Below are 72,089 nucleotides of genomic sequence, written 5' to 3' on the forward strand. Positions count from 1 at the left end.
CGGATCATGTGCAGATGACTTCGCAGTCTGCAGTGGCCTGTGAGGATGCTCGTGAGCATTCTCAGATTATCCTTGGGGAGAGGTAAGCGGCCTCTTTTGGTTGTACGTCCTCAGTAAGGTTTCCGCCTGGCGTAGCCCCATAGTTTGGTGCCAGTTAACCTCCCTTAGCCTTAACTCCTCACTCCTAAGTTTCTCCGTAATGGTGTGTTATCCCATAGCAAGAAAGGGCTCAAGTCCTATTAATTACAAGGCCACAGCCTGTCTTGCCAATGCGTCCGGAAATTCGTTTCCAGTTATACCCCTGTGTCCTGGCACCCAAAGCAGCCGGATGCGATTGTTTGTTTCTCACAGATGCAGTTTCTCTGTACACTCAAGGAGCAGGGAGGACTTAATCTCAGGATGACAAAGCCTTGAGTGCCGCCTGAATGATGCCTTGTCGTCCAGTTCAGTTCTGAACTTCTGTTCCAATATAATGACTTTAGTGAGGTAAGTGGGAACTGCAGACTCAGCAACTCTACGTTCTTAGATGATATCACTATTCCTTTACTTTATGTGACGCGGTGTCAGCTCCAGCATCACCTCCATCGAGCTGTAGAACAGGCCCGCACCGCCCCCGTGATGCACACGCATGCTAAGCGCTGGAGCTTAGTTAACGCTGCCCGCACTATCGAGAGAGCTGCTCTCAATGCCCGAGCAACCGCCTTATATGAACTTAATGGTCGTATTATCATAATTTACATCCATCTTAAGATTCTTAAGTTACAGTCCCAGGATTTTCCTGCTAAACGCTTGCTGATTATGAGATCGAGCCGAAAGTGGCATTACTAAAAGCCCCCTCAATGTCCACGAACACGCCCATTGTGTATTCGTCAGCTTCCAGCCCGGCTTCAATCTTGCTAACAAGATCGTGTAAGGCTGTTTCACACGATTTTCCAATCTGGTAAGCGTGTTGATTTCTACTAAGTGGACTTATCGGCAATACCCCCACTCGAATACGTTTCTCCACCACTCGTTCTAGACTTTTCAACAGGAACGATGTCAAACTGATTGGTCTAAAACTTTTTGCTAGGGAATAGTCATCTTTTCCTGGTTTCGGTATAAATACTACTCTTAGGCGTCGCCATTGGGATGGTATATAACCAAATGCAAAACAGGCTGTGAAGATCATTTTCAGGGCCTCAATTAGCCTGTCTCCTCGTTTTTAAGCATTGCTGGATATATTCCGTCAGGTCCAGGGGACTTAAAGTTCTCAAAGGAAGACAAGCAAAACCTTATCGATTCCCTTGTCACTATCCGACTAGCAATATACCAGCTGTACCTAGAGGTTCCACCGTTGCTACCGTTATTGTTCATGCCACTCTCTATTTCAGAGAGAGTCTACTACTCGGAAAATGGGTTTCGAGTAGAGCATTAAACTTTTCCGATTTGGAAATGGTGTATGAACCATCAGGTTTTCGAAAGGAATCCAGCCTTACTGAGCGGTCTATATGAAGGACCTTACAAAGTCTCGCTGTTTCCCTCATTTCATCGACGTTACTGTAGAAATTTCTATAGGATTCAAGTTTGGCTTTCCGTACTTTTTTCTTATATTCTCTCTGTGTAAGTCGATGATTAGCCCAGTCCTCTTCTGTTTGGGTCTTTAAGGCCTCATTAAAAAGTTTTCTGGACCGTACACGAAGCTTTGACAGTTCAGGGTTCCACCAAGGAACCGCTTTCCCCTGTCTACTTTGTCTGAGTGGGCACAGTTCCTCAAAGCATTTGATTAAAGTACCTTCTAATTTCTTAGTAGCATCTTCAATCATTTGTATTGATTTGAGTTTTTTTCGGTTTGATAATCGCTCTGTTACAAGCTCACCATACCTGCCCCAGTCCACATTTCGAGGATTCCTACCGGAAGGTATTGATATTGTATCAATTCCCAGTCGGAATTCGATAAGACGATGATCAGAAAGAGAGTTCTCTTCCAAAACTCGCCACCGGCTGATTTGATTTCCAACTGACCTTTTGTTAAGTGTTAAATCAATCACCTCTTGTCTCCTTTTGGTCACAAAAGTTGGTTCGTTAGCAGTGTTTTGAATGACCAAATCGGATGACAGGATAAAATCCAGCAACTTGAGACCTCTGGGGTGAATTCGTGTCATAGCCCACTATTAGCCCCAGATTATTGGATTATGCGTACTTGACCACTTCTCTTAGCTCCCTCGAAGGAAGTGCTTGCAAAGAGTCGTAGGGTAGGTAGGCCGAAACTATGATAGCTTCGACACTGTTCCCACTGTTTCAGTACTTTATTTTTGCAACAACGATATCTCCGGAGCATAGCTCTTTTAACATCGTGTGTTCGATCAACCTCGGCATGATAATACATGCTCGCTGTCTCACATTTCTTTCATAACGAAGTATTTGTCCCAAGACAAAACACCAGACCACAGATATGCTCGTGACATACCCATAGTTCTTGTATTAGTATTATGTGTGGGTTTGTTTGCAGTTTTGCATGCTTACGCTTTGCTATTCTGCAGATTTATCTGCGTAAATATTACTTCAGTCATGAGACTGAGTATATTTACGCTTTGTCCTCCACCTTAACCTGGACACGGAAATGGATTCGCCCCAGATGTAGGTGACGACAGCACCCATACTTCGACTTCAGCACCTTGAGGGACCCAAGATCGATACCCAGTACCAGGTGGGAAGTGGTAGCGGATTTCTGTCTGGTGCACGAGTATACTCTCCAGAGAGTCGTGTCAAGATCTTTGTTCAGAACACGGATGCGTGTGAGGGGTTTTGCTGAACTACAGGAAGAACCCGGAATCCAGACACTCGCTCGTACCAGCATTTCTTTGCTTCTCTCAACAAGAATGAACTTGCTGTTTTCGGAGGCTGAAATTTTTGCTATCTCTTTTTCCAGCCATTCTCGGGAAAAAGCATTGGAACAGTGCCCCTTTACGATGCCGTCCACAACGCTTTTACGCTCGAAAGTCGGTGCGTCTTTCGACTCACCGATAGCTTTCCAAAGATAGCTGTCAAGATAGTCTTGTTGCCCTTTGGACAGTAGACCGTCTTGTTTGTCGGAATGTATCTCCACCGTCATTGCCTTTTCTGCCATTCCCGCGAATGATTCTCCAGACGTTGACGGAAGAGTGTCTTTCGACATCTGAGGTCCCTTAGCCTTTGCCTTGTCAATAAAGGTTTGTCTGCCTTGGATTGGGTCGAGGAGGCAGGCATTTCCGACTTCCGTCTCTCGACTTTCCTCTTCTTTGCCTCTCTCCTCTTCCCGGTCGTTAGCACAGACCTGACTCCCACCAGGTTTAACCGGTACCAGAGATCCATCTGATTCTACTTAGAGATTGTCCGCCATCTCCACATCCTCCACAACTTGTTCAGTTGCTTCAGATCGTTTCGACGACGGTGTATCGCTCACACTCAGTCGGCTCTCCATTGGCATAGCCAATGTGCCATGTTTCACCACTAGTAGTGCGCTTCCTCCGGAACCCGGGGTGTCTGTTCCGGTCATAGGAGGGTGTGCGGTTCGGACCTGCACATTCGATGCCCGAGCCGTCGATTGCTCGACGGGAAGATTTCCCGAAAGTGGGTTACCTCGTGCAGATAGATCCATAGTTAGCCTCCATATTGTAGAAAAGGCATTTTACACCCCCTGCCAGGTTGTCGGTACGGTACTTTCTACATAGTACTTTGGTGGCCTCCAATTACGCCGTTCCGCGGATGAGTGGATACCCAATTCCTATATGGAGGTGCCCTCTTAGTTCGTGGTAAGTTAATCTCCATAACATGTATATCGTAAAGATCGTAATATCGAGAAAACTGGTATCTGCTGAGGAGGAGGAGTTTTAATAGCTATTCGACGGAAGCACCACTCATCACTAGTATCTCGGAACAACAATGATTCACTCCTGGACCAGCTGTGCGTCATTGATACACTGTATAAAGCACATGTGGGTAAAGTTATAGCTCTAACCTCAAATATTAGCAACTTTTGTGTTCTTGGCGACTTCAATGTTAGTGGTATATCTGAAATCTATTTGATTGATAATTTTAATATGATAATAATATTAATATAAATTTTTCTTTATTAGAATGCGTAGGCTCTCTGTCTACCCCTGGTCTGCGTCATGTACCACTTATCCTTCATATAGAATTCTATGAGTTTAATGACTAATTTTTGTTTTAGAAACTTTGATTTTAAAACAATTAATTTAGTAGTTGATATTATATCACAGATAAAGATAAATATCTACATTTCTCCAGAGAACATAATTCTTTGGATAGAAATTTAAAGCGAAATTATATTCTTAAGTTTGAATCGTACATAAAATTAAATCCTACTTCTGGCGATGCTGAAAATCCAGGAAATCATGCTTCCTTCCTTCTGTTGTCTTCTATAACGAAATTCAAGCACATACTACTATAGATGCAGCCAATCTTTTTCCAGATTTTTTTTGTTGAACTTTTCAAGTAGAGTGTGCTTTAATTCATGAATGTCATTCGAACATGAATTCCTCAATCGATATTGGTTCGTTAATCTTAATGCTTTCTGATGTTGAAGATGAAATGCGGCAACTCAAAACATCAACGAAATTTGATGTAGATGGGCTATCTTCGCATCTTTTTAAAAACTGTTCTGCAATCGCATATCCACTTTTATTAATGTTTAACAAATCCCTTGAAGGAGGAGAGTTCATAGACGCCTGGAAAGTAACAACCATTGATCCAGTATTCAAAAGTAGCAATAAAAACAATTTTGCCAATTATAGACCAATTGCCAAATTACCCACGGTTTCAAAATTATTTTAATTAATAGTGATTATTTTGCAGTTAATCGTTATATTTCAGCAGATCAACACGGCTTCATGAAAGATAGATCTACTGTTTCAAATCCTGCAGTGTTCTCTGAATATTGTATATCATCTTTAAACAAAAAATTCAAGTTGACACTGTTTACACAGATTTTTCAAAAGCATTTGATAAGATTAATCACAGGGTTTTAATTTCAAAATTTAGTGCTATAGGATTCCATTCCCCTTCTTTAAAATTGATTAAATCCTGTCTCTCCTTTCGGAAATGTGTTGTTAATGTTGATGGAGTGTCATCTATTTCTTTTATTGTTATTATTAGGGTCCCCTACTTTTTATAATTTTTGTTAATAACATATCTAGTTTTTTTAATAACGCAAATTTTCTCTTGTACGCCGATGATTTAAAGATATACTCGGGGATTGCAAGTACAGTGGACTCTTTAGACCCTCAATCTGATTTACGTAACATTGTTGCTTGGTGTAAAAGTAATAAGTTAGATTTAAATATAAGCAGGTGTTTTTATTTTTCCTATTCTAAATCTTTTTCTCGTATACCCACTTCCTACCACATATGTGGTTCTAGTTTATCCAATCGAAGTGAAATTATTGATCTTGGTGTGGTATTTGACTCTAAATTCTCTTTTCAAAAACATTTAAATTATACCATTTCAAAGTCTTATTCCGTACTTGCGTTTATTCGACGTTTTAGTTCGGACTTTATTGATCAATATACTCTAAAGTGGTTACATGTGTCTGTGGTGCGTTCGAAGTTGGAATACGGCGTCTTTATTTGGAGACCATATTATGCTTGTCATATTAGTAGGCTTGAACGAATCCAGAGAGCTTTTGTGAGTTATGCTTTGCGTTGTTTAAAATAAAAGTCGGTGCTTGCTTATAAATCTAAAATAACTAGATATTATAAGAACTATTCTCTCCATTACTTTCCTTTCCGATTTGATAAATTGGGTCATTGACTCCCCATTGCTACTCGAGAAAATCAATTTCAGTATTCCTCAGCGAAGTTTACGAAATCCTAATTTTTTCTGGTTAGGGATGGTAAGAACTAATTATGCTTCCAATGCTCCGATTTCTAGAACTCTGGGAGAATTTAATTCGTTTTCGAATCATACTGGCCTAGATTTTGCTTCCACAAAGAACCACTTCAAATTGGTACTAAATGAATTGTTGAACTAAATTTTTAATATTATCTAATAATCCTCCTCTGTAATTTATAAGAAATGTTATCTTTTTGTTTTACTCATTACAATTGAAACTAGTTAATTATAAGTTTAATTTTACTTTGATTAATGTATATAGCATTAATCTGTTTTCATAGTCTTTAAGAAATACTGTATTTTTGGACAATTAAATGAGTTGTGGGTCTGCACATCTCATGCCCAAGGCGTTGGAGAATCAGCGGGAGGATACCACAATTGTGGGTACCCCAAGTAGAAACGTTCTCTTTTGAGCTCATTACATAGTGTTTTTTTTTATGTTCATACATTAATCATATATTATATGTATCTGTCATACTGACATCTACTACATTTTGTAAGAATTAGTTAGGAAAATTATTAAATATATTTCGTAATGACCAATGCCAAAACGAATACACTGATTATGATACATTTTAGGAGAGCAATGACATTTTACACAAAACAGTTATTTTATATTATTTAATAGGTCAATTGGTCGGTTTTTCTTCAGACGTCGTAAAGTTCTTCTTTCAAGTTGAGAGAGTGTATTGACTTCTTTGTTTTGGTGCTGGTTTATTTCGTTAAAATATCTTGTTGATATCGCTTTTATTTCTTCGTCGATTAAGGGTATATTGAACGTTGTATGGACGACATAATTTTTTGTGTACCTGTCGGACATTGTTATTATACGTAAGATTTTTGATTGTTGTCGTTGTACTAGTACTTTGTTTATGTGAGTTCTTTTTGCAGTTCCCCACACTTGAAGTCCGTACGTCCAGATTAATTTAATGACCGCCTTGTATACTAAAATTTTGTTGGAAATATTGAGCTTAGAATTTCTACCTACTAGCCAGCAATTGTCGAAATTTTTCCTTTATTTGTTTTATTTTCTTTTTGGTGTGATCTTTCCAAGATAATTTTGAGTCCTGATGGATTCCAAGATATTTTTCAGATGTTTCAATTAGTATACTGTGAGCGTCAAAATAAAGTGTACAAAGCATTTTGTTATACGAGTAATATGGATTTTATTTCAGTCTTTTATAACAAAACAATATATTTTAATTTCATGTTTTTTAAATTAGTATTTGATTCTGTACTAATTACTAGAAAACACCAAAAAAATAAATTACAACAACAAAAGTTGTAAGACAAAAACAAAATTTAGTGCATATTTTACGCGTCAAAATAAAGTGTATAGAGATATATTTTACAAAAATGCTATCGATTTAGTATTTTGTTGATTTCTCTTTTGCTTTGATAACGGAAGACTGTCTTCGGGGCATCGACTCAACTAGTTTTTTTGTCACGTCAGATGAAATTTTATCCCACTCTTCCTTTATAGCAAGTTTCAGCATATCCATATTGGTGATTGTCCTTTTCCGGATTTGGTGGTCTAAATGCTCCCACAAATGTTCAATAGGCTTTAAGTCCAGAGACTGTGGAGGAGTATGTAATGTCTTAGGAGTACGATAAAACAACCATTCTTTTACTATTTTTGCTGTAATCCAAACCATCATTATCTTGTTGAAAGATCCAAGATCCCTGCAAGTCTAATTTCTGCACACTGGTTAGTAAATTATTTTGTAAAATATTCAGATAATCTGTTTTGTTCATGGTACTTTCAATAAAAACCAAATTGCCAACTCCGCTTGCCGCCATACATCCCCACACCATCACCGAACCCCCACCGTGCTTAACTGTGGTTATAAAATTTTGGTCGGCATACACTTTATTTTTGGTTCTCCAGACTTTAACCGGTTTTTTCTGCCCAAATAGCTCGAACTTACTTTCATCGCTAAACAGGACATTATTCCAGAAAGAAACATCCCGATTTTCGTATTTTTTTGCATAATCAAGACGTTTTTTTTAATTAACTGTCGATATTAGCGGCTTTTTTCGTGGGAGACGACCATGTAACCCATTTGCGTGCAACGCTCGACTTATTGTACTGGCACTTACGCTAGTATCTGATGCAGTTGAAACTTCTTGTGATATTTTGACCACACTTTTAAAGGGATTTTTCTTCACATCACGCACTATAGACTTTACTTCAGTCTCATTTAAATTTTTGGACGGCCTTTTTGTATTTGTCAACTATTTTTTTCACAGTATTATGGCTTCTGTTGACAATAGAGAAAATTTCACGAAAGGCTTTACCTTCATTGCGAAGCTTTAGTACCAGTTCTCTAACATCAGTCGAAGTTTGTTTACCCAATATTAAAAAAAATAAATAATAGAATTTAATTTACTGTAGACAAAAACTTTTCACTCTGCCGATCGCAACCAATTAAAATATAATACAATATGAAAAAAGTTTCAATGCATCGAAAAAGGAAGTAAACAACCAAATATAACGGTATTTTTTAGCGTACAACATCGCCAAAATGCTACTGATGTTAGGTTAGGTTAGCCTGGTTGGCAATAAGTCACGCATAGACGTTTTGGTCCCTAGCGATACCAGACGGAGATCGACCTCTATGAATACCTAAAGTAGACATCATGTAGGATGTCAGCGCTTTTGGCGAATCTAAGTAGGGCTGGGAGCTCCGCTTTTGAGACGTCTTCCAGACCCTCAAACAGTGGTGCTCCCAGGCATCTTAGTCGCGTTTTTGATAATGCCGGACAAACGCACAGAAGGTGTTCTAAAGTCTCCTCAACATCCTCTCTGCATTTTCTGCATTTGTCCGTGTTAGCTAATAAATTGTGACCTGTTAGCATACCTATGATAGTTCTGCATTCCTTTCGCGAGAGCGTAAGTACGAATTGAGTAAGTTTTTTGTCGTTAGTTCTATACATGAGTTTTGCTGTTTTGCATGTGGTCAGGTTAGTCCACCTAGCTTCGATCAAATGGTAGTCTCACAGAACTTTGTGCTATCTCATCTACTATTTCGTTCCCCATAATGCCTTTGTGACCAGGTACCCAGTAGATATGCAGCCTACTGTTTCGGGCTAGCCTTTCTATAGCCTCCCTGCTCCGTTGAACATTTTTGGACTTAATACAATATGAGCTTATTGCTTTTGTTGCTGCTTGACTGTCCACGTATATATTAATTGTTGAGTTCTTTCTTGTTCTAGTGTAGGCTAGCTCCGCGGCCTTCTCCACAGCAAAAACTTCCGCTTGGAAAATACTGCTGTGGTCTGGCAGCTTGATAGACTGCCTTATTCCTAGTTTTGAGCAGTAAATACCCGCTCCCACTCCGTCTGGAGTTTTCGAGCCGTCTGTATAGATGTGAAAGGTTCTATGGCCAGGCTTCATGCCTTTGTGCCATCCCTCCTCTTCAATTGTAGTGCGAAACCTTCTCTCCCAAGTAAAGTACGGAGTCATGTAGTCTGTGCCACCTGAGCTCCACTTTCCTATCGAGCTGTGACCGAAGGTTCTGCAGATGAATACCCCCGCAGCCATTAGCCTCCTCGCGGATTTCGCTGCCAGGTTTTCCGCCATGAGGTCAATAGGTGGCATGCTGAGTATCATTTCCAGCGCCGCCGTTGGTGTGGTCTTCATCGCTCCTGTTATACACAGAGCAGCGAGTCGTTGAATCCTTTCCAGCGGCATTAAGTATGTCAGTTTTTTTGTCGCAGTCCACCATACTAAGGTTCCGTACAGCAATATCGGTCTGACTACTGCTGTGTAGCACCAATGCATCAGAGAGGGTGATAGACCCCAAGTAACGCCCAGCATTCTTTTACATTCGTACAACGCATTACTGGCCTTTTTCACCCTCTCTTCAACGTTATGCTTCCACAGCAATTTGCTGTCCAGTATAACTCCGAGGTACCTTGCATAATCATTGAGAAGTAGTTCGTTGTTGCCTAGCTTCGGGAGGTTCCACGCCGGAACTTTGTACTTCCTGGTAAAAAGTACCATGTCCGTTTTTCCCGCGTTTATCCCTAGCCCTGCGCGAGATGCCCATTGGTGTATCGTTTTGAGAGTGCTGTTCATCACATTACTGATGGTGTCTAGGTACTTTCCCGTAACTACTATAGCTATGTCATCGGCATATGCCACTAGTTTAGGTGCCCCTCTGTCAAGTTTCTTAAGAATTTCATTTGCTACAAGTAACCATAATAGCGGCGATAATACCCCACCTTGCGGAGTACCTCTGCATGCATATTTGGTGACGCTCGCATCGTTCCACTCCGCTCTTATCTTTCTGCTAGCTAATAGCAGCCTTATCCATAGATAAACCGCGGGTTGCACATTAAGTGACTCTATGCTATTTAAAATAGAATCTTTTGTCACGTTGTTAAAGGCTCCTGATATATCTGGAAATACTCCTAGAGCATACTCCATATATTCTAACGCCTTTTCTATGTTTAGTATAAGTGAGTGAAGTGCAGTTTCAGTGGATCTGCCTTTAGTGTAAGCATGCTGCGCCTTGGATAATTCGTCCGGCGCAATTGTGTCTCTAATGTATGTATCTAAAATCTTCTCTAACGTTTTCAGGAGAAATGAAGTCAAACTAATGGGCCTGTATTCCTTTGAGTATAGAGAGTTGCTTTTTCCTGATTTTGGAATAAACACAATTCTCGCTTCTCTCCACAATACAGTAACGTAGCTGAACCTCAGGCATCCCCTGAATATCGTTCTTAACCATGGTACCACTAGATGGCTTACCCTTTGGAGCATGGCTGGGAAGATTCCATCCAGTCCTGGCGATTTATATGGGTCGAAACTTTGTATAGCCCATTCTATTTTGATGGTTGTAATTACGTTCGTCGGGATTTCGTGCACAATATCTCCTCTAGGTTCGAGATCTGCAGTGTCCGCACACCCTGGAAAATGTGTACTGACTAGGTCTTCTAGAGAGTCCTCACAGCTGTCAGCCCACTCCCCGTTAATTTTTCGTATTGTTCTTGGCATAGACGGATTCTTGGATAGCAGTTTCCTGAGTCTAGCCACATCGTTAGTGTCTTCCATACTGCTACAGAAGTCTTTGCAAGATTCTCTCTTGGCTTTACGTATCTCTTGTATACTTTTAGTAGATCCTTATACTCTTTCCAACAGAACTCATTTTAAGCAACTTTGGCTAACCTACAGAATTCATGTACTCTACGTCTTTGTGCTCCTAATTCCCTGTTCCACCAAGGAGGCTTCACCTTGCGTCTATTACGTGTTGGAGGGCAGGATCTTTTAAAGGCTTTGACAAGAGTAGTCGCAAACAATTCACCCCCTTTCTCAAGTGCGACGTGTGACTTGTATTTCCGGGGTATCATTGGTGTTTTTGATAGTATATCCCTATACAAGTCCCAGTTCGTATTCTTAAGATTTCTAAAGGATATAAGTTTGTGTTTTGAGCGGAATATAACCTGAAAGCTGTGATCAATGAGGGCGTACTCAACACTTCCCATTCTTTCACCATAACATGCTTGCTTGTGTAGAGTGTTAAATCGAGTACATTCTTCAAGGTTGGTCCCACATATGTTGATTTTTAACCTCTATTAGCTATTTCTAGGCTAGTCTGAAGAATATAGTGACTCACCTCGGTCGTTTATGTCTGCATTTCCCCAGATTGTGTGATGTGCGTTTGCGTCCGTTCCTACCACCAGAGCACGCTTTTTTCTGGCAGCTGTTTCTGCTAGCTTCCGATGTTCCGTCTGTGGTGCTTCTTCATCATGTGGCATATAGCAGGACCCAAAGTGTAGCGTCTCATCCTTGCAGCCCTCCAGCGCCACCACTGTCAGATCGTCTGAAGAGAGATTATGATCAATATAAGAACATACACTTTTTTTGACCATTATCGCTGTTCTTACCTTATTTTTTGTCGGGATGTATGTATTGTAGTTGTGTGACTTACGACCGGAGACTATGTTGCCCGATGCTATCCATGGTTCATGGACTAGAGCCACATCGTAGCCGACTCCCTCTATGTTGAGCAGGAGCTCGGCTGAGACGTTCTTACTTTTGTGGAGGTTTATGTGTCTCAGTACCTTCTCGGGGTTGGATACTACCTCCAAGTCACCCTTCTCCACTTCCTGTATATTGAGGGAGGCTTCCAGGATCTCTTCTATACCGAGATCCTTTTCCACCTCCCCCGCAGCAAGCGTGTTGTGGTTGTCATCTGTCGGGTTGCGCTTTTTGAGGCGAAGGTGCACGCTACCAACTCCCCAAGCCATCCTCCCGAATCGCGCGTAAAGCAAGTCCTCTGCCGGCTTGTTGATTTGGATGATGTAGTCCTGGCCACCATCAGCAGTTGGTGGTTTTGCCACGCTCAACACTTTCCACTCGTCTGTCAGCACGTCCGTGTTTTGTCGTTGTAGTAGTCGCAGCGCATATTCCGGTTTTACCACTCGCGGAATGAAAACCTTTGCCTTAGGTATTGAGGGAATGCAGCTGCGATCAACAATTTCCAGTGATGCCCCCTCCCACAGGCCGTGAAGCGTTTTTACCGCTTCCTTTATCCATGTGAGCGTGGGGTCATCCTTGCATTTTATGATTTTGACGCCGCTGAACCACCCTGCTCCGTCGAATGCTGGCATGGGTGCGTTCGGCTCTGCGTCCATTTTAGTAAACAAGGTTTCCAGTAGCTTCATTTATACTACCTTCCACCGTTCCTGCGACATTCGCCCCAGCTGGTCGCTACGGTCAGTGAGTGCCACTATGAGGTGTCTCTTGGCAATTTCACTGGCCGCTGCCGCTGCTTTCGACGTCGTAGGTCTTTCGTCTCCGTTTTTCGGTTTAGCCGTCTCGTGCCTGTGCTTCTGCTTTTTCGATGGCACTGAGGCCTCACTATCCGCAGAACGCTGCCTCTTGATGGCTAGCTCTTCTTCGATTTTGTTCGCATATTTCGGATTGGAAGCCGCGAACATTGGCTTTGCTGCGTAGAAGGCCCGGCCATTTTTGATCTCCTCTCTGGCCCAAGCCAACCGTTCCTCCTCTTGCTTCGTCAGGTAGGACTTGCTGCCAAATCGGTCACAAACTTTGACCGCGGCCTTGCATCGGGCTTTGGCCTTCAGCTTCTCTTTATCAGGCTTGATCCTTGGTCTGTTCTTGCTATCCGAAGCAGCACCATTGGACCCAGCCGGAGAACGCAAAAGAACCTCTTCCTCAGCTGTGTTAGTGCTCCCGACGCTTTCGTGGTCCGAGTCTTCGTCGACAACGGCTACTGCTACTGATGTACGCTGTACACTTTATTTTGACGCGTAAAATATGCACTCAATTTTGTTTTTGTCTTAAAACTTTTGTTGTTGTAATTTATTTTCTTGTTGTTTTTTAGTAATTATATTAGTACAGAATCAAATACGAATTTAAAAAGCATGAAATTAAAATATATTGTTTTCTTATAAAAGACTGAAATAAAATCCATATTATAACAAAAAGCTTTGTACACTTTATTTTGACGCTCACTATATTTTTATTGTTGAGCTTAATCGGCATAGCAGCAGCCTCTTTTCTGGTCGTAAATATTACTTGTACAGATTTGTCCTTATTTACCTTCTACTCAAATATGAACGAGACGGTATCAATAAAACGGTCCGCGGATGACATATGGCAAAAATAAATTTTTTGTTTTTTGGTAGGACTGTTATAAGCCTACATGGCAAATTTCAGCGTGATATGTCATATTGTTTGTTTTCTGTGCTACTGTAAACAAGTCAAGCTCGAGTGTGTTATTCGAATTTAACGATGGAAATTCAAAGAATTTGTTTGAAATTTTGTTATTCCAACAAAATTTTGGCTTCAGACGCCTTAAAAATGTTGCAGACAACCTATGGGGACTCTGCTCTATCGCGTGCACGTGTTTTCCAGTGGTACATCGGTTGAAAACTTGCCTCATGAACGTCGTCCAGCAACATCAGCCATCCTCCCGAATCGCGCGTAAAGCAAGTCCTCTGCCGGCTTGTTGATTTGGATGATGTAGTCCTGGCCACCATCAGCAGTTGGTGGTTTTGCCACGCTCAACACTTTCCACTCGTCTGTCAGCACGTCCGTGTTTTGTCGTTGTAGTAGTCGCAGCGCATATTCCGGTTTTACCACTCGCGGAATGAAAACCTTTGCCTTAGGTATTGAGGGAATGCAGCTGCGATCAACAATTTCCAGTGATGCCCCCTCCCACAGGCCGTGAAGCGTTTTTACCGCTTCCTTTATCCATGTGAGCGTGGGGTCATCCTTGCATTTTATGATTTTGACGCCGCTGAACCACCCTGCTCCGTCGAATGCTGGCATGGGTGCGTTCGGCTCTGCGTCCATTTTAGTAAACAAGGTTTCCAGTAGCTTCATTTATACTACCTTCCACCGTTCCTGCGACATTCGCCCCAGCTGGTCGCTACGGTCAGTGAGTGCCACTATGAGGTGTCTCTTGGCAATTTCACTGGCCGCTGCCGCTGCTTTCGACGTCGTAGGTCTTTCGTCTCCGTTTTTCGGTTTAGCCGTCTCGTGCCTGTGCTTCTGCTTTTTCGATGGCACTGAGGCCTCACTATCCGCAGAACGCTGCCTCTTGATGGCTAGCTCTTCTTCGATTTTGTTCGCATATTTCGGATTGGAAGCCGCGAACATTGGCTTTGCTGCGTAGAAGGCCCGGCCATTTTTGATCTCCTCTCTGGCCCAAGCCAACCGTTCCTCCTCTTGCTTCGTCAGGTAGGACTTGCTGCCAAATCGGTCACAAACTTTGACCGCGGCCTTGCATCGGGCTTTGGCCTTCAGCTTCTCTTTATCAGGCTTGATCCTTGGTCTGTTCTTGCTATCCGAAGCAGCACCATTGGACCCAGCCGGAGAACGCAAAAGAACCTCTTCCTCAGCTGTGTTAGTGCTCCCGACGCTTTCGTGGTCCGAGTCTTCGTCGACAACGGCTACTGCTACTGATGTACGCTGTACACTTTATTTTGACGCGTAAAATATGCACTCAATTTTGTTTTTGTCTTAAAACTTTTGTTGTTGTAATTTATTTTCTTGTTGTTTTTTAGTAATTAGTACAGAATCAAATACGAATTTAAAAAGCATGAAATTAAAATATATTGTTTTCTTATAAAAGACTGAAATAAAATCCATATTATAACAAAAAGCTTTGTACACTTTATTTTGACGCTCACTATATTTTTATTGTTGAGCTTAATCGGCATAGCAGCAGCCTCTTTTCTGGTCGTAAATATTACTTGTACAGATTTGTCCTTATTTACCTTCTACTCAAATATGAACGAGACGGTATCAATAAAACGGTCCGCGGATGACATATGGCAAAAATAAATTTTTTGTTTTTTGGTAGGACTGTTATAAGCCTACATGGCAAATTTCAGCGTGATATGTCATATTGTTTGTTTTCTGTGCTACTGTAAACAAGTCAAGCTCGAGTGTGTTATTCGAATTTAACGATGGAAATTCAAAGAATTTGTTTGAAATTTTGTTATTCCAACAAAATTTTGGCTTCAGACGCCTTAAAAATGTTGCAGACAACCTATGGGGACTCTGCTCTATCGCGTGCACGTGTTTTCCAGTGGTACATCGGTTGAAAACTTGCCTCATGAACGTCGTCCAGCAACATCAGCCATCAGCCATGCTCCGTCGAATGCTGGCATGGGTGCGTTCGGCTCTGCGTCCATTTTAGTAAACAAGGTTTCCAGTAGCTTCATTTATACTACCTTCCACCGTTCCTGCGACATTCGCCCCAGCTGGTCGCTACGGTCAGTGAGTGCCACTATGAGGTGTCTCTTGGCAATTTCACTGGCCGCTGCCGCTGCTTTCGACGTCGTAGGTCTTTCGTCTCCGTTTTTCGGTTTAGCCGTCTCGTGCCTGTGCTTCTGCTTTTTCGATGGCACTGAGGCCTCACTATCCGCAGAACGCTGCCTCTTGATGGCTAGCTCTTCTTCGATTTTGTTCGCATATTTCGGATTGGAAGCCGCGAACATTGGCTTTGCTGCGTAGAAGGCCCGGCCATTTTTGATCTCCTCTCTGGCCCAAGCCAACCGTTCCTCCTCTTGCTTCGTCAGGTAGGACTTGCTGCCAAATCGGTCACAAACTTTGACCGCGGCCTTGCATCGGGCTTTGGCCTTCAGCTTCTCTTTATCAGGCTTGATCCTTGGTCTGTTCTTGCTATCCGAAGCAGCACCATTGGACCCAGCCGGAGAACGCAAAAGAACCTCTTCCTCAGCTGTGTTAGTGCTCCCGACGCTTTCGTGGTCCGAGTCTTCGTCGACAACGGCTACTGCTACTGATGTACGCTGTACACTTTATTTTGACGCGTAAAATATGCACTCAATTTTGTTTTTGTCTTAAAACTTTTGTTGTTGTAATTTATTTTCTTGTTGTTTTTTAGTAATTAGTACAGAATCAAATACGAATTTAAAAAGCATGAAATTAAAATATATTGTTTTCTTATAAAAGACTGAAATAAAATCCATATTATAACAAAAAGCTTTGTACACTTTATTTTGACGCTCACTATATTTTTATTGTTGAGCTTAATCGGCATAGCAGCAGCCTCTTTTCTGGTCGTAAATATTACTTGTACAGATTTGTCCTTATTTACCTTCTACTCAAATATGAACGAGACGGTATCAATAAAACGGTCCGCGGATGACATATGGCAAAAATAAATTTCTTGTTTTTTGGTAGGACTGTTATAAGCCTACATGGCAAATTTCAGCGTGATATGTCACATTGTTTGTTTTCTGTGCTACTGTAAACAAGTCAAGCTCGAGTGTGTTATTCGAATTTAACGATGGAAATTCAAAGAATTTGTTTGAAATTTTGTTATTCCAACAAAATTTTGGCTTCAGACGCCTTAAAAATGTTGCAGACAACCTATGGGGACTCTGCTCTATCGCGTGCACGTGTTTTCCAGTGGTACATCGGTTGAAAACTTGCCTCATGAACGTCGTCCAGCAACATCAGCCATCCTCCCGAATCGCGCGTAAAGCAAGTCCTCTGCCGGCTTGTTGATTTGGATGATGTAGTCCTGGCCACCATCAGCAGTTGGTGGTTTTGCCACGCTCAACACTTTCCACTCGTCTGTCAGCACGTCCGTGTTTTGTCGTTGTAGTAGTCGCAGCGCATATTCCGGTTTTACCACTCGCGGAATGAAAACCTTTGCCTTAGGTATTGAGGGAATGCAGCTGCGATCAACAATTTCCAGTGATGCCCCCTCCCACAGGCCGTGAAGCGTTTTTACCGCTTCCTTTATCCATGTGAGCGTGGGGTCATCCTTGCATTTTATGATTTTGACGCCGCTGAACCACCCTGCTCCGTCGAATGCTGGCATGGGTGCGTTCGGCTCTGCGTCCATTTTAGTAAACAAGGTTTCCAGTAGCTTCATTTATACTACCTTCCACCGTTCCTGCGACATTCGCCCCAGCTGGTCGCTACGGTCAGTGAGTGCCACTATGAGGTGTCTCTTGGCAATTTCACTGGCCGCTGCCGCTGCTTTCGACGTCGTAGGTCTTTCGTCTCCGTTTTTCGGTTTAGCCGTCTCGTGCCTGTGCTTCTGCTTTTTCGATGGCACTGAGGCCTCACTATCCGCAGAACGCTGCCTCTTGATGGCTAGCTCTTCTTCGATTTTGTTCGCATATTTCGGATTGGAAGCCGCGAACATTGGCTTTGCTGCGTAGAAGGCCCGGCCATTTTTGATCTCCTCTCTGGCCCAAGCCAACCGTTCCTCCTCTTGCTTCGTCAGGTTGGACTTGCTGCCAAATCGGTCACAAACTTTGACCGCGGCCTTGCATCGGGCTTTGGCCTTCAGCTTCTCTTTATCAGGCTTGATCCTTCATCTGTTCTTGCTATCCGAAGCAGCACCATTGGACCCAGCCGGAGAACGCAAAAGAACCTCTTCCTCAGCTGTGTTAGTGCTCCCGACGCTTTCGTGGTCCGAGTCTTCGTCGACAACGGCTACTGCTACTGATGTACGCTGTACACTTTATTTTGACGCGTAAAATATGCACTCAATTTTGTTTTTGTCTTAAAACTTTTGTTGTTGTAATTTATTTTCTTGTTGTTTTTTAGTAATTAGTACAGAATCAAATACGAATTTAAAAAGCATGAAATTAAAATATATTGTTTTCTTATAAAAGACTGAAATAAAATCCATATTATAACAAAAAGCTTTGTACACTTTATTTTGACGCTCACTATATTTTTATTGTTGAGCTTAATCGGCATAGCAGCAGCCTCTTTTCTGGTCGTAAATATTACTTGTACAGATTTGTCCTTATTTACCTTCTACTCAAATATGAACGAGACGGTATCAATAAAACGGTCCGCGGATGACATATGGCAAAAATAAATTTTTTGTTTTTTGGTAGGACTGTTATAAGCCTACATGGCAAATTTCAGCGTGATATGTCACATTGTTTGTTTTCTGTGCTACTGTAAACAAGTCAAGCTCGAGTGTGTTCTTCGAATTCTCTTTTATGACTTCAATTGTCTCAAAATGTTTTCCACGGAGCGGCAGCTTGAGCTTGGGAAACAGGAAAAAGTCACATGGAGCCATATCAGGCGAATACGGTGCTTGCGGAACGATATTAACATTATTTTTGTTCAAATAATCGCGAACAAGACGTGATGTATGAGCTGGTGCATTATCGTGATGCAAGAACCATGACTTGTTGTCCCACAATTCCTTCCTTTTAAGACGAATGTTCTCGCGCAAACGCTTTAAAACGTCTAAATAATATTCAGCGTTAACCGATTTTGCGATTTGTACGATTTTCAAGCACAATTTCCTTTACTTTTCCGATGTTTTCGTCGTTTACTGATGTTGCTGGACGACGTTCATGAGGCAAGTTTTCAACCGATGTACCACTGGAAAACACGTGCACGCGATAGAGCAGAGTCCCCATAGGTTGTCTGCAACATTTTTAAGGCGTCTGAAGCCAAAATTTTGTTGGAATAACAAAATTTCAAACAAATTCTTTGAATTTCCATCGTTAAATTCGCAAAACACACTCGAGCTTGACTTGTTTACAGTAGCACAGAAAACAAACTATGTGACATATCACGCTGAAATTTGCCATGTAGGCTTATAACAGTCCTACCAAAAAACAAAAAATTTATTTTTGCCATATGTCATCCGCGGACCGTTTTATTGATACCGTCTCGTTCATATTTGAGTAGAAGCTACTTTTAAACCCCATTTGTCAAACAACTTCTTTTCATTGTTGGTGTATATCTGTAATTTTGTTGCGGTTGAAAGGTTTTTGTCAGATGACAATAAAATTGTGTCGTCTGCAAATGTTGCTATAGTTAAATTAGTTTCTTCTGGGAGTGGTATGCCAGAGGTAAATAGGACATATAAAGCGTTTTTCAATAGGTGCGCTTCAACTTTTTTCCGATAGGGAGGGCGAACGATGCAATATTTTTTATTTTTCGGTTGTCATTTATAAACTTTATTAGTATACATTTCATCATGGAACGCTACACACTTGAGCAACGATTGCAAATCGTGGAAATTTTTTATGAAAATAATCGTTCTGTTGCTGCTACTTTAAGAACATTACGGCCAAAAAATCATCTTCAGTGGCTCAATGGCTTTGTCAACAAGCAAAATATGCGTTACTGGGCAGAAAGCAATCCACACGTGATTCATGAGGCATCGTTGCATTCCGAAAAAATCACTGTTTGATGCGGTTTACATGCCGGCGGCGTAATTGGCCCATATTTTTTCCTTGACGAGAACGATCGCCACGTTACTGTGAATGGAAATCGATACCGCGGCATGATAAACGATTATTTTTGGCCGCAATTGAATGGTATGGACTTAGACGACATGTGGTTTCAACAGGACGGGGTCACAAGCCACACAGCACACGCTACAATTGATTTGTTGAAGAGTAAGTTCGATGAGCGCATTATTTCCAGAAATGGACCGGTCGAATGGCCGCCGCGCTCGTGTGATTTGACGCCTCTAGACTATTTTCTTTGGGGTTATGTGAAGTCATTGGTCTACAGTAACAAGCCGGTGACGATTTTTGAGCTCAGAGCCAATATTGAACGCGAAATTGCTGGAATTTCGGCCGATTTATGCAAAAGAGTGGTCGAAAATTGGGTTCAACGATTGGACTTCGTAAAACGTGCACGCGGTGGTCATGCAAAATAAATCGAATTTCATACTTGAATGTATATGTTCAAACTCGATAATAAAAAAAAATTAGTTAAAAAAGTCAAACCGTTTGTGTTTTATAAAAAAAAAAAGTTGAAGCGCTCTTACTGAAAAACGCTTTAGCAGTAGTCCTAGAACGCTGCCTTGAGGAACTCCTCCTGTTAACGGATGCATATGTGAGTATTTGTCATTGTATTTAATGTAGAAGCATCGATCAGAGTGGTAAAGTCAGTAACATAAATAAGTATACAGGAGCCTGATTTATGGAACTGTTTGACGCTAACGCTTTCCTTAATATATCTATATACATATATATGTATATATACTCGTATATATAGAATTGGTGCGTACACCGTTGTTGGGTGTTTGGCCGAGCTCCTCCTATTTGTGGTGTGCGTCTTGATGTTGTTCCACCTAGGAGGGACCTACACTTTCAAGCCGACTCCGAACGGCAGATAATTTTATGAGGAGCTTTTTCATGGCAGAAATACACTCGGAGGTTTGCCATTGTCTGCCGAGGGGCGACCGCTATTAAAAAAATGTTTTTCTTTATTTTGGTGTTTCACCGAGATTGGAACCAACGTTCTCTCTGTGAATTCTGAATGGTCCGAATGGTAATCACGCACCAACCCATTCGGCAACGGCCGCCGTTTTCCTAAATATGTAATCAAAATATTTTACACATGGTAATTGTGTACTGGGATAAGCTTTCATATGCGGCTTAATTTAGCTGTAAAGTTTAGGTACCGGTATCCACGCTTTGCTTTGTCTTTGATGCGAACGAAATTTATGTCACAAAAGTTAGTATACAGCAAATTATTGGTCAGTTAGCATAACATTTATTTTTACGTATTGATTAAAAAAGTTAAAGCTATTAAAAGGAAATAACTAAAGTGAGTATAAAAATATAGGGAAGTGCATACGTTTTGTATTAATTTTTTTGCGACATTTTTAGTAATGGCACCAAGAGGAAAAGAACTTTCTGATGATTTAAAAAAACTGATTATAAAATATCACAAGGAACATAAATCATTGCGAAAAATCGGTCGTTTGATAGATAGGAGTTTTGCTACAGTTCAAAAGGTTGTGAATAAATAAGAAAGGGCGGGAAGCACTTCTAATAAAGAACGTTGTGGGCGTCCGCCGCTCTTAAGTCCCAGAGAAAAAAGCTAAGTCGTACGGAAAATCAGGACAAACTCCAAAATAACTGCCCCCAAATTGAAATCTGAAGTTGAAAATGGGACTGGAAAATAATTTAGCATCCAAACTATTCGCCGGGTTTTGCATAGTGCTGGTTATCATGGGTGCAATGTTAGGAAAAAGCCCTTCGGGAGTAGTGTCAATCGGAGTAAACGGATTTCATTCGCAAAAAATCATGAAAAATATGACCAAACGTTTTGGAACCAAGCCATAGTTTCTGATGAGTGTAAGTTCTGTATATGTAGATCTGATAGATTTGGCCGTGAAAAAGTTTGGAGAACAGTTAACCCGGAATTAGATCCAAACAATATGAGTGGCGCTGTGAAGCAGGGAGGGGCTCTGTGATGGTTTGCGGATGTATGGCTGCGAACAGGGTTGGAAACTTGGTATTTATCGAAAATATTATGGACCGATATGGTTATTTAAATATTTTGAAAAATAATTTAAAAGAAAGCGCTACAAAATTGAGCTTTGGAGGGACGTTTATCTTCCAGCAGGATAATGACCCCAAGCACACATCCAACATTGTACGAGCGTGACTGTTATACAATGTGCGAAAACAGCCGAAACCGCGACAGTCCCCGGATACCAACACAATCGGACATTTAAAACGGCAAATACGTAAACCTGCGATTAGGAATAAGGAACAACTGAAAAACGACTTTCAAGAGGAATGGAATAAAATAGGTACCACCAGCTGTAATTGAAAACTTGGTGAAATCAATGCCATCACGACTTAAAGCGATTGTAAAGTCTAATAGTTATCCTACCAAATACTAGGATTTGATTTTAATTAGGTTTTTGATTTCACAAATTAATAATATGAGACATGAACAAGTTTAATATAAAAAGCTATAATTTTGTTCCTTTTTAAAACTTTTTTACCTGTGGATTTGATGAGGCTATTGCATCAGCATAATTATACCTGGTATTACTGTTGATTTTGTGGTGTTTGTGTTTTGGTTTGTTATGACTTCCTTTTTGCGTAAAGGTGGGAATCGTTGCATTTTTATGGCTTTATATATTTCGCAGCCTTTGTAATTGGCGGTATGATTACCTCCACATAGTGCGCATTTCACTTGAATGGTCGGATTGTTGCATTCGCTTGTTAAATGTTTTCCTGCACATTTAACACATACTGAGTCTCTTGTGCAATAATTTTTTGTATGCCCACACTTCTGACATTTCGTGCATTGTGCAATTATCCTTTTATGATGCGGCGCCTCAAACGATACGATGCAGTGCATTAGTTTATCTATGTTGTAAATGTCTTTGTTATTAGTATTGGCTTCCAGGTCAATAAAAAATAGTGGTAATGGTTTTCTTGTTGGTCTTTGTGTTATATTAAATATATTTATGACTTTATGACCTTATTCTCTTAATTCACTCTTTATTTCTTCTTGGTCCACAAAAGGATGCATGTTGCGTAATATTACTTTGAACACCCTCTCATTTTTTGGTTTGAAAGTATGCAGTTTTGTTTTGTTTTGTTTTAGCATTTGGTGTGTTTGAGTGTACGTTCCCATGTCATTTGCTTGAACTCGTACTTCATTATTTCTTAGGATTTTTAGGACAAAATTGCTGTTTGCTATTGCACTTAAATCATTTTTTAGTGTCTTGATGCATTCCATACCTTGCACATATTGTATATTGATGGTGGTTTATTATTAATATTTTTATTTTTTTCGCTATTTAAATTTTGAGCATTAGTAACAGTGTTCTGCCCACTGTTCGCTTGTGTATTTATTTCGTTGTTTTCATTTTCGTCATCAATAGCAAGGGATGCAAATTTATTTCTGGACTTTGTATCGCCACTTAGCCAGTAGTTTGGTAATTTGCTTTGGCTCAAGTTCATTGTTTTGTTTTTTGTTTTTAATTGGTGGTTGACAAAGTTGAGGACTTTATGGGTGAGTTTCGTGATCTCTTTATGAGAGGCTGCGGTGTGTTCATTTGCTCATTTAAAGCGTGAAGTTGTACACTAGAAGGTGGGGAGATGGCAAGCAAAGGTTTGTTTGATACGGTTGTTGTTGCAGTACTAGTCTACAGAATTGATGTCGTTGTTGATGATGAATTGCTTGTGGTTGTTTTTTTCCACTCCGTTTGTGCTCACGCAAGCTGTGAGACCGCCATTAAACGGCTTGGCATGAAGGTTAACACTCTCTACTCTTTGCGGTAATCCTGTAGAGTTGATAGAGAGGGCTGCCTCTATTTCATTTGCTTTTTTTTTGCATTGAGTTCGCGCGTAATTGCCGGAGTGTTCACAGTTTTAAAATACATTGTTTTTGTTACAGGCTCACTCGCGGATTGCTTTCCTCTCCGCGTGTGAGAGTGCCGCATCCTCATCTTGCCTTCTGATTATTTGTTTGTTCACTTTGTATATATATTTTTTATTTTTCTTATTTCTTAGTTTGCTTATAAACAAGAAATCGTTTGTAAGTATGTTTGCAACACTTGCAATTGCTATGGGTGAGTCTCGGTCTCTTTTAAGCAGGATTGCACACAAAACACAGTAGAAAAGCTATTATTAATACGGATCGAAATAAAAAACACGGCCCTATTTGTCTCTCAAGGAAGCCACTGTTGAAGTGGACGCAGTTTATCGACCTTTCACGACCTTGACAGCGAGGGAACTTGCCGAGTTACATAGCAGGGTCACCTCGCGCAGGATGTGATTCTTTATCACGCACTAACAGTTTTGTCTTCGTAGACTCATATCGCAGGAACAAACGACTTAACCCCTTGCCTGTACCGCAACCAGATCCCGACTTAAATAAACGCAAAAATAGGTAATGTTTCTATTTAAGCTTTTTGTTGTTGTTTCTGAGGTCCCTTACCTAGCCCCTGGAAGCCCACGGCTCTTGAACCAGAACTATGCCCAGATCCCCTGAGGCAGACTACTGTGCAACGACGGCTGATGTCGCTACCGCACGATGATTGATTTGGGATACTATCGAGAGTTATGGTGTCATTTCTGTCTAGGTGTCTCTGACTCATCCTCCACAGAGAGCCACAACTAGCTCACGCCCCTTTTACTGAGCTGGAGCTTCCCTAGGTCCAGTCCTTCCAAAAGTTCTTGTGCGGTGGGGATATATGCCGTCCGGTGACTTGCCTGGATAATGTAGGCCCAGTGGCTTGCCTGGGTTCCCTCATCAGGAGGTATTTCTACATTGGTGGTGGTTGTTGTTGTTGTAGCAGCATAAACATTCCCCTTCATATACGGGGAATGCTGCTGAAGTGACAGTCTCTCTTCTTCTCTTCTTAATTGGCGCGATAACCGCTTACGCGATTTTGGCCGAGCTTAACAAATCGCGCCAGCCGTAAAGCTCATACAGCTCATCGTTCCATCACCTACGATATTCGCCTTTGCCAACGTGGCGCGCCCGATCACAGCGTGGCTCTATAGGCATCATCTTTCCTTTCTGCGGCAGCATGACATTCCTCGTCGTACCAACTGTTTTTTCGGGCTTGCCGGAATCCGATTTCTTTTTCGGCGGCGCTAAGTAGAAAACAAGAAATGTTGCTCCATTACTCGTGCATGCCGGTTTGTTGGGCAGTACTCTTTGAGAGCAGGACTGAGAGTCGAGTGGCGAATCTTCTGGCTGTCTGTTGTGATTGCAGCTTTTCGACGTCGAACATTCTTTGTGTATTTAGCTGTACGCTTTTTGCTGCACAGAGGCATGTGCGTAGTTTGGCTGCAACAAGGTAATGATCCGAGTCGATGTTGGGTCCTCGGATCGTGCGTGCATCTAAAACACTGGAGGTATGTCTTCCAGCTTTCACAACATGATCGATTTGCTTTCGCGTTTTCCGATCAGGAGACAGCTTGGTGTATATTCTTATGCTGGAATCTGGTGCTGCATACTATCATGTTTCGACCCCCGACGAAGTCGATCATCCATCTCTGTCCGTTACGGGATGTTTCGTTATGCAGGCTGAATTTTCGGACTGTGGGACCTAAAATTCCCTCCTTGCCCAACCTGGTATTGAAGTCGCCAAGCACTATTTTTATGTCGTGACGGGGGTGGCGCTCATAGGAGCGTTCCAAGCGCTCATAGAAGGAATCTTTGGTCGCATCCGCCTTCCTTTTCGTCGGGGCGTGGGCGCAAATGACCGAGGTGTTAAAAAATTGCGCTTTAATACGGAGTATTGCGAGGCGCTCGTACACCGGAGGGAACGAAAGTACCTGGCGACGAAGTCTCTCTCCCACAACAAATCCGACAACGGGTTTTACGTGGCGGGTATCAATTCCAGCGCACAACCAGCTATCCTGGAATGTTTCGCCTTCTCACGTTAGCTCATTCCCGAATGGGTGCTCGGAAGCTTCCCAGAGGATACTTGGGCTAATCCGGGAGTTGTGAGCTGCTTGAACCATATGTAGAAGAATCGTCCTGGCTACTCCCAAGTGAATGGCGATCAGTAACTTTTCCCCCTTGCGTGGACTTCTACATATGGAACCATCCTTCTGGAAGTGACAGTCTTTGGCCACATATAAATCTGAATCGTTTCGTGGTAACGTCTACAATGGTGGACAGGATTGACGCCGAGAGTGACGGGTCACTGTCTTCGTTCTTATCAAAAGCTTCCGAATGAGCTTCCTTTTCCCCGGCAGTCCTCGGCCTTCATGGTCTCATGGTTACAGAGCTAAACCGGTAATTAAGCGTGAAGCCCATCCTTCTTGCGGTTTCCTACGAGTCTACGTCTATACCCAGGTTAATTATGAGTCCTACATCTTGAGAGTCGCTGTTCAAAATGCGACACGCTTCTGTGTTTTTAGTTCGCAGACTCGTCTACGCTTCTCGATAGATACAATTCCGTGCCTGGATGCCTTGTCTGCCAATCATCCCGCCTTTTTATTGTCCTTGCAGTCCGCAAGTAGAAGACCCGGCTTGAAATAAACCCCGGAAAAGGACAGTGGGTGAGTCCATCCTTTAAAGACCTCGTCCATTATAGCCTCTTGGAGCACAGTAACCGGATACCTTTCAGTGCATCCGAGTAGCACGTTTGCTGTCCGTTATTATCCCATGGAGCAGCCGGAGGAGAAGTAGGCCGTTGCTCCACAAGTTGGGGTTTGGCCTTTCTATAAATAGTGCAGGTACCATTTCACTTCCACGCCACTCAACCCCGCCCTTGTGAGGTCGTCGAACGAGCGGGGATGTTTGGGCGGTGGGAGAGCCGGGCGTCTGCCCCTCCTCCGCCTACCCTTCCCTCTGCTAGAGTCGAACGATTCCCCGGATTCAGAATGCCCGCTCTTGCTGCTGGAATACCTCCGACCGGTAATTTGCCCGACCGGTGTTCGACCCGACTGTGTTTGCTGATGAGTGTTTCTAGGTTGGTAGCTAGCAGCAGTTGTTGCTCTTTTAGGTTCTTCTCGCTTTTCTGCTAAGTATGTGGTAATTAAAAAACTCGCTCTCTCAATATTTAGGTCTGGTTCGTGGTAGATCCCACGGCTGGGGGCTAGTTCGTTATTCTCGCTGGCGTGTCTCTCAAAGAATGATACTTCCTCTTTTGATAGCCGCGCAAGGCCTTTTTGTTGTTATTCTTGTTGTTGTTCTCGGTTTTTTTTCATCTTTGTTTTACGACTGTCTGCTCGACGAAGAAAGCTCAACAGTATTAAAATGTATTGGGTATCTCAACCGGTCCGCCGCAACCGCGCTTCTTGTCTGGTATGACCACCGTTACTCTTCAATTCGGCGCGGTGTTGAGGAGGCGCCGTTATACTACATCCGCATTAGCCTTCTAGCTGCAATTCATCGATTGGGCATGGTGACGCACAAGACCATGAATTAGGAGGTGGCAGCTTTTTGACATCGTTCTCAAGCGACGACAGTTCCTGTCAGTGTCTGGATCCGGTTAGAAATTCGATTAACCCCGTGCACCGTGTTAAGGTGTCTATAGTAGCAGATGTTTTATTATCTGTTTAGTGATTAAGGCTCAATTTATGCATGTTTATCTTAGGGTAGCGAAACCGTGTTGATGTACACTTATACAATGTTTATTGTATATTTTTTATATTTAATACTGTAAAACATCTAACTTATTGTTTTGGTTAATTCTGTTTTTTCTCGTTTGTTTGTTTGCAGGCGCTGTTCTCTTGAGTGTGTTTTGCTTACAGGGTCCGGCACTCGCAGTGTAACCAAATATAAAGGTCATAAATTTATTCAACTCAAAGTAAAAATTGTGTGAAAATAATAAAAAATTAAGAATCCATTTACTTTTGCTCGATTTGATCATCGTTTGCTTTGACTACGGCAAGGAGATGGTCTAGAAACGAATCGCAAGCTGCCCAAATGTGACGTGCAGGTATTTTGGCCCACTCGCAAGCAATGGCTTCTTGACTGGTGAATCTTTCAGATCGGACCTAAATCTCCAAAATGGCCCATAGAAAAAAACCCGTCGGATTCGCGTATGGACGTTATGAAATTCGGAACTTTGTTTTTAGCAAGTTTGTTTGCCCACTGCTTCAAAGCAACCTCCAGAATTCTTTCCCGATAATATTTCGCATTTACCTTGACGTCAGGCTCGATGGAAGCGATTGGAGATCGTCCATCTGCGGTTACGGCGGCCCGAACCATTACCTGTGGTGGGTGCTGCCTCCTGGTGGCCAATCGATTACTCAAATTCTTGTATGAATAAACCGTATCGTTTTGGAGTTTGCGAATTACTCAATTTGAAACATTTTCTCGTCAGAAAACACAATCCTCGGAAATTGACCGCTGTCGCCCAAGCGAAGCATCTCCTTCGCTCTCTCAAGTCTGACTTGTTGCTTTGGTGTGAGATCATGCGCCTTTTGGATCTGGTAAAGGTTGACTTTGAGATCATTTTTGAGTATGCGACGGATGCTATGGTTCATTTGATTCGCACTTCGTCGGCGATTTCGCTCAAGTCGCTTCTTCACTTATTTAACCATTTCACGTTACGTTGCAGTCTTTTGATGACCACCTCCATGACGTTTCGCGATGCTACTTGTATCAGTGTAACGAGTAGTTCCAACCATCGCTGGTTGTGATTTTCCAGCCAAATATAATGCAATCGCACTATTACATTTAAAATCTGTTACTGATTTTCTGTTTTCGCGTACTCTCGGCAAAATGCTTCCGCACGCTTGTAAACAATACATAACAGACAGCAGATGGCCGTGCGTCAGCTGCGCAAGTGGTCTGAAGTAGGTTACACTATGAGTGCCGGACCCTGTAATTAAGACTTATAGTTCGGTGAAGCTGTGATACAATAGAGAAATCGGTGATACGTTCGCGAATGTGTTGGTGTATATGGGTCGTACTGTTGTGTAGAGATCCAGATCTCTAGAACTATCGTGATTTTCACTATCACAGTTTGGTTTTGATGCTAATGCTGATTGGGCTTGGTTTCAGTTGTCTGCGTTGGTATATTTTCAGTATCTATGTTGTTTTTCTTTCTTTAGTTATGTTCGTGTTATTTTATAAAGTATATGTTTAGTACGCTAACGGTTTTTTGTTGCTGGCATTTAAGGAACCACTATTTTAGTTGAGAATGGAATTTCTATTTGTTTCTTGTGTTTTCGGCGATACGTTTGTTTGTTGTTTGCTAGAGGTCGGTTTTGGGTTGAGGCAGTCAAAGCTTTTGTTTCTACCAGGTGTCCTACGACATTTTATTAGAGACAGTGGGTGCATTAGCATAGAGGATTGGATTTCAAACCTAATGGTGTGATTGCTTAATATTTGGCTGGAAAATCACAGCCAGCGATTGTTCGTGAGCTCGAGCACCTTAAAGTACAATAAATAATGTTTTTTTTTTATCGCACCATTACTCGTTACAATGTTACTTTTAGCATTGGGAACCGTCATGGAGGTGGTCATCAAAAGACTGCAATGTCACGTACAATGTCACTTTTTAGTTCAAAAACTGAAGAAGCGACTTGAGCGAAATTCCCGACGAAGTGCCAATGAAATGGCGGAAGAACTGAAAATATCTGACCATTGCATCCGCCGCGTACTGAAAAATGAAATCAAAGACAAGCTTTACAATATCCAAAAGGCGCATGATCTCACACCAAAGCAGCAACAAGTCAGACTTGAGAGAGCGGAGGAGTTGTTTCGTTTGGCCGAAAGCGGTCAATTTCCGAACATTGTATTTTCTGAAGAGAAAATTTTTCAAATTGAGTAATTCGTAAACTCCCAAAACGATAGGGTTTATTTGACCAACCATTCATACGAGAATTTCGAGAGCAAGGCCCGACAGTCTCGAGGCGCAGAAAAATTCCATCTTCCACAAGTGGGTAAAATACCTGCGAGTCACATTCGGTCAGTTGGCGATTCGTTTCGGGGCTGTCTCTAGGCTATAGTCAAAGCAAAAGGTGTTCATATCGAGCAAAAGTAAATGGATTCTTAATTTTGTATTATTTTCACACATTTTTTACTTTGAATTGAATAAAAGTAATTTTCCAAACTAAATTTATTAAAAAGCCATAAATAAAATTGGTTACACTTCGAGTGCCCGATCCTTATATTGAACAATACGTCTATGGACTTAATACCCAACGTGTCTTCACAACGATTGCTAGTCGACAAAGCAAATTATTTTATATCCTTAAAGAAAAGAAGTTGTCTGTAAAGTCGATTTACTGACGATAGTTTAACGTGACAACGTCATACGAAAATACTAATGGAATGGTTGCATTTTTCTAAAGAAATGGATATAGAGAAACGACAAACGTGAAAAATGGCGAAACAGTTATCAAATTCATAAAAGATATAGTATGTTCAATTTTGATTGTGCATCAGACGTTAATAAGTTAACAACACTAAGAGGCAACATCATCGATTTGCCTTTTTCAAGACACTTTACACTCGAAACACTCCCTTTCATTTCCTACTTTTTCTATCATCGTCCTATTCTCAACAGAGAAATGGTTCATTACCATGCACACAGCAAGAAGGCATATGCAAATACAAGTATGTGAATTTATATACAAATGCGAATATACATACATATATATGCTCACTCAAGTAGGAGAGAGCCAGATGTCGAACGTTGCCGAACGCGGGGGCCGATTGTGCTCTTTGTCGTTCGTTCCGCGCTCTCGCTTGCAGTTCAGGCACATTAGCTTACATTTGCTTGCGTACAGAATAGATTCGTGCATTTGATATGTCCATAGGATTTGTATGCATCTTTACATATAGATTTGTTCTTTTTGTTTGAAAATTGCGCGAAATTATATGTATGCATGTTTATATACATATATTAGTACAATATACAACATTTCTTATAAGGTATGTGGTAAATATTACCATACATTTTGTCCTTCACATCCATATATATAAAAGAAAGTCATGTTAGTTACACAATTTATAACTCGAGAATGGCTGAACCGATTTGGCTGAAAATTAATAGAGAGGTAGCTTAGAACCAGGAGATGGACATAGGATACTTTTTATCGCATACGAACGCGTTTCCGTGAAGTCACTGTAAAATGTGGAATAGCAAAACGCAAATGACAGCTAAACGTAATTTTGTCTTTGATTAAGTAGAAAATTTGATAATATTATATTATATTATTACACTTGGAATGCTTCATCGAAGAATTTTCAACGACGGAAGCAAGGTGATACGGTTACTGGTTATCCGGATGTTCGTTCTACTGATGCTCTTGGTCGTATGTACACAGTTCATCCAAAGAATGATAAATGCTTCTACTTGCGGTTGTTGCTGGTAAATGTGCGTAGGCCAACGTCATTTGAGTCACTACGGACTGCTAATGGTACAATATTCCCAACATATCGTGCTGCATGTGAAGAGCTCAATTTACTAGAAAGCGATACCCATTGGGATACGACAATCGTTGAAGCCATTATCTCTGCATCTCCAAGTCAGATACGCACATTATTTGCTATCATAACTTCGACATACTTTCCATCGAACCCATATAACCTATGGCATGACTACAAGAATAATATGTCAGAAGATATTTTACATCAAATTCGTGTCAGTTCCAAAAATCCGGATCTTGAGATGAATGAGGAGATGCATAATTGGGCTTTACTTTTGATCGAAGACATGTGTTACCTTATGTGCGGTAGTTTATTAGTCAGGTTAGGAATGCCAGTGCCAAATCGTGAAATGAATGACGCATTTAATCGAGAGTTGGAACGGGAACGTGAATATGATCACCAGGAATTAGATTTAGTAGTTCTACATTTCGAAACTCCCCCAGCCAACAGAAGGAGTCTCCCTGGTCTCATACGTCGACAACTGCACGATAATGGCGTCGTGCAATGACATTGATGACCTATGCTCCAAGGTAAACGACTACCTCGCCAGCCTTTCTCGCTTCTTCACAGCCAGGAATTTTCAACTCTCCCGCACTAAATCCACGGCGACCCTTTTCACCACCTGGACAAAGGCCAGGCTACAACTCAAGGGGAAAGTCGATGATATACAAATTCCGACGGTTAGCAACCCCAAAGTATTGGGAGTTACCTTTGACAGCTTGCTCTCTTTCTCAGCGCATACAACCGCTATTGCAACTAAAGTACAGAGTCGCAACAAGGTTCTCAAGGAGCTCGACGGGAACAGTAGAGGCAAATACAAGGAAATGTTGCTGTCGACTTTTAAAACAATAGGCCGACCGGTTCTAAACTATGCTGCGCCTGTCTGGTCGCCTGGAACCAGTGATTCGCAGTGGACGAAGCTTCAGACCTGTCAAAACACTGCTTTAAGGACCGTGACAGGATGTTTTCTGATGTCACCCATACAACATCTACGTAATGAGGCCCACATGCTGCCGGTTAACGGGCATAACAAATTGCTCAGTAAGCAGTTTCTGTTAGGGTGTTACCGCAGGCCTCGCCCATGCAGACACCTGCTCGAGCCTGAGCCACCTCCCAGGCACATCAGGAGGCATTTCCTCAACTACGCGGACGAGATCTCAGACAAAACAAACGGACAGTTACTGGATCGGACAGTGTACAGACAGGCCATAAACGACATTCATCGGGAGACTCTCACCACCTTCTTAAGCTCCCGACCCCCGAATGCCGTTATCGGAGTCCAACCACCACCAATCGCAGACGAGGAGCTCCAACTTCCCCGAAAGTCCCGCGTAACCTTGGCACAATTACGTTCTAGATATTGTAGCAGGTTTAACTTCTACTTATCCAGAATCGATCCCGACATACTAAACATATGTCCAGCATGTGAAGGCGCCCCGCACGACACTAACCACCTTTTCATATGAGCTATCAAACCCACTCATCTAACACCCCTCTCCCTCTGGACCCAACCCGTCGAAACAGCTAGTCTTTTGGGCCTACCGTTAGATGAGCTAGACGAAGACGACCGGCGATTAACTACACTGACAGGGCAAAGGTATATCTACGACAACAACAACCACAACAACAACAACAAGGACAAAGTGCGACTCAAGGTCAAAGTCGATCACACACCAACTCCGACTGTTAACAATCCCAAAATTTTGGGTGTAGCCTTTGACAATTTGCTCTCCTTCTTTGTGCACACAGCCGCAATTACCACTAAAGTCCAAAATCGCAACAAGGTCCTCAAATCGCTCTGTCGGCAGCACTAGGGGCAACGACAAAGAAATGTTGCTATGGACATTTAAGGCAATTTACCGGTTCAAGATTAGCGACACGCAGTGGATAAAGCTTCAGGCGTGCCACAACACTACAATTCGGACAACGACGGGTGCTACCGCAGGTTTCACATATGTTGACACCTGCTTGAGCCAGAGCCGCCTCCCAGACACCTCCTCAATTACGTCGACAACATCCAGGACAAAACGAACAGATAACTACTGGACCCCGACTGTGTTTAGACAGACAATGAACGACATTCATCGGGAGACCCTTACAACCTTTTTAAGCTCCTGACCACCGAATGCCATAATCGGAGTCCAACCAACAGCAGATGAACGGCTCAAGCCTCCCCGTGAGACCCGCACAATTACGTTCAGGATATTGTAGCATACTAATCATATGTCCAGAATGTGAAGGCACCTCGCACGACAATAACCCTCTTTTCACATACCCCACCAAACCTACTGATCTAACACTCCTCTCCCTCTGGACCCAACCTGTCGAAACAGCTAGTTTCCTGAGCCTACCGTAAGATGAGCTAGACGAAGACGACCGGTGATTACGCTACACTAACAGGGCAAAGGTACTGCTACAACTACAACAACAACAACGAGAGGCCAAAACAAAAACATGAAATACCTTTGATGGCGACAGCGGATAGCGAGATAGTGCATGCTTTCTGAGTCTACCGCTAAATGAGTTAGACGGTACAACAGAACTCACCAGAAGATATCAGAGATCTGGCAGCTGAAATACCTTTGATGGCGACAGCGGATAGCGAGATAGTGCATGCTTTCTGAGTCTACCGCTAAATGAGTTAGACGGTACAACAGAACTCACCAGAAGACATCAGAGATCTGGCAGCTGATGTCTTCTGGTGAGTTCTGTTGTACCGCTGCCAGATCTCTGATGTCTTCTGGTGAGTTCTGTTGTACCGTCTAACTCATTTAGCGGTAGACTCAGAAAGCATGCACTATCTCGCTATCCGCTGTCGCCATCAAAGGTATTTCATGTTTTTGTTTGTTGATATACGATATACGATACACTAGACAGGGCTAGTGTACTGGGGCGGCAGCCCTTGGTCGGGAAAAACCCGAGTCATTCCGGTAACGTAGAACCGGCTGCCATGGGAATGACATCAGGTTAAAGACATCAGCTGCCAGATCTTGGCACAATTACGTTCTGGATATTGTAGCAGGTTAAACTCCTACTTATCCAGAATCGACCCTGACATACCAAACACATGTCCGGCATGTGAAGGTACCCCGCACGACACTAACCACCTCCTCACATGCCCCCTTAATCAGACTCATCTAACCCCCCTCTCCCTCTGGACCCAACCTGTCGAAACAGCATGTTTCCTGGGCCTACCCCTAGATGAGCTAGACGAAGACGACAGATGATATACCTACACTGTCAGGGCTAACTATGCTGTTAAAAACAACAAACAAACAACAACAGCTGCCAGATCTAGAAATTACGATAGTTATTAAACACACAGCCGGTCGGGATAACTACGAGAGTCCGCTGGCAGCAATAGAGAGGATGTTACAAAAGTGAACAAAGGCAACAAATGTTCCAGGAACAGCAGCTCTCTTGAGCAAGCCAGCGCACAAAGTCCTTCGGGAAGAGCCTAACTCGATGGAGGAAACTATGGGGAAAGTAATAACGGAGTCCTTTTTTCAGTTTATACGAAGAAGCTGAGATTTAAAGTGTCACAATTACGGTAAAAGCCGACATTAAACTAAAACGAACCAGCGCTAAGGGGCGAGAATTATTTCGCACAATTGAACGGCTTGCAGTCTCTGTCCCGCAAATTGCATGGAGAAGCAAAAACTTTTCGATACGGGGGACCCATCGTCGATCCCAGGTGCTTACTCTGGACACAGGTGCAACGAACTCGCTCATCTGGTCGGATTTTGTAAATAGTAATCACTGGTTGGCTTCAAGCTCCAGATAGTTATAGGAGAGAGAGCTGAAAGATTTGCGAAGTCGTTAAGCGGGCTTTGGCAGTAGTTCACACATTTTTATTGGTTGAAATTACGGATGAAGTAATAATTGGAGTAGATTTCATGCTGTAGCACGGATTTACGTTGGATTTGGGTAAAAGGGTTCCTTCGTGTCAGAATATGGAGATACCCCTGAGCACGGGGTATAAGCCAAGTGTACAATCCAGAAAGGTAACCCTAAGTCACCGTGAACGGATTCCACGAAAATTGGAAGGGTAAATGTGGAAGGAGGCTGTGGGACAGACGAAGTGTGGGCTGCATAGGAGACAGTAAACATAATCGTGGGAAGAACACTAGTGAACACGGGAAAAGACACGAGGGTTCCAGTAAGGATCGTAAATTTCAAATCAACAGTTATTTTGTGTAAAAGGGTTGTTATTGGGAAATGTCGGGCTGTAGAAGCCATTGGTTAGTTGGTTGGTTGGTTGGTTGGTTAGAGTGGTGATTCATCTAGAATCCAAATAGCGCTTTCGCACCATTTTGTTGCCACAGCCTCGTTACCAAATGGTTTAACAGTTATTTGCAGCAGGACTATATCCAGTCTGTGCGGTTTAGGAACCTTATTAGGTTGTTGACGTCTAAGCCAGACAGTTGCTCGAGACTCTCGAACAGAGGTTTGCCCAGGGTTAACAATCTGTCCTTCTATAGGGCAGGGCATTCACAGAGGAAATGGAAGATTGTTTCTTTTTTCTCCGGTTGTTTACAACTATAACAGTATGTGTTGTGAGGGATGCCTATTTTGGCGGCTTGTTCTCCGATAGACCAGAAGCCAGTTATGACTGCCGTAAGTCTACAGGTATCCCGTCGTTTCATGTTTATTAGTGTCGACGATTGCTTGAGGTTGTAGGTGGGCCATAACGTTCTGCTGATTTTGCACTTCGTCTGGTCTCTCCATCTACAATCTGCAATTCGAAGGTATTTTAGGGAAATTGCATTCTTGACCGCACCGAGTAGAGTGAATACTGGTACTGCAAGGGACCCAAATTAAGGTTACTCTATGGTTTTCACTCAAGTTGGTGAGGCTATTCCTACTTTGTTCCACCACTTTAGAGATTGTTATAGTCGCGTCCAGCGCCTGGATTGCAGCTTGGCTATCCGAAAGAATAGCGATATTGCCCTTAAAAGAGAAATCTGCGATTAGTAACCTACAGGCTTCCCCAATTGCTAGTACAGGGTGGCTGATGAAAGCCGCTACCAAAAAAAAAATTGAACAACTTTTTTTCTTTTTAAGTTATCTGTTCCATTTTTGTTTTAATTTGCAGATTGATCTTTAAAATTTATTAAAATGGATAACTGGGAGACGCAAACAAGAATTTGGATAGTCCGCCGCTATCACGCACTGGAGTCCGTAGTTTTGGTACAGAGAGAGTACAGGCGGATGTTTGGCGGCGATCCCCCGAGCAGATGGACCATAATGAGACTGGTGAATAATTTTGCTGAGCAAGGAACAGTCGCAAGAAGGCCTTATTATCCAAACCCACCAGTTCGGATGGAGCAAACGATCGCTGCTGTAGCTGCAGCTATACAAAGCAATCCAAGGGTTTCAACAAGAAGCTTATCTGCTCAACTTGGTGTCAGCCGACAGTCTTTGCAAACAATAATGCACAAAGATTTAGTCTTATTTCCCTACAAAATTCAAATGGTTAACAAACTGAATGCAGCAGACTTGCCGATTCGCTTGGAATTTTGCCAGAAGATCCTGCAAATGGTGGAAGAAGACCAAAACATGTTAAACTGCCTTTTCATGTCTGATGAGGCCCATTTCGATTTAAACTGCAATGTGAACAAACAAAATTGTCGAATATGGAGTATTTCTAACACACAGATACTCCACGAGACGGAATTGCATCCTCTTCGCGTGACAGTGTGGTGTGCGGTTTCTTCACGCTGTATTGTCGGGACTTATTTTTTTGAAGAAAGTGGTCACACCGTTACGGTTACTGGAGACCGTTATTTGAAAATGCTGAAAGAATTATTCTACGCCGAAAGAGAATTCCTTTCAACTCTGTGTGGTTTCAACAAGATGGGGCAACGTCTCACATAGCCCAGACTGTTATGACAGAGTTGCGACGAAAATTTCCTAATAAACTGATTTCAAGAAACTCCGAATTTCGTTGGCCCCCCAGGTCGCCTGACCTTACTGCACTTGACTTTTTCTTGTGGGGTTTATGTAAACAAGAAGTTTATAAAACAAAGCCAACAAATTTGGATGAACTAAAACAATCCATTCGGGCAACAATTGCGGTTATTCCTGTCGCAACTCTCAAAGCAGCAATGAACAACTTTTTACTAAGATGCCGCACTTGTGTCAACGAGCATGGGGGGCATTTAAATTCAATTATTTTTAAAACTAGTTAAGCTACATTTAATAAAATTTAATGACCTTCAACTTGAAAAAAAAAATAAATGAATTCCATACACTAAAAAAAAAGTTATTTGAGTTTCTTAATGTAGCAAAATTCATCAGCCACCCTGTACTTCCGCTTGGAAGACGCTGCTGGTATTAGGGAGACGCACAGATTTTTCAATTCCAAGTCTATCAGAATATATACCAGCTCCAACACCACAATCCATTTTACTGCCATCTGTATAGACTGTGGTATCGAAGTTGTTTAAAGAGAATGCCTTATTCCATTCTTTTTTAGATGGAAAGAGTGTGGCAAAATTCCTATTGAACGTTACCATCGGGACGATGTAGTCAGTCCTCACCGAGGTTAACTGAGTTTGTCGCAATAATAGACTAGCATGACCATAAGTTTTTCCTTTCCAGCGACCCGCTTCATTTAACCTAAATGCACTCATGGTTGCCGTCTTCTTTATATTATATGTAGGTCTATTGAAATAATGTGTGTGAGTGCATTGAGAGCCTCTCTAGGACATGATCTGATTGCACCGACCGTTATTGCACAGGCTGATCTTTGTATTCTGCCGAGTAATTTGGTATTGTACTCTCTCCCTAGAGCTTTCCACCAAACTACCGAACCATACGATAAAATGGGTCGTATAACCGCCTTATACAGCCATAATGTATGGTTAGGTTGAAGACCCCAACTTCTTCCAAGCATACGTTTGCAGGCACATAAAGCAATTTCTGCTTTCCTTACCCGTTCTTCGACGTTTAACTTCCAGCTAAGTTTGGAGTCTAAAATTACCCCTAAGTACTTTGCACTGGTTAATAAAGACAGAGTTTGTCCGTTGATATGATCACCAGGAATTAGATTTAGTAGTTCTACATTTCGAAACTCCCCCAGCCAACAGAAGGAGTCTCCCTGGTCTCATACGTCGACAACTGCACGATAATGGCGTCGTGCAATGACATTGATGACCTATGCTCCAAGGTAAACGACTACCTCGCCAGCCTTTCTCGCTTCTTCACAGCCAGGAATTTTCAACTCTCCCGCACTAAATCCACGGCGACCCTTTTCACCACCTGGACAAAGGCCAGGCTACAACTCAAGGGGAAAGTCGATGATATACAAATTCCGACGGTTAGCAACCCCAAAGTATTGGGAGTTACCTTTGACAGCTTGCTCTCTTTCTCAGCGCATACAACCGCTATTGCAACTAAAGTACAGAGTCGCAACAAGGTTCTCAAGGAGCTCGACGGGAACAGTAGAGGCAAATACAAGGAAATGTTGCTGTCGACTTTTAAAACAATAGGCCGACCGGTTCTAAACTATGCTGCGCCTGTCTGGTCGCCTGGAACCAGTGATTCGCAGTGGACGAAGCTTCAGACCTGTCAAAACACTGCTTTAAGGACCGTGACAGGATGTTTTCTGATGTCACCCATACAACATCTACGTAATGAGGCCCACATGCTGCCGGTTAACGGGCATAACAAATTGCTCAGTAAGCAGTTTCTGTTAGGGTGTTACCGCAGGCCTCGCCCATGCAGACACCTGCTCGAGCCTGAGCCACCTCCCAGGCACATCAGGAGGCATTTCCTCAACTACGCGGACGAGATCTCAGACAAAACAAACGGACAGTTACTGGATCGGACAGTGTACAGACAGGCCATAAACGACATTCATCGGGAGACTCTCACCACCTTCTTAAGCTCCCGACCCCCGAATGCCGTTATCGGAGTCCAACCACCACCAATCGCAGACGAGGAGCTCCAACTTCCCCGAAAGTCCCGCGTAACCTTGGCACAATTACGTTCTAGATATTGTAGCAGGTTTAACTTCTACTTATCCAGAATCGATCCCGACATACTAAACATATGTCCAGCATGTGAAGGCGCCCCGCACGACACTAACCACCTTTTCATATGAGCTATCAAACCCACTCATCTAACACCCCTCTCCCTCTGGACCCAACCCGTCGAAACAGCTAGTCTTTTGGGCCTACCGTTAGATGAGCTAGACGAAGACGACCGGCGATTAACTACACTGACAGGGCAAAGGTATATCTACGACAACAACAACCACAACAACAACAACAAGGACAAAGTGCGACTCAAGGTCAAAGTCGATCACACACCAACTCCGACTGTTAACAATCCCAAAATTTTGGGTGTAGCCTTTGACAATTTGCTCTCCTTCTTTGTGCACACAGCCGCAATTACCACTAAAGTCCAAAATCGCAACAAGGTCCTCAAATCGCTCTGTCGGCAGCACTAGGGGCAACGACAAAGAAATGTTGCTATGGACATTTAAGGCAATTTACCGGTTCAAGATTAGCGACACGCAGTGGATAAAGCTCCAGGCGTGCCACAACACTACAATTCGGACAACGACGGGTGCTACCGCAGGTTTCACATATGTTGACACCTGCTTGAGCCAGAGCCGCCTCCCAGACACCTCCTCAATTACGTCGACAACATCCAGGACAAAACGAACAGATAACTACTGGACCCCGACTGTGTTTAGACAGACAATGAACGACATTCATCGGGAGACCCTTACAACCTTTTTAAGCTCCTGACCACCGAATGCCATAATCGGAGTCCAACCAACAGCAGATGAACGGCTCAAGCCTCCCCGTGAGACCCGCACAATTACGTTCAGGATATTGTAGCATACTAATCATATGTCCAGAATGTGAAGGCACCTCGCACGACAATAACCCTCTTTTCACATACCCCACCAAACCTACTGATCTAACACTCCTCTCCCTCTGGACCCAACCTGTCGAAACAGCTAGTTTCCTGAGCCTACCGTAAGATGAGCTAGACGAAGACGACCGGTGATTACGCTACACTAACAGGGCAAAGGTACTGCTACAACTACAACAACAACAACGAGAGGCCAAAACAAAAACATGAAATACCTTTGATGGCGACAGCGGATAGCGAGATAGTGCATGCTTTCTGAGTCTACCGCTAAATGAGTTAGACGGTACAACAGAACTCACCAGAAGATATCAGAGATCTGGCAGCTGAAATACCTTTGATGGCGACAGCGGATAGCGAGATAGTGCATGCTTTCTGAGTCTACCGCTAAATGAGTTAGACGGTACAACAGAACTCACCAGAAGACATCAGAGATCTGGCAGCTGATGTCTTCTGGTGAGTTCTGTTGTACCGCTGCCAGATCTCTGATGTCTTCTGGTGAGTTCTGTTGTACCGTCTAACTCATTTAGCGGTAGACTCAGAAAGCATGCACTATCTCGCTATCCGCTGTCGCCATCAAAGGTATTTCATGTTTTTGTTTGTTGATATACGATATACGATACACTAGACAGGGCTAGTGTACTGGGGCGGCAGCCCTTGGTCGGGAAAAACCCGAGTCATTCCGGTAACGTAGAACCGGCTGCCATGGGAATGACATCAGGTTAAAGACATCAGCTGCCAGATCTTGGCACAATTACGTTCTGGATATTGTAGCAGGTTAAACTCCTACTTATCCAGAATCGACCCTGACATACCAAACACATGTCCGGCATGTGAAGGTACCCCGCACGACACTAACCACCTCCTCACATGCCCCCTTAATCAGACTCATCTAACCCCCCTCTCCCTCTGGACCCAACCTGTCGAAACAGCATGTTTCCTGGGCCTACCCCTAGATGAGCTAGACGAAGACGACAGATGATATACCTACACTGTCAGGGCTAACTATGCTGTTAAAAACAACAAACAAACAACAACAGCTGCCAGATCTAGAAATTACGATAGTTATTAAACACACAGCCGGTCGGGATAACTACGAGAGTCCGCTGGCAGCAATAGAGAGGATGTTACAAAAGTGAACAAAGGCAACAAATGTTCCAGGAACAGCAGCTCTCTTGAGCAAGCCAGCGCACAAAGTCCTTCGGGAAGAGCCTAACTCGATGGAGGAAACTATGGGGAAAGTAATAACGGAGTCCTTTTTTCAGTTTATACGAAGAAGCTGAGATTTAAAGTGTCACAATTACGGTAAAAGCCGACATTAAACTAAAACGAACCAGCGCTAAGGGGCGAGAATTATTTCGCACAATTGAACGGCTTGCAGTCTCTGTCCCGCAAATTGCATGGAGAAGCAAAAACTTTTCGATACGGGGGACCCATCGTCGATCCCAGGTGCTTACTCTGGACACAGGTGCAACGAACTCGCTCATCTGGTCGGATTTTGTAAATAGTAATCACTGGTTGGCTTCAAGCTCCAGATAGTTATAGGAGAGAGAGCTGAAAGATTTGCGAAGTCGTTAAGCGGGCTTTGGCAGTAGTTCACACATTTTTATTGGTTGAAATTACGGATGAAGTAATAATTGGAGTAGATTTCATGCTGTAGCACGGATTTACGTTGGATTTGGGTAAAAGGGTTCCTTCGTGTCAGAATATGGAGATACCCCTGAGCACGGGGTATAAGCCAAGTGTACAATCCAGAAAGGTAACCCTAAGTCACCGTGAACGGATTCCACGAAAATTGGAAGGGTAAATGTGGAAGGAGGCTGTGGGACAGACGAAGTGTGGGCTGCATAGGAGACAGTAAACATAATCGTGGGAAGAACACTAGTGAACACGGGAAAAGACACGAGGGTTCCAGTAAGGATCGTAAATTTCAAATCAACAGTTATTTTGTGTAAAAGGGTTGTTATTGGGAAATGTCGGGCTGTAGAAGCCATTGGTTAGTTGGTTGGTTGGTTGGTTGGTTAGAGTGGTGATTCATCTAGAATCCAAATAGCGCTTTCGCACCATTTTGTTGCCACAGCCTCGTTACCAAATGGTTTAACAGTTATTTGCAGCAGGACTATATCCAGTCTGTGCGGTTTAGGAACCTTATTAGGTTGTTGACGTCTAAGCCAGACAGTTGCTCGAGACTCTCGAACAGAGGTTTGCCCAGGGTTAACAATCTGTCCTTCTATAGGGCAGGGCATTCACAGAGGAAATGGAAGATTGTTTCTTTTTTCTCCGGTTGTTTACAACTATAACAGTATGTGTTGTGAGGGATGCCTATTTTGGCGGCTTGTTCTCCGATAGACCAGAAGCCAGTTATGACTGCCGTAAGTCTACAGGTATCCCGTCGTTTCATGTTTATTAGTGTCGACGATTGCTTGAGGTTGTAGGTGGGCCATAACGTTCTGCTGATTTTGCACTTCGTCTGGTCTCTCCATCTACAATCTGCAATTCGAAGGTATTTTAGGGAAATTGCATTCTTGACCGCACCGAGTAGAGTGAATACTGGTACTGCAAGGGACCCAAATTAAGGTTACTCTATGGTTTTCACTCAAGTTGGTGAGGCTATTCCTACTTTGTTCCACCACTTTAGAGATTGTTATAGTCGCGTCCAGCGCCTGGATTGCAGCTTGGCTATCCGAAAGAATAGCGATATTGCCCTTAAAAGAGAAATCTGCGATTAGTAACCTACAGGCTTCCCCAATTGCTAGTACAGGGTGGCTGATGAAAGCCGCTACCAAAAAAAAAATTGAACAACTTTTTTTCTTTTTAAGTTATCTGTTCCATTTTTGTTTTAATTTGCAGATTGATCTTTAAAATTTATTAAAATGGATAACTGGGAGACGCAAACAAGAATTTGGATAGTCCGCCGCTATCACGCACTGGAGTCCGTAGTTTTGGTACAGAGAGAGTACAGGCGGATGTTTGGCGGCGATCCCCCGAGCAGATGGACCATAATGAGACTGGTGAATAATTTTGCTGAGCAAGGAACAGTCGCAAGAAGGCCTTATTATCCAAACCCACCAGTTCGGATGGAGCAAACGATCGCTGCTGTAGCTGCAGCTATACAAAGCAATCCAAGGGTTTCAACAAGAAGCTTATCTGCTCAACTTGGTGTCAGCCGACAGTCTTTGCAAACAATAATGCACAAAGATTTAGTCTTATTTCCCTACAAAATTCAAATGGTTAACAAACTGAATGCAGCAGACTTGCCGATTCGCTTGGAATTTTGCCAGAAGATCCTGCAAATGGTGGAAGAAGACCAAAACATGTTAAACTGCCTTTTCATGTCTGATGAGGCCCATTTCGATTTAAACTGCAATGTGAACAAACAAAATTGTCGAATATGGAGTATTTCTAACACACAGATACTCCACGAGACGGAATTGCATCCTCTTCGCGTGACAGTGTGGTGTGCGGTTTCTTCACGCTGTATTGTCGGGACTTATTTTTTTGAAGAAAGTGGTCACACCGTTACGGTTACTGGAGACCGTTATTTGAAAATGCTGAAAGAATTATTCTACGCCGAAAGAGAATTCCTTTCAACTCTGTGTGGTTTCAACAAGATGGGGCAACGTCTCACATAGCCCAGACTGTTATGACAGAGTTGCGACGAAAATTTCCTAATAAACTGATTTCAAGAAACTCCGAATTTCGTTGGCCCCCCAGGTCGCCTGACCTTACTGCACTTGACTTTTTCTTGTGGGGTTTATGTAAACAAGAAGTTTATAAAACAAAGCCAACAAATTTGGATGAACTAAAACAATCCATTCGGGCAACAATTGCGGTTATTCCTGTCGCAACTCTCAAAGCAGCAATGAACAACTTTTTACTAAGATGCCGCACTTGTGTCAACGAGCATGGGGGGCATTTAAATTCAATTATTTTTAAAACTAGTTAAGCTACATTTTATAAAATTTAATGACCTTCAACTTGAAAAAAAAAATAAATGAATTCCATACACTAAAAAAAAAGTTATTTGAGTTTCTTAATGTAGCAAAATTCATCAGCCACCCTGTACTTCCGCTTGGAAGACGCTGCTGGTATTAGGGAGACGCACAGATTTTTCAATTCCAAGTCTATCAGAATATATACCAGCTCCAACACCACAATCCATTTTACTGCCATCTGTATAGACTGTGGTATCGAAGTTGTTTAAAGAGAATGCCTTATTCCATTCTTTTTTAGATGGAAAGAGTGTGGCAAAATTCCTATTGAACGTTACCATCGGGACGATGTAGTCAGTCCTCACCGAGGTTAACTGAGTTTGTCGCAATAATAGACTAGCATGACCATAAGTTTTTCCTTTCCAGCGACCCGCTTCATTTAACCTAAATGCACTCATGGTTGCCGTCTTCTTTATATTATATGTAGGTCTATTGAAATAATGTGTGTGAGTGCATTGAGAGCCTCTCTAGGACATGATCTGATTGCACCGACCGTTATTGCACAGGCTGATCTTTGTATTCTGCCGAGTAATTTGGTATTGTACTCTCTCCCTAGAGCTTTCCACCAAACTACCGAACCATACGATAAAATGGGTCGTATAACCGCCTTATACAGCCATAATGTATGGTTAGGTTGAAGACCCCAACTTCTTCCAAGCATACGTTTGCAGGCACATAAAGCAATTTCTGCTTTCCTTACCCGTTCTTCGACGTTTAACTTCCAGCTAAGTTTGGAGTCTAAAATTACCCCTAAGTACTTTGCACTGGTTAATAAAGACAGAGTTTGTCCGTTGATATGATCACCAGGAATTAGATTTAGTAGTTCTACATTTCGAAACTCCCCCAGCCAACAGAAGGAGTCTCCCTGGTCTCATACGTCGACAACTGCACGATAATGGCGTCGTGCAATGACATTGATGACCTATGCTCCAAGGTAAACGACTACCTCGCCAGCCTTTCTCGCTTCTTCACAGCCAGGAATTTTCAACTCTCCCGCACTAAATCCACGGCGACCCTTTTCACCACCTGGACAAAGGCCAGGCTACAACTCAAGGGGAAAGTCGATGATATACAAATTCCGACGGTTAGCAACCCCAAAGTATTGGGAGTTACCTTTGACAGCTTGCTCTCTTTCTCAGCGCATACAACCGCTATTGCAACTAAAGTACAGAGTCGCAACAAGGTTCTCAAGGAGCTCGACGGGAACAGTAGAGGCAAATACAAGGAAATGTTGCTGTCGACTTTTAAAACAATAGGCCGACCGGTTCTAAACTATGCTGCGCCTGTCTGGTCGCCTGGAACCAGTGATTCGCAGTGGACGAAGCTTCAGACCTGTCAAAACACTGCTTTAAGGACCGTGACAGGATGTTTTCTGATGTCACCCATACAACATCTACGTAATGAGGCCCACATGCTGCCGGTTAACGGGCATAACAAATTGCTCAGTAAGCAGTTTCTGTTAGGGTGTTACCGCAGGCCTCGCCCATGCAGACACCTGCTCGAGCCTGAGCCACCTCCCAGGCACATCAGGAGGCATTTCCTCAACTACGCGGACGAGATCTCAGACAAAACAAACGGACAGTTACTGGATCGGACAGTGTACAGACAGGCCATAAACGACATTCATCGGGAGACTCTCACCACCTTCTTAAGCTCCCGACCCCCGAATGCCGTTATCGGAGTCCAACCACCACCAATCGCAGACGAGGAGCTCCAACTTCCCCGAAAGTCCCGCGTAACCTTGGCACAATTACGTTCTAGATATTGTAGCAGGTTTAACTTCTACTTATCCAGAATCGATCCCGACATACTAAACATATGTCCAGCATGTGAAGGCGCCCCGCACGACACTAACCACCTTTTCATATGAGCTATCAAACCCACTCATCTAACACCCCTCTCCCTCTGGACCCAACCCGTCGAAACAGCTAGTCTTTTGGGCCTACCGTTAGATGAGCTAGACGAAGACGACCGGCGATTAACTACACTGACAGGGCAAAGGTATATCTACGACAACAACAACCACAACAACAACAACAAGGACAAAGTGCGACTCAAGGTCAAAGTCGATCACACACCAACTCCGACTGTTAACAATCCCAAAATTTTGGGTGTAGCCTTTGACAATTTGCTCTCCTTCTTTGTGCACACAGCCGCAATTACCACTAAAGTCCAAAATCGCAACAAGGTCCTCAAATCGCTCTGTCGGCAGCACTAGGGGCAACGACAAAGAAATGTTGCTATGGACATTTAAGGCAATTTACCGGTTCAAGATTAGCGACACGCAGTGGATAAAGCTCCAGGCGTGCCACAACACTACAATTCGGACAACGACGGGTGCTACCGCAGGTTTCACATATGTTGACACCTGCTTGAGCCAGAGCCGCCTCCCAGACACCTCCTCAATTACGTCGACAACATCCAGGACAAAACGAACAGATAACTACTGGACCCCGACTGTGTTTAGACAGACAATGAACGACATTCATCGGGAGACCCTTACAACCTTTTTAAGCTCCTGACCACCGAATGCCATAATCGGAGTCCAACCAACAGCAGATGAACGGCTCAAGCCTCCCCGTGAGACCCGCACAATTACGTTCAGGATATTGTAGCATACTAATCATATGTCCAGAATGTGAAGGCACCTCGCACGACAATAACCCTCTTTTCACATACCCCACCAAACCTACTGATCTAACACTCCTCTCCCTCTGGACCCAACCTGTCGAAACAGCTAGTTTCCTGAGCCTACCGTAAGATGAGCTAGACGAAGACGACCGGTGATTACGCTACACTAACAGGGCAAAGGTACTGCTACAACTACAACAACAACAACGAGAGGCCAAAACAAAAACATGAAATACCTTTGATGGCGACAGCGGATAGCGAGATAGTGCATGCTTTCTGAGTCTACCGCTAAATGAGTTAGACGGTACAACAGAACTCACCAGAAGATATCAGAGATCTGGCAGCTGAAATACCTTTGATGGCGACAGCGGATAGCGAGATAGTGCATGCTTTCTGAGTCTACCGCTAAATGAGTTAGACGGTACAACAGAACTCACCAGAAGACATCAGAGATCTGGCAGCTGATGTCTTCTGGTGAGTTCTGTTGTACCGCTGCCAGATCTCTGATGTCTTCTGGTGAGTTCTGTTGTACCGTCTAACTCATTTAGCGGTAGACTCAGAAAGCATGCACTATCTCGCTATCCGCTGTCGCCATCAAAGGTATTTCATGTTTTTGTTTGTTGATATACGATATACGATACACTAGACAGGGCTAGTGTACTGGGGCGGCAGCCCTTGGTCGGGAAAAACCCGAGTCATTCCGGTAACGTAGAACCGGCTGCCATGGGAATGACATCAGGTTAAAGACATCAGCTGCCAGATCTTGGCACAATTACGTTCTGGATATTGTAGCAGGTTAAACTCCTACTTATCCAGAATCGACCCTGACATACCAAACACATGTCCGGCATGTGAAGGTACCCCGCACGACACTAACCACCTCCTCACATGCCCCCTTAATCAGACTCATCTAACCCCCCTCTCCCTCTGGACCCAACCTGTCGAAACAGCATGTTTCCTGGGCCTACCCCTAGATGAGCTAGACGAAGACGACAGATGATATACCTACACTGTCAGGGCTAACTATGCTGTTAAAAACAACAAACAAACAACAACAGCTGCCAGATCTAGAAATTACGATAGTTATTAAACACACAGCCGGTCGGGATAACTACGAGAGTCCGCTGGCAGCAATAGAGAGGATGTTACAAAAGTGAACAAAGGCAACAAATGTTCCAGGAACAGCAGCTCTCTTGAGCAAGCCAGCGCACAAAGTCCTTCGGGAAGCCTAACTCGATGGAGGAAACTATGGGGAAAGTAATAACGGAGTCCTTTTTTCAGTTTATACGAAGAAGCTGAGATTTAAAGTGTCACAATTACGGTAAAAGCCGACATTAAACTAAAACGAACCAGCGCTAAGGGGCGAGAATTATTTCGCACAATTGAACGGCTTGCAGTCTCTGTCCCGCAAATTGCATGGAGAAGCAAAAACTTTTCGATACGGGGGACCCATCGTCGATCCCAGGTGCTTACTCTGGACACAGGTGCAACGAACTCGCTCATCTGGTCGGATTTTGTAAATAGTAATCACTGGTTGGCTTCAAGCTCCAGATAGTTATAGGAGAGAGAGCTGAAAGATTTGCGAAGTCGTTAAGCGGGCTTTGGCAGTAGTTCACACATTTTTATTGGTTGAAATTACGGATGAAGTAATAATTGGAGTAGATTTCATGCTGTAGCACGGATTTACGTTGGATTTGGGTAAAAGGGTTCCTTCGTGTCAGAATATGGAGATACCCCTGAGCACGGGGTATAAGCCAAGTGTACAATCCAGAAAGGTAACCCTAAGTCACCGTGAACGGATTCCACGAAAATTGGAAGGGTAAATGTGGAAGGAGGCTGTGGGACAGACGAAGTGTGGGCTGCATAGGAGACAGTAAACATAATCGTGGGAAGAACACTAGTGAACACGGGAAAAGACACGAGGGTTCCAGTAAGGATCGTAAATTTCAAATCAACAGTTATTTTGTGTAAAAGGGTTGTTATTGGGAAATGTCGGGCTGTAGAAGCCATTGGTTAGTTGGTTGGTTGGTTGGTTGGTTAGAGTGGTGATTCATCTAGAATCCAAATAGCGCTTTCGCACCATTTTGTTGCCACAGCCTCGTTACCAAATGGTTTAACAGTTATTTGCAGCAGGACTATATCCAGTCTGTGCGGTTTAGGAACCTTATTAGGTTGTTGACGTCTAAGCCAGACAGTTGCTCGAGACTCTCGAACAGAGGTTTGCCCAGGGTTAACAATCTGTCCTTCTATAGGGCAGGGCATTCACAGAGGAAATGGAAGATTGTTTCTTTTTTCTCCGGTTGTTTACAACTATAACAGTATGTGTTGTGAGGGATGCCTATTTTGGCGGCTTGTTCTCCGATAGACCAGAAGCCAGTTATGACTGCCGTAAGTCTACAGGTATCCCGTCGTTTCATGTTTATTAGTGTCGACGATTGCTTGAGGTTGTAGGTGGGCCATAACGTTCTGCTGATTTTGCACTTCGTCTGGTCTCTCCATCTACAATCTGCAATTCGAAGGTATTTTAGGGAAATTGCATTCTTGACCGCACCGAGTAGAGTGAATACTGGTACTGCAAGGGACCCAAATTAAGGTTACTCTATGGTTTTCACTCAAGTTGGTGAGGCTATTCCTACTTTGTTCCACCACTTTAGAGATTGTTATAGTCGCGTCCAGCGCCTGGATTGCAGCTTGGCTATCCGAAAGAATAGCGATATTGCCCTTAAAAGAGAAATCTGCGATTAGTAACCTACAGGCTTCCCCAATTGCTAGTACAGGGTGGCTGATGAAAGCCGCTACCAAAAAAAAAATTGAACAACTTTTTTTCTTTTTAAGTTATCTGTTCCATTTTTGTTTTAATTTGCAGATTGATCTTTAAAATTTATTAAAATGGATAACTGGGAGACGCAAACAAGAATTTGGATAGTCCGCCGCTATCACGCACTGGAGTCCGTAGTTTTGGTACAGAGAGAGTACAGGCGGATGTTTGGCGGCGATCCCCCGAGCAGATGGACCATAATGAGACTGGTGAATAATTTTGCTGAGCAAGGAACAGTCGCAAGAAGGCCTTATTATCCAAACCCACCAGTTCGGATGGAGCAAACGATCGCTGCTGTAGCTGCAGCTATACAAAGCAATCCAAGGGTTTCAACAAGAAGCTTATCTGCTCAACTTGGTGTCAGCCGACAGTCTTTGCAAACAATAATGCACAAAGATTTAGTCTTATTTCCCTACAAAATTCAAATGGTTAACAAACTGAATGCAGCAGACTTGCCGATTCGCTTGGAATTTTGCCAGAAGATCCTGCAAATGGTGGAAGAAGACCAAAACATGTTAAACTGCCTTTTCATGTCTGATGAGGCCCATTTCGATTTAAACTGCAATGTGAACAAACAAAATTGTCGAATATGGAGTATTTCTAACACACAGATACTCCACGAGACGGAATTGCATCCTCTTCGCGTGACAGTGTGGTGTGCGGTTTCTTCACGCTGTATTGTCGGGACTTATTTTTTTGAAGAAAGTGGTCACACCGTTACGGTTACTGGAGACCGTTATTTGAAAATGCTGAAAGAATTATTCTACGCCGAAAGAGAATTCCTTTCAACTCTGTGTGGTTTCAACAAGATGGGGCAACGTCTCACATAGCCCAGACTGTTATGACAGAGTTGCGACGAAAATTTCCTAATAAACTGATTTCAAGAAACTCCGAATTTCGTTGGCCCCCCAGGTCGCCTGACCTTACTGCACTTGACTTTTTCTTGTGGGGTTTATGTAAACAAGAAGTTTATAAAACAAAGCCAACAAATTTGGATGAACTAAAACAATCCATTCGGGCAACAATTGCGGTTATTCCTGTCGCAACTCTCAAAGCAGCAATGAACAACTTTTTACTAAGATGCCGCACTTGTGTCAACGAGCATGGGGGGCATTTAAATTCAATTATTTTTAAAACTAGTTAAGCTACATTTAATAAAATTTAATGACCTTCAACTTGAAAAAAAAATAAATGAATTCCATACACTAAAAAAAAAGTTATTTGAGTTTCTTAATGTAGCAAAATTCATCAGCCACCCTGTACTTCCGCTTGGAAGACGCTGCTGGTATTAGGGAGACGCACAGATTTTTCAATTCCAAGTCTATCAGAATATATACCAGCTCCAACACCACAATCCATTTTACTGCCATCTGTATAGACTGTGGTATCGAAGTTGTTTAAAGAGAATGCCTTATTCCATTCTTTTTTAGATGGAAAGAGTGTGGCAAAATTCCTATTGAACGTTACCATCGGGACGATGTAGTCAGTCCTCACCGAGGTTAACTGAGTTTGTCGCAATAATAGACTAGCATGACCATAAGTTTTTCCTTTCCAGCGACCCGCTTCATTTAACCTAAATGCACTCATGGTTGCCGTCTTCTTTATATTATATGTAGGTCTATTGAAATAATGTGTGTGAGTGCATTGAGAGCCTCTCTAGGACATGATCTGATTGCACCGACCGTTATTGCACAGGCTGATCTTTGTATTCTGCCGAGTAATTTGGTATTGTACTCTCTCCCTAGAGCTTTCCACCAAACTACCGAACCATACGATAAAATGGGTCGTATAACCGCCTTATACAGCCATAATGTATGGTTAGGTTGAAGACCCCAACTTCTTCCAAGCATACGTTTGCAGGCACATAAAGCAATTTCTGCTTTCCTTACCCGTTCTTCGACGTTTAACTTCCAGCTAAGTTTGGAGTCTAAAATTACCCCTAAGTACTTTGCACTGGTTAATAAAGACAGAGTTTGTCCGTTGATATTTGGTAGAGTAAAATTGGTACCTTGTATCTGGTGGTAAAAAGCATAAGTTCTGTTTTACGCGGGTTTAAACTTAGCCCACATCCTGTGGCCCAAGAGTTAAGCTCGCCTAACGCCCTTTGGATGATCCCACTGATCGTATTTGGACACAGTCCTGACACCATTAACACCACATCATCAGCGTACGCCAAGACTAAGATTTTGCCAGGTCTATCAACGCCCGTTGGATGGCATCTGTGCTAACATTGTTAAAGGCGCCTTCGATATCCAAGAATGCCGCCATGGTATAATGTTTGCTCTCTAGAGAGCCCTCTATTGTTCCGATAACCTCGTGAAGCGCCGTCTCCGTAGATTTGCCTTTAAGGTATGCGTGTTGTGCAGTTGATATACCAGAGCTCTCCAAAGAGCTTCTGAGGTGCGTATCCAAAAGTCTTTCAAAAGTTTTTAACAGGAAAGACGAAAGACTGATTGGCCTACCTACTTTTGGTATGAAGACGACCTTGACTAGTTTCCAGCTATCTGGAATATGGCCTAAGTTTAAACACGCTTTAAAAATTTCCTCTAGCCATGGTAGGATACAGTCCAAGGTTTCCTGTAACATCTTTGGAATGATCCCATCTGGCTCCGCCTAATGTTTCCCCTCTCACTTTCGTAAGCGCTGCATCCCGGAAAATGCATGTTTAGCAGAAGCTCTAGCGATTCTTCTGCTGTAGCAGTCCAAGTTCCATCAGGTTTCTTGACCCAAGAAGCCATAGAGTGGTCTTAGGAAAGAACACGGGTGAGCCTAGCAGAATCCCTGGTGGATTCGATTGACGAACAATCGGCGGCCCTGATTGCCTTCTTGTACTGTCTCCGACTTTCTCTATACAATTCCCAATTTCCCGTCCAGTAGCTGAGGTTAAACGTTGATCTAAATTTTTCCCTTAGTTTTAAGAGCTCACTGCTCCACCGAGGAGGGTGAGTTTTTTTGCTAAATTTTATGGGGTAGGACGTTTTGTAGGCCCTACTAAATGCCTTTTCCAGTGTTATAACCCTGCTTTCAAGGTTTTCCGTGAGAGTGATTTGAGGGATAGGAGTCTCTCCTATCCTCTTGTTTACTGCATTTTTGAGACTCTTCCGGTTGGTTCTTAAAGGATTTCGATACGGTAGGGGTGGATCTACCTTAAGATCCAAATCGTAGAAGATCCAACTATGATCAGAAAAGGACCTTTTATTGGATACCCTCCAATTATCTACCCTTACTGAGCTATTTTCAGACAGTAGAGTAACATCAATCACTTCCTCCCATCCTCTGAAGTACTCCGTACTAGGAAAGGTGAAAGTGGGAGTGTTACCCCTGTTACATACCGATAAGTTAGTATTAATAATAAAATTATATAAAGACTCACCTCGGTCGTTTGTCTCAGAGCTTTCCCGCAACGCATGCCTCGCGTTGTCATCGCATCCGAGCAGCAGGTTCTTATTTCTGGCTTCACGCACAAGCCGACGAGCCTCCTCGGGTGGTGCTGGCCGATCATGTGCCATATAGACGGAAGCCAGTATGATGCCGACACCGTCAGCGGCTTCTACCTCCACAGCCGTCACATCCTGTGAACAATATGATGGGATTAAAAATATGTTCAAATATTTCTTAGCTACAATACAAGATCTGGGGTTACCTTCAGTCCGTTTGTAGAAAAGGTCGTGGTTGTTCCCAGTAAACCCCTTCACCTCGGTGCTCCGCACCCAGGGCTCCTGGATTAAAGCGATGTCGACGTCCTCCTCCGCCAGGAGAACGGTTAGGCTGTCCGTTGCAGTCCGCGAGTGCTGCAGGTTTATTTGAACAACCTTGAGGCCCATGCTGCTGGTCGCTTTACAATTTGACGGCGTCGCCAAGCTGCACTCCCGGGTGCTGCTCATTAGCGCCATCGTTTTTGGAAGATGCGGCGTCGTCAAGTTGCATGTCTGTGAGCAACTCGTTGGCGCCGTCAATAATATCTTCAGTTGCGTTTTCCTGACGCCGAACCGAAGTTTATTGTCCACTTTTCCCAGTGGCTCGATGCTTTCCTCCGATAGTTGGAGAAGGAAGGACGCACTGTTCTTTTGCGGAGCCTCCGCTTTGATGATGCTGCAGTCATCCATGGGAACAGTGCGGTTGTGTGCCTGCAGGTATGGAATAAGTTGCTTAGCTTCGAATTCCAGGTTCGGAATCCAGATCCGAGCCCTCGACCGTCGAGGGATTTCCCTGGCCGGGATTAGTTTGAGCCTCAAACCTTCCCAGTCGCTCTGGATCTTGCCCACAACTGTTTGCAGGAAGTTAAGGGAGAGTTGATCATCGCACTTGATCACCCTGTATCCGCGGACCACCTCCATAGAATCAAAACCTGGCACATGACCCTCCGGGTTTGCCATGACGAGATCGACGACAATGCGGGACAGCCGTGCCTCGATTTCGGACCACTTATCCGATGCAGGTTTACCGGGGTTAGTTATTTCATCAATCAACGCTATTTGCAGGTGATCCCGTGCCACCTCATTAAATGAGCGTTTGGTTGGTTTTGGAATTGAAGCGGTGTGAACCGACACTTTGTGCTTCTTCGTTGGTTTGTCGCTTTCGTCCTGCGAACGATTGCGTTTTACGGCTTCTGCCTTCTGGGTGGCCTGGAACGGCAGGTACTCATCGACCACATTTTGGCACCTTGCCTTATCGGCCGCGTTCTTTGGATGAGTTTTCCCTTCAGCCTCATTTTTGTTTATTCTTCCGAGAATAGTCAGAGACCTCTGGTAAAGCTTATACCTGGATAGGCTGTTTTAACGTTTTGGCGCTTTTGCCCCTTGGCATCAGCGGATGTGGATGGTTGATTTAAGGTTGATGGCGTGCTGTGGCCCACAGCTTTGCCATCAACCGTCTCTTAGCTGGAGGCGAAGAGTTCGTCCTCTGAGGAAGTTCCCAACTTCCTCAGTTCGTTAGTGTCGGTCCGTGTTGTCCATTTGTCCATCTGTTGTGTCAATGGGTGCGTCCGTTTATCCGTTCGCTTTGGGTTTGTGTCCGCCCATTTGTCCGTCTTCTTTGTAGCGTTATCCGAAGTTTTTGTTGTTTGTTCATTCTGTTTCGTACGGTCACCTGCCCTTCCAGAAGGCTGCACATGTCGCCATGTGCGGTGACCAATGAGGATTTAGGGGAAATAAACGGTCCGCCATGGCAGCGCCCCATACCATGGTAAGGCTACCGTTACAACCTGAGGCGGCCTGGTGTCAGGAGGGCTCTTTTAAAAGACAGCCTAGTTTTATCCCCCGGCTGCCAAACCCACCCAATAGGCACGGGTCGCGTTACACCTTGGGTTGAGGGATTTTTTTAACGAAGTTTACGTCTTCGACCTGTGTGGTTCGCGGGAGACCTACTGTCCTACCTTCCATATCTGGGAGGCGTTCCCCTATCCACCACCTGGGGACGCGCCCTATAGGGATAACAGGTTCCCCCAAAGGGGTAGAAGCCATAGTAACCTGGAAATGGAAGAACTCCAGCAAGTCGCAAGAAAACCATTCGATATCATAAGGACGTGGTTGCAAAAAGTAAGACGGCTCCAGAGGACGAAATCTATGAAATTGATGGAGAAATAGGGCTACATATTCAACGGTTATTTTGGAAAGTGTGTCATCGTGAAACATCGAACAGATACAGCAGATGCAAAGCTAATTCGCCAAATACCACATCGAGTTCTACTAGCAAAGCGCGAAGAATGAAATCAGATAATCTAGGATATGCATTAAAATGGAGCTATTGAGCCATCAATAAGCCCGTGGAGGTCACTGGTTGTGCATTTGTGTGGCACAAGGACAGGAGGAAGCGTTCCAGCAATTGAAAGAGCTTGTTTGTGCTGCGTCTATGTTATCGTATCCGGTCGCGGGAGAAAATTTCGTTGTGGATAAAGACGCTAGCGTATACGAAATAGGTGGAACACTGCCACAGATCATCAAAGGGCAAGAAAAAGAAATCGCATACTACAGTAGAGTCCTCGGAAAGCCGGAGATGAATTACTGTGTGACCCGACGAAAACTATTATCTGTGGTTGAGTGCGTAAAACATTTCCATAAGTACTTGTACGGTCAACAATTCAAGTTAAGAACAGCGCACACAGCATTGAGGTGCTTACTCTAGTTCAAACATTCGGAAGGATAAATTGCGTGGTGGATCGAAAGGCTGCATAATTATGACTTCGAGATCGAACATAGAAAAAGGGGAACAACATGGAAATGCTGATGCACTATCTCGGCGACTTTGTGCTATAGAGTGTAAGCATTGTTCCAAAGTCGAGAGATCTGAAGGAATAGTTGATATCAGACTAATGATGTTGCAACCCGATGATAAGTGGGAACCAAGTGCAATAAGTCGAAGTCAATCGAATGGTGCTGGCCTGGGAAAGATCATGTAAGCGAAATACGCTGCAGAGAGACCATCTAAAACTGAAATGTTGAAAGAAGCCTCTGTGTTTAAGGCGTCGCGTATGTGGAAGTGAAGATAGAAATCATTCCCGTGATCTGATTATAGTTTCCAAATCCAAAATTGCATCTGGGTATAACTTAAATGCTGAAAAATATTAACCAGCGGTTTTACTGGGTAAATTATGAAGAATCAGTAGCCTAATGGATTAGACTTTTCCGGTCAAAAGCAGAGAAGTCGTGAAAGATTACAGGATAGCTGATTGTGCGTTGGGTTTGGAACCCGCCACTTCGTGCTTGGTGACTTCAACGCCAGGGTGGCTAAGCAGGGAATTTTTGTCCCACAGTCGTAAAATTCAGCCTGCACAATGAAGCGTCCGGAAACGGACAGAGGCTGGTCGACTTCGTCGGGGCCCGAAACATTGTAGACTGCAGCACCAGATTACAGCATAAGAATATACACCAAGCAACGGGGCTGTCTCCTGATCAGAAAACACGAAACCAAATCGATCATGTTGTGATAGATGGAAGACTCGCTTCTAGTGTTTTAGATGTACGTACGATCCGAGGACCCATCATCGACTCGGATCATTACCTTGTTGCAGCCAAACTACGCACACGCCTCTCTTCTGCAAAAAACGTAACTATATCTAACTACGCAAAAATGTTCATAATCGAAAAGCTGCAATCACAACAGACAGCCAGACGATTCGCTACTCGACTCTTACTCCTGCTCTCAAAGAGTACTGCCACACAAATCGGCATGCACGAGCAATGAAGCAACATTCCCATGGCAACCGGTTCTACGTTACCGGAATGACTCGGGGTTTTCCCGTCCAAGGGCAGCTTCCCCCGCAACAACTACAGCGGAATGCACAGCAGGCCCAACGTAAGCAACCCCACGCGTCCCTCTCCCCCCGTGTTACTACTACCTTACTAAGAAGCTTTCAGCTTCTTCAATATAACTGCAACGGACTTATGAGTGAGGTCGGCGAGATAGTTGACTTTATCAGCCGACACAGTATCACAATAGCTGTGGTCCAGGAAACCAAGCTGCACGCTAGGTCATCTCTGATCACAAGGGATGGCTATAACGTGCACAGACACGATCGCGAGCGAGATAATGGTGGTGGCCTAGCATTTATAGCCCACCACACAGTGCAATATCGTCTTATTGCTGAAGGCATCGACCGCAGGGACAGCACGTTAGAATGTCACGGTATAGCTGTCCGGACAGGCGATTCCGAGCTCGAAATTTTTAACATTTATATACCCCTGTCACCTGCTGCCCGGCAGGATATCAGCCTGATATAGGTGCGCTCATCAGAGGTGAAAACCGATTTTTTGTAGGTGACTTCAATGCGTATCACGATCTTTGGCATTCAACCCTGCCAAACTTAGGGGACAAGTATTGGCAGAGCCGATAGACGATTCGACATTCAGCACTGTAAACGACGATGCCGTCACCAGGGTAGTGGGCAATTGCAGCAGCTCGCCTGACCTAACAATAGCTAGCGCGGGTCTGATAAATAGCATAACGTGGCGACCTATGCTATCGTTTGCATCAGAGTACTTGCCCATTATCGTCTCGGTTGAGAGACCTGCCATCCTCGTTTTTGGCGAATCATCGGTCCTATTTTAACTTTAAAAAATCTAATTGGGCCAGCTTCGTGGAAGTCACGGAAGACACCTTCGCCACTCTTCCCATACCTACTGATGTGCGCGCAGGCGAACGTGTATTCCGCAAGGTGCTCACAGCTGCTGCGGCTCGCTTCATCCCAGCTGGAAGGATCAAGGACATTCATCTTAATTTCCCAGCCGAAGCAGCCAGCTTAGCAAATGAGCGTGACCCTCTACGCCAGGTCGATCCCGGGGTCCCCACATAAGTGATCTCAATTTGGAGATCCGGCAACTAGTAGATCAACATAAGCGAACCAAATGGGTTCAGCATCTGAAGGCCTGTAACTTTAGCTCTGATACACCGCTAGGGCCCTGTCGAACCCGACGAAGCACAAAGACAGGGTGGCTATCACCTTCAACGGTTGCACTTCGTCGGACCCGATGAGATGGGCGAGATACTTTAACCGACTTTTTACACTGCGTCCTCCGGTCGACAGAACCAAGCGTCGTGCCTCCAGAAGGCTGCACAAACTGACGAACGAAAGTGCGCCCCACTTGCTTTTTCCAGTGATTAGGTTCAGGGGGCCATCAACAAATCCAAAACACCAAAAGCCATCCGCCCTGACGGACTAAACGCGCTGATGCTAAAGCACCTGAGACCAATGGGAGTAGGTTTTCTCACAAGGGTTTTCAATCTGTCCTTGGCCACTCTCATCATCCCTGACAAGTGGAAAGCAGGGAGAGTGTTCCCACTACTGAAACCTGGGAAATCCACTAACCAAGGGGAATCTTATCGTCCGATAACTCTCCTTTCTCCAGCAGTGAAGACTCTTGAAGACCTCCCACTCTTCACGAAACACCTGGCCCCAACCCCACATCAGCACGGCTTCCGACGAGTGCATAGCACCCCCACTGCCCTCACCGCCATAAACGCCTAAATAAACCGCGGGCTTAACCAAAACCGCCCCTGCGAGAGGATTGTCCTAGTAGCATTGGACCTGAAGAAGGCTTTCGACACAATCAGCCATTCCACGCTGCTTGATGATATTTATCAGTCGACACTCCCGCCAGGGTTGAAGAGGTGGTCCGCAAACTACCTGAGCGCTTGTCACTCGTCAGTGATTTTTCGAGACCAAATATCAAAGCAGAGGAAGATTAAGCAAGGTGTACCGCAGGGTGGTGTCCTTTCACCCTTGCTGTTCAACTTCTACGTCTCGAAATTCCCCCAACCACTAGAGGGAGTCTCCCTGGTCTCATATGCTGACGACTGTACGATAATGGCGCCGGGCAACAACATCGTTGGCCTGTGTGCCAAAGTGAACAACCATCTCACCGACCTTTGTCGCTTTTTCACTACAAGGAATCTCCAACTTTCCCCCACTAAATCCACGCCGACCCTCTTTCCCACCTAGTCAAAGGAGGTCAAACTGTTTCTTAAGGTTAAAGTCGACGACACACCAATTCCGACCGTAAACAAACCCAAAATTTTGGGTGTTACCTTCGACAGTTTGCTCTCCTTCTCAGCGCACACAACCGCAATTGCCACTTAAGTCCAAATCGCAACAAGGTCCTCAAATCGCTTGCCGGCAGCACTTGGGGCAAAGACAAAGAACTGTTGCTGTCGACATTTAAAACAACTTGTCGGCCGGTTCTGAACTATGCTGCGCTTGTCTGGTCGCCTAGAATTAGTGACAGGCAGTAGATTAAGCTACAGATGTGCCAAAATACTGCCATTCGGACAGCGACCGGTTGCCTCCTGATGTTCCCTATTCAACACCTTCACAATGAGGCACAAATGATCCCTGTAATGGAGCACAACAAACTGCTCAGGAAACGGTTCCGGCCAGGTTTCACCCTTGCAGTCACCTGCTGGAGCCGGAACAACCTCCTAGGCACGTCTGGATACAAATTTTAAACTACCCCGATGAGATCCAGGACAAAACTGATAGAAATCTACTGGACCAGTCAGTGTTTAGACAGTCAATAAACGACATTCAACGGAAGACAGTCACCACCTTCTTAAGCTCCCGTCCAACCACCATCTACTCGTATTGCAGATGAAGAGCTACAGCTTCCCCGTGAGAACCGCGTAACACTGGCACAATTACGTTCTGGATAGTGTAGCAAGTTAAACTCCTACTTATCCAGAATTGACCCCGACATACCAAACATATGTCTGGCATGTGAAGGCACCCCGCACGACACTAACCACGTTTTCACATGCCCTCTAAAACCGAGTCATCTAACACCCCTCTCCCTCTGGACCCAACCCGTCGAAACATCATGTTTCCTGGGCCTACCTTTAGATGAGCCACACGAAGAAGACCGGTGATATACCCTACTCTGACGGGGCTTCTATTACTGTTAAAATAACTAACAAATCATCAAAATGAACAAATACGCAAACTATCACAATCGGAGAAAGAAGGCAAACGGAGATCAATTCCAACCGAACTCACAAAATGCAGGGTGGGCCAAATAAGACCTACTAATGTTAAAAATAAATAACTTTTGCAATAATCATTTATTGTGGTTTATTGTTTAAATACATTGAATATATTTTATGGAAATTATGTATGAAATATTACATCAGACAAATGTCCACCATTTTTCTCGATACAAAGATTGGCTTTTTTTAACGCGTTGTCCATTACACCACATTATGTTTCTGGTTGAAGGCTCAGTATTTCATCTCGAATATGCTGCTTCGGTTGTCTAATAGTCTCTGGTCTATTAAGATACACTTTATCTTTTAAATATTCCCATAAAAAGAAGTCGGGCGCAGTCAAATCTGGCGAACGAGGTGGCCAAGGGAAATCTGAGTTTTTGGAAATCAGACGTTCGCCAAAAATTTCACGCAGGAGGTCCATAGTTGCCTAACAGTATGCGCAGTTGTTCAATCTGGTTGAAACCACAAATTAGGATACTGCTCCGCCATTGGCCGCAAAAAGTTTTCAATCAATGTTCTGTAAGAAGTTCCTGAAATCGATTCCGGCGTTTCATCCTCATTTTCGAAGAAATATGTAGCTAATGGTTAGAAAACAAAGAATTCCAATAGTACTTTAAAAACATTACTTATTGTTTAAATTTAACAGATTGTAATTTAAAAATGGAGGAAATTAGTTTTGGTTTTAAACTTTGTGATTTTGACATTGTTATTAAGGAAGACTCTGCTTTGAATGGGACACCCTTTTTCTGGAATTAATATTTCTTTTGCCGGCCGCGGCCACCGTAGCCGAATGGGTTGGTGCGTGACTACCATTCGGAATTCAGAGAGAGAAATCGGTTCGAATCTCGGTGAAAGATCAAAATCAAGAAAAAGTTTTTTCTAATAGCGGTCGCCCCTCGGCAGGCAATGGCAAACCTTCGAGTGTATTTCTGCCATGAAAAAGCTCCTCATAAAAATATTTGCCGTTCGGGGTCGGCTTGAAACTTTAGGTCCCTCCATTTGTGGAACAACATCAAGACGCACACCACAAAATAAATGTCCAAGATTATAGGGATATATACCTATATGCGCTATTCCAAGTATGGTTCTTCAGTCAAACTGTAACGTAAATTAAATTCAAAATTAAACTGAAATTAAATTCAACCCAAAGGCTTTCTGTGCGTTACGTTGACCCCAAAATGTTCTGCTAAACCTCTTTTTTGAATTACTTTATAATGGGGACAGTTGCCTCCACTCCACTCGGAATGCTATTAGTATCTTCGCGGACTTTTTTAGTTCTACTTTTGACAAATCGTTGAAGTCTCTTACTGGCCATTGTTGCAAAACTAATTTCACTCTTAATTTTGGGACTGCTTTGCTAACTATCAATGATATTTGAAATGAAATTCTGGGTATTAAAAATTTCGCTTGTGGATAATCATGGATTTTTATCTTATTTCTACAAGAAATATGCCCTTATTCATATACTATACTCTCTTTTTAAATTTTTAATAAACTGCTATAATAGAATTGGGGAATTTTATAGGTTTTTATTCAAAGTCACATCCATAACACCTATATTAAAGACTGGCAATAAAGATTTTGTTGATAACTAGAGACCTATTCCGAAACTATTTACGACATCAAAGTTGTTTGAATTTGTTATCAAACAAAAGTTGAATTTTGACGTCGGCGTTACATATTCAATAACCCACATCTTTTCATGATTGGCAGGTCAACCCACACTAATCTTGCTGTATCCACAGAATTTTGTTCATCGGTTCTCAATTACAGATTTTTCCAAGGCATTTGACAAGGCCAACCACACAATAAATCCCCAAATTGCGTAGTTTTCGGTTTCACTCCAGGTTTTTAAACGTAATTTTGAAGTTTTCGTTGATAATGCTCGTTGTAACCTAAATTTTAAGAAATGTGTTAAAATATCGTTTTCTAAGCCTAGGCTATCTCATATTTAATTCAGGAAATGCGTCTCATCATTATGAATCAAGTTCAATGTGTCTTGAAGCTGATTGTGATTTTTGATTCCAAATTCCTATTTCTGAGTCATTCAAATTAAATAATTTCTAAGTCATATTTTAAACTTGAATTTGAATCCGATTCGTTCGTATGTAAGATGTGCCTCAATAAACTTGAAATCATTACAAAATGGAAGGAGTACCTTTCTTTCACTATACTTTATCCTTGATATAAACAGCGGTATAATCGACTGTCCTCTTTTAGAGCGCATTTATTTTTACATTCTTCAAAAACAACAGCGGAGTAATGATTTATTCTTTCTGGAGAGGGGTAGAATATGCCTATCATGCTCTGGATACATAGAACATTGAAATAGCTTAATATAACTTCAAATTCTGTGGATTTTCATATTTCGTTTTCAAGCAAACTTTTAAATTATCACTAAATGAAGTATAGGCCTTTATTTTGAGCGGCGTTCGATCTTCGACTGTGGTCGAAAGAGTTGATCTAAAGAATTGTGATTTGGTTTTTGTTGTTGTTGTAGCGGCATAAAATTTCTCCGTACATATGTGGGGAATGCTGTTCGATTGGCAGTCCGGGTCGTTACGGTGGAGTAGGACCCATTTTCGTCTAAATGAATTGTCATTTGGTACTATGGCGTGCTTTCGATGAGGAATAACATTCTGAATTTCGCTCACTGACACCTGAAAAGCCAACATTCGATGAGACCAAAACTAGAATTTAGTTATAAAGAAATCAAAAGCTACTACAGTTAACCTTAATATATTTTACTGTCGCTCTTAAAGTAGTTCTTAAACAATTGAATTCCTGTTCAAATGCGTACCAGTTTTATGCCGATAGAACCTTTGAACAAATTCTTTTTGCAAATAGAGTATTTTCTTGCATTAGCGCCAAGAATCTTACCAGCTGTTGCTTGGTACTCTCAACTTCAGACCTGCATGAAATTAATAAATATTGTTTAAAATTAGAGCTCAGTAGCCAAAAATTAAAAAAAAAATGCAAAGTACTTATATTTTCAGCATCGAAATTAAAATTCTGTTCTACAGGAAACTCGATGCACAACAAAAATTTCGATAAATTTCGTAATTTAATTTAAATATTTAAATTTCAATAACCGGCGAAAATGGAGAACCGAATGCAACTGATGAAAAGGGCCATGTAGATAAATATGAATTACCTTCTACTCAAATATGAACGAGACGGTATCAATAAAACGGTCCGCGGATGGCATATGGCAAAAATAAATTTTTTATTTTTTGGTAGGACTGTTATAAGCTTACATGGCAAATTTCAGCGTGATATGTCACATAGTTTGTTTTCTGTGCTACTGTAAACAAGTCAAGCTCGAGTGTGTTCTTCGAATTTAACGATGGAAATTCAAAGAATTTGTTTGAAATTTTGTTATTCCAACAAAATTTCGGCTTCAGACGCCTTAAAAATGTTGCAGACAACCTATGGGGACTCTGCTCTATCGTGTGCACGTGTTTTCCAGTGGTACAAATCGTTCAAAGAGGGTCGTACATCGGTTGAAAACTTGCCTCATGAACGTCGTCCAGCAACATCAGTAAACGACGAAAACATCGGAAAAGTAAAGGAAATTGTGCTTGAAAATCGCACAAATCGCAAAATCGGTTAAAGCTGAATATTATTTAGACGTTTTAAAGCGTTTGCGCGAGAACATTCGTCTTAAAAGGAAGGAATTGTGGGACAACAAGTCATGGTTCTTGCATCACGATAATGCACCAGCTCACACATCACGTCTTGTTCGCGATTATTTGAACAAAAATAATGTTAATATCGTTCCGCAAGCACCGTATTCGCTGATATGGCTCCATGTGACTTTTTCCTGTTTCCCAAGCTCAAGTTGCCGCTCCGTGGAAAACATTTTGAGACAATTGAAGTCATAAAAGAGAATTCGAAAAACACACTCGAGCTTGACTTGTTTACAGTAGCACAGAAAACAAACTATGTGACATATCACACCAAAAAATAAAAAATTTATTTTTGCTATATGTCATCCGCGGACCGTTTTATTGATACTGCAAGAAATCATGTGTTTCTAGATATACTACCCTACAAAAATCAAGGTTAGGAAACGATTAGAGAACGAGTCGAATTCTAATGTGTTTCTCTAAGGTAGAGAAGCTGTCAAGAACTACAGCATTCCCTACAAAAAGGGGACTTAGTTCTCAATATCGAGAGGAAAGTTAGATATCGAATCGTATTCTACCGCTGATTCTAATTACAGTGGCTCACAGCTTATTTTATGCAGTGCATAGTCTCAAATCCCAAGCTTTATAACTACAAAACTAAGAAGAATTTGAAAAAGAAATTGGTACCATTAAAAAGAAAAAAAACTCAAATTTAACAAAATAACTTCATTTATTGTGAAAATATATATTTAAATAACTTTAAACTACGAAAACCAAAAATACTGGTTAATTTCAGGTCACAGCTTATTTTATGCAGTTACTTATAATTATAAAAAACTTAATATTAAACATAATTTGAAGTATTTTTAATATTTGGTATGATAACCCTTGTTGTCTATAACAGATTTAAGGCGATTTTGCATTGATGTCACCAGTTTTTTTGTAATATCTGGCGAAATATTCGTCCACTCCGTTTTCAGCGCCTCCTTTAGGTCGTTTTTGTTAGAAATCTTATGTTTCCGGATATTAGTTTCTAGTATAGACCACAATTTTTCAATGACATTCAAGTCTGGCGACTGTGGCGGCGGCGTCATCAAGTGAGGACAGTTATATATTAGCCAGCTTTGTACAATACCCGCTTTATGCTTTGGATCGTTATCCTGATAAAATCGAAAATCTGATTTTATACCCAGATCCTCGGCACTCTGCAACAAATTATCCTTCAGAATCTGTAGGTATTTAAATTTGTCCATTGTTGTCTCAATAAATGTCAACCTCCCAGTACCAGCAGCCGACATGCAGGCCCAAACCATGACGCTGCCACCGCCATGTTTCATTGTCGGTTTCAAATTTTCTTTATTGAGTTCCTTATTTGGTTTTCGCCAAACATAGGACATCCCATCCGAGCCGAATATGTTGAATTTCGATTCATCTGCGAAAATAACAGAATTCCAGTACTCTGACGTCTCTGAAACATGCTCATTGGCAAATCTAAGTCGGCAAAGTCTATTTTTTGGGCTGATAAAAGGTCTTTTACGTGCTACTCGGCCATGAAAATCGTGTTTGCGCAGAATACGGCGAACAGTTTCCACACTACATTGTTTACCGAGGTCAGATTGAACTGCAGAGGTCAGTTTCGGAGCCGAGAGTCGTGGACTAGCTTTTATCCTTCTTACAATAGTTCGCTCATCAGTGTCACTGAAAATTTTGTTTGGTGGTTCCTTGCCCTTATTATGTACACGATTTTCATGGACGAAGCGCTCGATGATTTTTTGTACTGTAGGGGCGTTAATGTTAACTATTTCTGCTATTTTTCGCTGCGATTGGCCGTTTTTGAAATGGTGAATAACCAATTCACGTTGACCTAGCGTTGTTCGCGGACCCATTTTATTAATCACATTAATTGACACTTCAAATACTAAAATCAAACTAAAAAGCGAATACAAAGTAATTTTATAAATAAGCGATGATATTACATACGCCTACTACTCTTAAATAACGTAATATTTAAGTACCGTTGTACAAAGAAGCGACTGCATAAAATAAGCTGTGACCTGATTGATTTTGGTTGTTTTATGTTATTTAAATACATATTTTCACAATAAATGAAATTATTTTTCTAAACTTGAGTTTTTTATCTTTTTAATGGTCCCAATTTCTTTTTCATATTCTTCTTAGTTTTGTAGTTATAAAGCTTGGGATTTGAGACTATGCACTGCATAAAATAAGCTGTGAGCCACTGTAGTTTCTAATATGGATTTCAAATTTGTACTTTTCGCAGTTTTATTTTTTTGTTTTTTGAACTTTAAGAAGCGTTGGCGGGATTTATATATATATATTGTATATAAATATAAAATAGGAGCTCCTCCTCCCATTTGTGGCATGCGTCTTGATATTGTTTCATAAATGGAGAGACCCACAGTTTCAAGCCGACTCCGAACGGTCGATATTTTTTATCAGGAGCTTTTTCATGGCAGAAATACACTTAGAGGCTTATCATTGCCTGCCCAGGGGCGACCGCTATTAGAAAAAACTTTTTCTTCGTTTTGATCTTTCACAGAAATTCGAACCTACGTTCTCTCTGAATTCCGAATCGTAGTCACGCACCAAGCCATTCGGCTACGGCGACCGCCGGCGGGACTTCACATCTAATAAAAGCCAGGAGGTACAACGTTGGGTATTGAAAAATAACTATTTTCAGGATGTAAAAATTAAGTACTCTGAGGAAAAGTTGTCAGAATGATATTATTTAAAAGGAAAGATTGACATCACTAAGAAATAAAATAAATAAAAAAATACCAGTCTAACGGTTAGACGCGATAGAAGTGAAACCTTCCGTAAAGCAAACTGAGAGAGAATGAGACGAAAGCAGCATTAGGGGCGGGATAATTATAGGTTCATTATAATATTGCTATAAAGTTCATATTTTATTTTCTTCATTTTATTATTATTCATCCTCAATGTTTTCAATTTCAACAAATGATACGAGTGGCGTCAATTGTTGTTTTTGATCGTGTTGTCGATTCAGTGCGATTGTTACACATTTTTAAATTGAATGTTGTATTGAGAAAGTCAATTGAAGAAACCGCTGTGTCCAATGCAAAATTTACGTTAAAATCGCCACTTAAAATCATTGGAACTTTATCGTAATCTTTTCTAAGTATCCGCGATACTTCTGGTGTATACTTTATTAAATTTTCGTGAATGAATTCCGTGATGCTATTTATTGATTTTTTTTTCTGTCGATATTCACGACACTTTTCTGCATTATTTTTCGGCATAATTGCGGTAAATATTTAAAAATTAAAATATTTACGAATATAAAAATACACACGCGGTTGCTATTATGAGCGTCCCCAGCAAAACCTGCGTGACCGAAACTCTAACACAATTACATTTTTTTGAATGTTACAAACACATATGCACGCAGGTTTTGCTGGGGCGTGACCGAAACTCTAACACAATTACACATATGCACTCGTATTTGTTTGAAAATCGACTTTTTTTTTTGGTTCTCCGTCACCTTTGGAATATGTGTAAACAGTAAGCAAACTTTATTCATATATTTTTCCTTATTTTTGCATCAATCAAAGTAAACAAACGCCGTAGCCGAATGGGTTGGTGCGTGACTACTATTCAGAATTCACAGAGAGAACGTCAGTTCGAATCTCGGTGAAAACACCAAAATTAAGGAAAACTATTTTTCTAATAGCGCTCACCCCTCAGCAGGCAATGGCAAAACACCGAGTGTATTTCTGCCATGAAAAAAAGCTCCTCATAAACATATCATAAAATAAAATAAAAAACTGTATAAAAAAAAATTTTTCTTGTGATTCGAACCAAGGATTTTGGATCAGAAGCTCACATTGCTAGTCGCTCGGCTACCGCGCCATGCTGTCGGCGCTGGCCTAAAAGTTATTTAGTTCGTCGCTACGTTTATATCAACATATAATATAACGCTTCGTAGCCAAGAGTGTCGCTTTTTTCGTTTCACTTTTTCTCAAATCACTCCCAACGATTCTAAAGAAGTTTTCACTTCAAAAACTTTAAGACTTCATTGTTTTTAAATATAGAAACAAGGTCCGTGCATGAATCAAAAAAGTTCTAATTGGTTCTGATGTGGTCAAAGAGGGGACAGTTAAAGATTCTCTGAACGTAGGAGTTAATTTCAATGCACCAATGAATCATTGCGACCAAACCACCCGAATACTATGAAAACCATATTATTTACCTTTTGCTTAAAAAGAATGGCACAAGGAGGTTGCATTCTTCAACAGCAGACATGGACTCAGACTATTAGTAAAAATACAGATCTTACTCATTTTGCATTCTTTCGCAATATCTACAGCCTTAAGCAAAGCCCACAACTCACCAAAACTGGAGGAGGTTCGCATCTCTATTTTAAACAAATGCTTCGTGTTGTTTGTAACATTAAAAATGCCAAACCCAATAGCATTAAGCACAACAGATGCATCAGTTGCCACAAGATTAACACCACCGCGCTTAAGTGCATCCATTTTTTCAGCAAAAGTAGCTTTAATTTCTTGATTAGAACATTTGCTTTTAGCTCTATCACCATCAAATTTTGACAGTGTACAACCTTTGCTATTCACAAAAATATATTTACAATTTTTGAAAATAAAACCATAACTGGATTTAACCGCTGCAGATGTTTCAATCATTTTGTAAATGGTAAGATTGTTTGCTTTACTTTCAAAATTTCTTTAGCAGTAAGCTTACAGCAAGGAATTGGTGTAGCTGGAGGAACCCCTAAGTTTTTCCTGAGGAGCCCCTAGTCTTCTAATAGCGGTCGCCCCTCGGGAGGCAATGGTAAACCTCCGAGTGTATTTATGCCATGAAAAAGCTCCTCAGAAAAATATATCTGCCGTTCGGAGTCGGCTAGAAAGTGTAGGCCCATCCATTTGCGGAACAATATCAAGACGCACACCACAAAAAAGAGTGGGAGCTCGGCCAAATACCCAAAAAGTGTGTACGCGCCAATTATATATATATATATATATATATATTATTATATACATATACATATATATATATATTATAATTTTTCTGACAGTCTTATTTGCATAATTCGTAGTGATCCTACAATACTAAATTTTTGAATATAGAACTCCTTAGCAATCTGGGGGTGTAACCTAGCTCTGATAGAAGTTAACATCATAAAAAAAATTTAATTGAAACCCGAGTCTTTGATCACTTGATCATAATGCGTTTCTGGGGTCAATGATAAGCTTATCACCAGACCAAAGAACTGAATACCTTTTGCCTATTTAATCATCACACTGTTAAAATTATTGTTCAGAATTCTGTACATACATTACTTTACATTTCTTAAGATTAAAGGACAGATTTAACGTATTTACCACAAGTTAAAATCTCGAACTTTACTATGGAGATTGGTCTCAGCCAAATCGAAATCTCTATGATATGAGGCAATATCGAAATCATCCGCTAATTGATAGATGGATATACTATCATCCTGAATATCGTGTAACTTAGCCGTATAGACATTAAAAAGCATAGGAAATATCTTTTTTTGGAATGGGAAAAACCTTACAACATCTCCACGATTTTTTAATGTTTTTTTGCTAGAAAGGCGTCATTTAGAGCTGTAAAAAGATTACATAAGCTTTTATCAAACAATACAAATCCAAACCATCGCAACCTCCTGCTGAACGCCGTTTTTTTGGCACTCAGCACCATGAGTTTTATTGGGTAATTCCTGCCAGATAGCAGAGCTAGGTGGGACCTGTGATTTCAAATGCTTAAGGTACACATCATTGTTGTCTGTTGAATTACAATTCAGCTCAGCGATTTTTCCCTCAAAGTTTTCTTTTTTGGCCTCTTTTACTTCAGCTTGCCACACCTTTTTGCGTCCCGAAGCTAAGTCAAATTTTCCGGAGATGGGTAGTTTTTAGCTTTTTTGAAAGGAGCAACAAATAGACAATAGGACTTGGCTAGTCCCTCATTGCCTTTCTTAGACCAACGAAAGGTGGCAGCAGATATTTCTTCTTCAAATTTGTGTTCAATCATTTCAAAAGATGGATCAAAGGAAATATACCCTAAGGAATTTAGAAGATTCTTTTTAACAAGAAATTTGGGATTGTTAATACGAACTTTAGAGAACACTATTAAGATTGGAACATAGTTACTACCACCAACCTGAAAGAGCAGAGGATTCCAAGTACAGCTGGAAAGAGTACTTGTGAAGGTTCGTTCACCGACCCATCGACCCTGTTTAGATCTCTTTCAAAAGTAAAACAAGAATTAACAAGGTTAAAGGAGGTTGGCCTTTGGAGGCAATCTCTCAAGGAACATGGTAGCATTTTTGGGCAGTTAACACCGTATTTCTCCGAACTTCGAACAGATCTCTCTATCCGCAAACTAGAGTTTAAGGGTCGTGCTAGGGCAATCTTCCTAATTAGGCAGGATTGGATCGAAGGGAAGATGTGCACCAAAGCTTGCACCTCTGTCTTCACTGATGGTTCCAAGATGGAATCGGGCGTCGGAGCAGGGGTGTTCTCTAAATCATCCAATTTATCTATCTCCTTTAAACTGCCGAATACTGCTAGTGTTTTTCAAGCAGAAGTCTTTGCGCTCCTGCAGGCTTGCAAAATGCTTAGGGAGCGCGGGAGATATTAACATTTTCCATGGTGCAGAACGATATTTGTAAACTCCTGAAAGTCCTGAGAAAGTCTTTTGGACTCCTCGCCATTCAAATTCCTAACTCGTAGCTGCGTTTTAGGAGGATGGTTCCATGTGTAGAAGTCCACGCAAGTGGGGAAAGTTACTGATCGCCATTCACTTGGGAATGGCCAGGACGATTCTTCTGCATATGGTTCAAGCAGCTCACAACGGCCGGGATTAGCCCACGTATCCTCTGGGTAGCTTCCGAACATCCGTTCGGGAGTGAGCTAACGTGAGAAGGCGAAACATTCCAGGATAGCTGGTTGTGCGTTGGGTTTGGGACCCGCCACTTAAAAATCGCCCCCAATGAAAAGTTTTAAAAAGCCTCGGATGAGACCTCCCTATACTGATGACGACCCCTGCAAACGAACTAAGGATTATGATTTGAGGGCATGCACCTGGAATGTCCGGTCCCTTAATGGGGAAGGTGCCTCTGCCCGGCTGGTTGATGTCCTCGTGAGAGTAAAGGCTGACATCACTGCCATCCAAGAGATGCGATGGACGGGGCAAGGAAAGAAAACCATGGGACCTTGCGACGTCTACTACAGCTGCCATGTAAAGGAGCGCAAATTCGGTGTCGGATTTGTTGTGGGAGAGAGACTTCGTCGCCAAGTACTGTCGTTCACTCCGGTGGACGAGCGTCTCGCAACAATCCGCATCAAAGCCCGTTTCTTCAACATATCGCTAATTTGCGCCCACGCCCCGACGGAAGAGAAGGACGATGCGACCAAAGATTCCTTCTATGAGCGCCTGGAACGTTCCTATGAGCGCTGCCCCCGCCACGACATAAAAATCGTGCTTGGCGACTTCAACGCCAGGGTGGGCAAGGAGGGAATTTTTGGTCCCACAGTCGGAAAATTCAGCCTGCACAACGAAACATCCGGTAACGGACAGAGGCTGATCGACTTCGCCGGGGCCCGAAACATGGTAGTCTGCAGCACCAGATTCCAGCATAAGAAGATTCACCAAGCCACCTGGCTGTCTCCTGATCGAAAAACGCGAAACCAGATCGATCATGTTGTGATAGATGGAAGACACGCTTCTAGTGTATTAGATGTACGTACGATCCGAGGACCCAACATCGACTCGGATCATTACCTTGTTGCAGCCAAACTGCGCACCCGCCTCTGTGCAGCAAAAAACGTACATCTACCTACGCAAAGAATGTTCGACATCGAAAAGCTGCAATCACAACAGACAGCCAGAAGATTCGCCACTCGACTCTCACTCCTGCTCTCGGAGAGCACTGCCCAACAACCCGGCATGCGCGAGCAATGGAGCAACATTTCTCGTTCCCTACGTACCGCCGCCGAAGAAGAAATCGGATTCCGGCGAGCCCGAAAAAACAATTGGTACGACGAGGAATGTCATGCTGCCGCAGAAAGAAAGGATGCCGCCTATAGAGCCACGCTGCGATCGGGCGCAACGCGAGCCATGTGGGATCGCTACAGAGAGCTGAAAAAGGAAGAGAGACGTATTATCCGAAAGAAGAAACGAGAGGCCGAAATACGTGAGTGCGAAGAGCTTGAGATGCTGGCCAACAGGAACAACGCCCGAAAATTCTACCAGAAAGTTCGGCGGCTTACAGAAGGTTTCAAGACCGGGGCGTTTTCCTGTAAGAACAAAGACGGCGAACTGGTGACTGACGTACAGAGCAATCTTAGATTATGGAGGGAACACTTCTCGAACCTATTAAACAGTGACAGCTGCGCATGTCACCGAGAAAGTGAAGATCCCGATACCCCAATCGTTGACGACGGAATTGTCGTTCCGCTACCCGATCATGACGAGGTGAGAATAGCGATAACGCGGCTAAAGAACAACAAAGCCGGGGGCGCCGACGGACTGCCGGCTGAGCTATTCAAACATGGCGGCGAGGAGCTGGTAAGGTGCATGCATCAGCTCCTATGCAAAATATGGTCGGATGAAAGCATGCCTGCCGATTGGAATTTAAGTGTGCTCTGCCCAATCCATAA

At 42.7% G+C, this 72,089-nt stretch overlaps 1 protein-coding gene across 1 annotated transcript; it reads right to left on the reverse strand.

The window, feature by feature from the left end:
• Nucleotides 1-12,540: 12,540 nt before the first annotated feature.
• On the reverse strand, nucleotides 12,541-53,199 carry LOC129250671 (uncharacterized). The gene is made up of 5 exons (XM_054890276.1): nucleotides 53,002-53,199; nucleotides 52,680-52,878; nucleotides 15,583-16,148; nucleotides 14,237-14,815; nucleotides 12,541-13,128 (listed from the first exon to the last, which is right to left on the reverse strand). The coding sequence occupies exons 1-5, from the start codon at nucleotides 53,197-53,199 to the stop codon at nucleotides 12,541-12,543; spliced, it is 2,130 nt and encodes a 709-aa protein (XP_054746251.1).
• Nucleotides 53,200-72,089: the final 18,890 nt, after the last annotated feature.

The sequence above is a fragment of the Anastrepha obliqua genome, chromosome 6 (assembly GCF_027943255.1).
Source record: "Anastrepha obliqua isolate idAnaObli1 chromosome 6, idAnaObli1_1.0, whole genome shotgun sequence".
Lineage (NCBI taxonomy): Eukaryota > Metazoa > Arthropoda > Insecta > Diptera > Tephritidae > Anastrepha > Anastrepha obliqua.

What these genes read in the sequence shown, in the direction of transcription:
- LOC129250671 (XM_054890276.1), bottom strand. Translation starts at nt 53,199, where the DNA reads ATGGCGCTAATGAGCAGCACCCGGGAGTGCAGCTTGGCGACGCCGTCA. An exon ending in CCTGGGTGCGGAGCACCGAG is followed by an intron (nt 52,879 to 53,001) that starts GTGAAGGGGTTT and finishes TATTGTTCACAG; the next exon opens with GATGTGACGGCTGTGGAGGT. An exon ending in TGTCGCAGGAACGGTGGAAG is followed by an intron (nt 13,129 to 14,236) that starts GTAGTATAAATG and finishes TAAAGTGTACAG; the next exon opens with CGTACATCAGTAGCAGTAGC.